We start from the raw sequence: 72,089 nt of genomic DNA, 5'->3' as shown, positions 1-72,089 counted from the left end.
CTTTTAGACAGATGGCAGGGGTGATCCCGCAAGCACCAATAGTAGTAGAGAGAGAAAGGAAGCCCCCACTAGAGAAGCTTCGGAAATATGGGGCGAAAGAATTCAGTGCTAACAAAGATGATAGTCCAGAAAGAGCTGAGTATTGGTTAGATGGGACATCGAGAGTTCTGGACCAATTACAATGTACACCAGAGGACAAGCTGATTTGTGCTACATCATTGTTGATGGATGAAGCATATACATGGTGGACTACTGTGCAACAGAGAGTCCCAACAGAGCAGCGGACTTGGCAATTCTTCTTGGATGAATTCAAGAAGAAGTTCATCACCGAAGCTTACTTAGATGCGAAAAGGAAGGAGTTCTTATACCTGCGACAGAATAGGATGTCTGTAGCTGAATATGAAAGAGAATTTACTAGACTAAGCAGGTATGGTAAGCAGATAGTGGCTACAGAAGCCGAAAGGTGTAAGAAGTTTGAAGAAGGTTTGAATGATGAGATTCAGATGGGAGTGGTAGCTTCCAGATTCAGAGAATTCTCAGCCTTGGTAGATGCAGCTCAAGAGATAGAGCGAATACAGGCCAATCAGCGTTCTAGACGCCAGCGGTCTCAGCAAAGAAGAGATCAGACTCAGAGTGCACCTAGTACACATCAGCCGGAGAGCAAGAAATTCAGAGGTGCAAGTAGTTCATCTGGTTCTAGGCCTCCTTTTAGCCAAGGCATAGCTAGGGGTGTTCATGTACCAGCAGCATCAGTTGTGGCTAGTTCTGCCGGTGGTATTCGAGGTTCAGGCAGAGGAACTGGTAGAGGCACCGGTAGAGGTGCAGAGTCAGCCGGTTATCCGTATCCACCTTGTGAACATTGTGGTAGACGACATGGTGGAGATTGTTGGTTGGTGACCGGTAAATGTTGGACATGCGGAGCATCAGACCATCAGAAGAAAGACTGTCCGAGGAGGGCAAGAATTCCTACGCCGTTCATAACAGGCAGAGGTAGAGGCGAGACCTCCGGAGTGCAGAGACAACAATCAGAGACAGTGGACAGGCCTGAGACTAGGGGTCCAGCCAGGGTTTATGCTATGCGAGCCAGAGAAGAGGAGGAAGCTCCAGATGTTATAGTTGGTGAGTTTTCTTTATTTGAGCATGTAGTTTATGCTTTGATTGATCCTGGCTCATCTCATTCATACATTAGTGTACCTACACCCTGGGTTAGAGGGTTAGCGGTTGCACATGTGGGTCAGGGTATGTTGGTTACCAATCCATTAGGAGATGTAGTAACCACTCATACGGTGATCAAAGACTGCCCAATTGTTATTCATGGAAAGGAATTTCCAGGAGATCTTATGGAGTTGCCATTTAGGGAATTTGATGTTATTTTGGGCATGGATTGGCTATCTAGACATAATGCTCTAGTTGATTGTGCAAAGAAAAGGGTGACATTATCTACACCAGTAGGGGAAGAGATTATAGTAGTCGGGAAGCGGCGAGATTTTCTGGGTAATGTGATATCAGCCATGACAGCAAAGAGATTAATTCAGAAGGGTTGTGAAGCCTACTTGGTATGTGCATTAACCGCAGAGAAAGAAAAGTTAAAAGTGCAAGACATACCAACAGTATGTGATTATCCAGATGTATTTCCAGATGAATTACCAGGGTTACCACCAAGGAGAGAAGTGGAGTTTACCATAGATGTCTATCCTGGAGCAGCACCAGTATCAATTGCACCTTACAGAATGGCACCAGCAGAATTAAAAGAGTTAAAGATTCAGCTGCAGGAATTATTGGATAAAGGCTTTATCAGACCCAGTGTATCACCTTGGGGAGCACCGGTATTATTTGTTAAGAAGAAAGATGGATCATTCAGATTGTGCATTGATTACAGACAGCTGAATAAACTGACAATCAAGAATAAGTATCCATTGCCTCGCATAGATGATTTGTTTGATCAGTTAAAAGGTGCAGGTATGTTTTCTAAGATCGACCTTAGGTCGGGATATCATCAGTTGCGGATAAAGGAAGAAGATATCGCCAAGACTGCATTTAGGACCCGATATGGTCACTATGAATTTTTAGTCATGTCATTCGGTCTTACAAATGCACCAGCGGTTTTCATGGATCTCATGAACCGCGTATTTCATTCATATCTGGATCAGTTTGTGGTGGTGTTTATAGATGATATTTTGGTCTACTCCAGAGACAGGGTAGAACATGATAAGCATTTACGGATTGTACTTCAGACATTGAGAGATAAACAGCTATATGCTAAGCTCAGTAAATGTGAGTTTTGGCTAGAAGAAGTCTCTTTCTTAGGACATGTGGTATCATCAGAGGGTATCAGAGTGGATCCTAAGAAGATTGAAGCTATTGTTGATTGGAGACCACCCAGGAATGTCACAGAAGTTCGAAGTTTTCTGGGTTTAGCCGGTTATTACAGAAGGTTTGTAAAAGGATTCTCAATCATTGCATCACCTTTAACCAGACTGTTGAAGAAAGAGGTTGTATTTCACTGGGATGCTAGATGTCAGCAGAGTTTTGACACTTTGAAGAGAAAGTTGACAGAAGCACCAGTGTTAACTCAGCCAGTGTCAGGTAAAGACTTTGAAATTTACAGTGATGCCTCTCATACTGGGTTGGGATGTGTACTCATGCAAGATAAGAAAGTGGTCGCCTATGTCTCCAGACAATTGAAACCACATGAGTTGAATTATCCAACCCATGATCTAGAACTAGCAGCCATTGTTCTAGCATTCAAAGTATGGCGGCATTATCTATATGGTGAAAAGTGTTACATTTACACAGATCATCAGAGTTTAAAGTATTTACCGACACAGAAAGACTTGAATTCAAGACAACGGAAGTGGATGCAGATTCTGGCTAATTATGATTATGTCATTAATTATCATCCGGGCAAAGCTAATGTGGTAGCAGATGCCCTTAGCCGGAAATCCCTGTATGCTTTGAGCTTAATGAGAATCAGCATGGAGTTACAACAGCAAGGAGCTATTTTAGCACAGATGCAAGTCCAGCCATCTTGGATTCAGGAAGTTGCAGAAGCACAGAAGAAAGATGCACAAATAGCCCTATGGGTTAAACAAGTCCAGGAAGATCATGGTGGGAAATTTAGATTGGATACCAATGGCATGTTGTTCTATGAAGATAGAATTGTTGTACCACAGACAGGGGAGATCAGACAAAAGATTCTGCATGAAGCTCATAATAGTCCATATACCATGCATCCAGGTAGCACCAAGATGTATCAAGATTTGAAGAAAGGCTACTGGTGGCCAGGCATGAAGAGAGACATCGGAGATGTTGTAACAAGATGTTTAACATGCCAACAAGTAAAAGCAGAACATCAATTGCCATCCGGGTTACTTCATCCCATAACAGTGCCAACATGGAAATGGGATCAGATCACGATGGACTTTGTTACTGGCTTACCTCAGACACAGCGGAAGCATGATGCAGTATGGGTAATTGTGGACAGATTAACCAAGTCTGCTCATTTCCTACCAGTTAGGACGGACTATTCTCTAGACAAGTTGGCAGAAATTTATGTTAATGAGATAGTTCGACTACATGGAGTTCCATCATCCATTATCTCAGATCGTGATCCAAGGTTTACATCGAAGTTCTGGGGTAAACTTCAAGAGGCATTAGGAACGAAACTGCATTTCAGCACTGCATTTCATCCGCAGACAGATGGCCAGTCAGAAAGAGTAATTCAAATCCTGGAAGACATGATGAGATCATGTGTTATAGAATTTGAAGGCAGTTGGGACAAATATGTATCTCTCATGGAGTTTGCCTACAACAACAGCTACCAATCCAGCATCAAGATGGCACCCTATGAAGCATTGTATGGTAGAAGATGCAGAACACCTGTATGTTGGACAGAACTTAGTGAAAAGAAGATTTTGGGTCCAGATTTGGTGAGAGACACAGAAGAGAAAGTGAACGTCATAAGAAAACGGCTGAAAGAAGCAAGTGATCGACAAAAGTCCTATGCTGATTTAAAGAGAAGGGATATTGAGTATTCGGTTGGGGATAAAGTGTTTTTGAAGGTTTCACCATGGAAGAAGATCTTAAGGTTTGGACAAAAGGGTAAGCTAAGTCCTAGGTTCATTGGTCCATACGAGATTGTTGAACGAGTAGGACCATTAGCCTATCGCCTAGCATTACCTCCAACCTTAGATCGAATCCATAATGTATTTCATGTATCCATGTTGAGGAGATACAGATCAGATCCCTCACATGTGTTATCAGCGGAAGAGATTGATATTCAGCCGGATCTTACTTATGAAGAAGAACCAGTTCAGATCCTAGCCAGAGAAACTAAAGAATTGCGGAACAAGAAAATCGCATTGGTGAAAGTTCTTTGGAGGAATCATAAGACAGAAGAAGCAACTTGGGAATCAGAAGAAACCATGCAACAACAGTATCCGCATTTGTTTACAACAGGTAAACTTCGGGACGAAGTTTTTATTTAGAAGGGGAGAACTGTAACATCCTCTTGATTTGAGTCGGGTTGAACCAAACCTGGTTGGGGTAGAATGGATGATAAGTGGACTTAATTGCATGGAAAGTTTAGGACTTGTTTGCATCAAAACCTATAGGTTGGGTATTCAGTTGTAGCTTTTGTATACTTGAGGTACCAAGTAGAAAGTTACACAGCCAAAAGTACTCCTTCTAGAGCCTACCCGTTCTTATCACCTCACTTTACCATTTTCACGTTTCTCCTTCTTTTCTTCCTTGTCCCGCCTATTTTCTTTCCATTTTCAACATAGTTAAGCATTAAGTCCACTTCAAGTAAGTAGAATTTCTTGAAGTTATATGTTATTCAGTCTTTAATTGAGTTATATTGGAGATGAGTTATGAGAATTCTTGTGTATAGGAGAAGAAAGTTCAAAAGCTGCAGAAAAGAGAAGCTGAAACAGAGTTCAAGCTTTTGACATCAAGGTTTGGTATCTCATGTCGTTTACTAGTTTCTTTGTGTGTAAATTGTGTGGTGTGTTGCTAGTGAGATGAGATGTTGCTTGTTGTTGAGTGAGAAGATTGGATGTGTTATGAAAACAGGGGATGGAATGAATTCATGAAACAGAGTTTGCTGGAAATTTTACCAGCAACTTCATCTTGATTTTGACCCCAGAAAATGATGGAATTAGGAAGTGTTATAGAAGAGTTATTTGTTCCTCTATGTGTTATCTTTACGTGGGCTTTTGAATCATTCCATTTGGAGTTGTATATTGAGAGTTATGGCCAAAAGAACACAGACTGCACAATCTGGAAAAACGTCGCGCGCTCGCGCATACTGGAAAACACGTCGCGCTCGCGACTTCCCAGTGCGCGCTCGCGACTTGAGTCAGGTAGCTCTCTGACTCTCAAATGGCGCATTTCGCGCTCGCGAACTCCACAAGCGCGGTCGCGACTTCGTCTCGCGCTCGCGACTTGTGCTGCGCGGTCGCTACTTTGGCCAGAAGCTCTCTGACTCTCAGTGTGCGCATCTCGCGCTCGCGAATCACACAAGCGCGCTCGCGACTTCATCTCGCGCTCGCGTTTTGTGCTGCGCGGTCGCGACTTGAGCCAGAAAACCCTCTGACTCTCAAATGCATTTCTCGCGCTCGCGAGGTTTGAAGACGCGCTCGCGACTTCTCTCTGGGAAGCATCTCGCGCTCGCGACTTGGAATGTCGCGCTCGCGACTGATGCTTTGACACACTTTTGCCTTTCATTTGCTATGTAATTACATTCCTTTGCTCAACATGCATGCATCCAATCATTTGACAACAAAAATACAACATAAGAACATGGATTAAAACAACATACAAGCATTCATATGATGTGAAATCAAATCAACATGAGGAACTATGAAGTTATGCAACCATTTATGTGTTATGGTGTTAGAATTGACATGTACATAAGAAGCTCCATTGAGGTTAGGTAGAAACCAGGCAGATAAGGCTATGTCGCGACATAGGATAGCAGATCTGCGCCCCATACAGTTTGGAACTCCGGCTACAGGCCGTTGAGTGGATATGATTAAACCGTGCGGTGCGAATCCGGTTAGGGGCACCAAAACGGACAATATTGGCATAGGCGAATCCGGTTCGGGGCCTATAGCATACAGTTTTACCTAGTTTCATACAGCTTATCTTATCACTTCGGTTTCGCTATAACCTTATGGAGCCATTCAGATATCTTGACATAACATTTCATGAATTATACAGGATTATAAACAGTACAAAAGGAAAACAAGACATCATGAAAGTATCATAATGTGTGAGCTTATATGTGCCATATATGTTTCCATAGTTCTTTCTATATATGTATGTGTTTAATTGTTTCTTTATCTGTTGAGATATCCACTGAGCATTATTTGCTCAGCGAGTTACCTGTTTAACTCGCAGGTTTTGAGACTGGTCCATAGAGAGTCCGCGTACAACTGCTGCAGTTCATCTGTAGAAGACTCGGTCTTCAGGGTAGAAACTCATTTTGTTTTTCTTTTTATGGCATGTACAGGGCACACAGTTGGGCCCATTTCATTTTGTAAACTTGTATCATGTTTTGTAAATATAAATTATATTATTTTTGGAAACAGTATCAGTATGTTATTATATTCAATATACAGTATGTTTTCAGCATGTCAGACCATAAATTCATCCAGTTTTGTAACATCTCGACTCGGTTCATTCGGGTTTAACGGGTGGACCGGGAAGGGGTGTTACATTTACCGACAAAAAACTCATCCAACCTTGGAACTCAAAGAGTTCCTTAAAATCAAACTTATTACTACCAAAAAAATTTCCAATCAATGACATACGAACGCATGAGAGGGCATGGTGAGAGAACAGATTTACCTTTGTCGCGTGTCCTAGCTACTTGTTTCTTTGAAGTAGCAGTTTCAGTTTTTCCTTCCTTTGGTTCCTCTTCTGGCTTTTTCTGTTTCGACCCCTTTTGCTCATATTTCTTTGAAAGCCTTTTTAGGAGTTGAAGTTCTTTCTCAGTTAAGGAATCGGATGAGGAGGTGAAACTTGATTCAGCCATTGTTGAGATTTTCGAAACACAGAACAGCTTAGGGTTTTGTTAGCAAGAGACCGATAGAAAGAATATGAAGCAGTTAATAGAGAGACAAGAACACTTAAGTGGCGAAAGAAATAAAAAATAAAGAACAGTTTTTAAATGATTTCAAAACGATAAATAGAATAAAAGAAAAAAAAAAAAATAAAACCGCCAAAGCACTAAGGATACAAAACATTATAAAACAAACACACACAATAAATTAACAGTTTTTGGATTTGGTCTAAAGCAAGATTCTGATAGTGACATTAGAAAGTCATATCAGAGCAATATGCATTTCTCTTTAGACAAAAATGTTTTTCGAAAAAAAAAAAAAATAGAACATAGCAAGTCTTTCATTTTCGAATAGAGAAAGCAGTTTTAGAACATACTTACAGAGTTCTAAAGTTACGAGTTTAGAACTAACATACCAAGTTCTTTTCTAATTGAGCAGAATTGACTTTCATTCAAAGGTTTAGTAAAGATATCTGCCAATTGCTTTTCTGTAGGAATGAACTCAATTACTATGTCACCTTTTTGCACATGATCACATATGAAGTGATGTCTGAGTTCTATGTGCTTGGTTCTAGAATGCTGAACTGGATTTTTAGATAAATTGATGGCGCTTATGTTATCACACTTGATTGGAACTGTTTCTAATTTCAGTCTATAGTCTGCCAACTGTTGTTTGATCTATAGAACTTGTGCAACGCAACTTCCAGCAGCAACATATTCTGCTTCTGCAGTAGAAAGAGCAACAGACGTCTGTTTCTTGCTAAACCATGATACAAGGGCGCTGCCTAGAAATTGACATGTCCTAAATGTGCTTTTTCTATCTATTCTGCTTCATGCAAAATCAGAATCACTATACCCAACAAGATCAAATGTATCATCTTTAGAATACCACAGACCTAGATTAGAAGTTCCACAAAGATATCTTAATATTCTTTTTACAGCAATTAAATGTGATTCTTTGGGACACGATTGAAATCTAGCACATAGACAAACACTAAAGTGTATGTCTGGTCTGCTTGCCGTTAGATATAGTAAAGAACCAATCATACTTCTAAAAAACTTGATATCCACATCCTTACCTTTTTCATCTTTTTCTAATTTTGATGATGGACTCATTGGTGTACTACATACCTTGGCGTTTTCCATTTTGAATCGTTTCAACAATTCTCTAGTATATTTTTCTTGATTTATGAAATTCCATTCTCACATTATTTGATTTGAAGTCCAAGGAAGAAGTTTAATTCTCCCATCATACTCATTTCGAACTCACCCTGCATAATCTTAAAAAATTCCTTACAAAGAAGATCATTAGTAGATCCAAAGATTATGTCATCAACATAGATTTGGACAACTAGAATGTCATGTGCTTTATTTTTGATAAATAGTATTGTATCAACCTTTCCTCTTGAAAAACCATTTTCCAATAGAAACTTACTCAATCTTTCATACCAAGCTCTAGGAGCTTGCTTCAAACCATAAAGAGCTTTAGTAAGTTTGTAAACATGATTAGGTTTATCAAAAATTTCAAAACCAGGAGGTTGTTCTACATACACTTCTTCATTTAGAAAACCATTTAGAAAAGCACTTTTCACATCCATTTGATACAACATGAAGTTTTTAAAACATGCAAATGCACAAAGCATTCTAATGGCCTCAACTCTAGCAACTGGGGCAAAGGTCTCATCAAAATAGATGCCTTCCTCTTGGTTGTACCCTTGAGCCACTAATCTTGCTTTATTTCTCACAACGTTACCTTGTTCATCAAGCTTATTTCTAAACACCCATTTTGTTCCAATAACAGAGTGGTTTTTAGGTCTGGAAACAAGTTTCCAAACTTGGTTTATCTCAAATTGATTTAGCTCTTCTTGCATAGCAAGAATCCAACTTTCATCATTTTGAGCATCTTCTAAATTTTTAGGTTCTAATTGAGAAACGAAAGCAACATTACCAAAATATCTTTTAAGTTGAGCTCTAGTCATTATCCTTTCTGAGGGATTATCCATAATGTCTTCTTGAGGATAATACTTATGAAATCGCCATTCCTTTGGTAATTGAGAATCTCCATTTTCTGGTTCTGGCATTTGACTTTCAACTATATTCTGATCTTTATGTTCAACTTTTGGTTCAGCCTGATTATCAGTGTTCTGCTCACTTTCTGGTTGTTCTAGTTATTCTGATTGTTCATTCTGCTTTTCATGATTAGAATCTACAACATCATCACTTTCTAATGTTCTAGATGTAGAGTCAGTTTCATCAAATACAACATGAATAGATTCTTCTACAATTAGAGTCTTTTTATTAAATACTCTATATACTTTACTATTTCTAGAATATCCCAGAAAAATACCTTCATAAGATTTAGCATCAAATTTTGCAAGATGATTTTTCTTGTTATCTAGAATAAAGCATTTGCACCCAAAAATGTGAAAATAACCAATATTTGGTTTTCTACCTTTGTATAGCTCATATGGAGTCTTTTTAAGTTTAGATCTTACCAAAGCCCTGTTTAGAATATAACAGGCAGTGTTAACTGCTTCTGCCCAGAAATACTTTGGTAGTTTAGAATCACTTAGCATGGTTCTGGCCATTTCTTGAAGTGTTCTATTCTTGCGTTCCACCACTCCATTTTGTTGAGGTGTTCTAGGTGCTGAAAAGTTATGGAAGATTCCTGACTCATTGCAAAAAGCATCGAATTTCTGATTTTCAAATTCTCCTCCATGATCACTTCTAATTGCTGTGATGTTGTATCCTTTCTCATTTTGTATTCTCTTGCAAAGATGAACAAACATGTCATATGAATCATCTTTATTTCTAAGGAAGAGTGTCCAGGTGAATCTAGAGTAATCATCTACAATAACAAATGCATAGAATTTTCCTCCAAGACTAGAAGGAGTAATTGGACCGAATAGATCAAGGTGTAGCAATTCTAAAGGTCTAGAAGCAGAAACCATGCCCTTTGATTTAAAAGATGTTCTGGTTTGTTTGCCTATTTGACAAGCATCACAGATGTGATCTTTTTCAAATTTCAACTTTGGCAAACCTCAAACCAAATCTTTCTTAGACAGTTTAGAAATAAGGTGCATGCTTGCATGTCCAAGTCTTCTATGCCATAACCAACTAGAATTATCAACAGAAATTAAACATATATCCTGGTTATGCATATCAGAGAGATCTACTAGGTATATATTTCCAAACCGTTTTCCAACGAATAAGGTTTTATTACCATGCATGTTCTGAACTTCACAATGAGAAGGTTCAAAGATCACTCTTCTATTTTTATTACAAATCTGACTAACACTTAACAAGTTATAATGTAATCCTTCCACTAAGCATACATCTTCTATTGAAGGATTAGAACCTACCACACCAATACCAACGATTTTACCTTTTGCTTTGTCTCCAAAGCTTACTGTACCTCCCTTTTTCTTTTCTAATCTGGTGAACTTCTTTTTATCACTAGTCATATGCCTAGAGCAAGCGCTGTCCATGTACCACATTTCCGTTTTCAGCTCACTCCTTAGGCACACCTGAAAAGATCAAGCAGATTTAGGTACCCAACTCATATTGGGTCCTGGAGGGTTAGCGGTAACAGGTGCATTTAGCTTACTATGATTTTTCTTTCTGTTGAAACTTTGATATTCTAAAGTCACAACATTAGAAACTGCATTTTTCTTATTAGAAACACGATTCAGTTTAGAAATACTATCATAGCTAGAACTTGTCTTTTCTTTAGAAAACGATTCTGAAATTGATTTTAGAATTCTAATCTCAGTTTTTAAAGATTCATTTTCAGAATTTAGATTTTTACATTTTTCTTCAAGATGTGTCAAATTTTCAGAAAATCTATTATTACAATTTTTAAGATCATTGATTTCTATGATAAGATCTTTGCATGTAACTTCTTGATAAAAAGCATATTTTAAATGATTACTTTTAGACTTTAATTTTCTGAAATCTTTCTTTAGAACTTTATGCTTTCTAACAAGCTTTTCAAACTCATTGCAAAGATTATTGTAAGTATCTAGAAGATCATTTTCTGATTCAGGTTCAAAAATACTTACAGTGCTTTCTTCATGTTTCTGGACTGTTGCATTTGTTTCATTGATTTTTGCTTTCTGTGTTGAAGTCAAATTACTGATTTCTTTGGAGTCAGAATTGATAGTAGCCATTAAACAGATATTAGCTATTTCTTCTTGATCACTGTGGCTTTCAGAATTAGAATTATTTGAATCACTCCAAGCGGCTACAAAAGCTTGCTTCAGCTTCTCTTTCGTTGACTTCTTTTTCAATTTAGGACAATTAGGCTTGATATGTCCAGGTTTGTTACATTCATAACAAACCACTTCAGAAGGTTCTTTCTTAGGCAAGTTCCCATTTTTGGGTGGAAAGTTCTTTTTGTTAAACTTTTTCTGTGGCCTTCCACTTTTTCTATAGAACTTTTTAAATCTTTTAGCAATGAGTGCTGAATCATCACTATCAAGATCAGAAGAACTTTCTTCACTAGAATCTACTCTCAAAGCCAGTCCTTTCTTTTTCTTATCTTCTATAGTCAAAGAAGATTTCATCTATTCTGAAACAAGAGCTCCTATAAGATAATCATAAGTGACGGGAGTCTCTTTGTAATTCATGACAGTTCCTATAGAATCTCATTTTCTAGGTAGAATTCTAAGGATTTTCTTAACAAGTTCATCTTCTGAAATTTCCTTACCGAGAGTTCTCAAAGGATTAACTATATTAGTAAATCTAGAATTTAACTCTGCAATAGTTTCTCCTTCCTTCATACTAAACATTTCATATTCTCTCCAAAGGATATTTATTCTGGATTCTTTTACTCTATCTGTACCCTCATAGGTAACTCTAAGTTTTTCCCAAACTTCTGTTGCAGATTTACATCCAGACACTTTATTGTATTCTGTTGCGTCTAAAGCACAATGAAGAATATTGATAGCTTTTGCATTTATAGCAATGTCATTCCAATCAGCATCTGTATATTCTTCTTCTATTTTTCTAATACTCTCATCTCCTACAATTCTCATGGGAATACGAGGACCGGTAATAACGTTCCTCCATCAGTTTATATCAATTGATTTCATGAAATTTTCCATTCTAGTTTTCTAATAAGAGTAATTAGAACCATTGAACAAAGGAGGTCTAGAAACAGATTGACCTTCTAAGGAAGTAGGAGGAAGTGAGGGTGCCATGGGATCTTATCTCTTAAGCGGTTAAGCTTTGGTAAGTCAAGAGCCAACGCTCTGATACCAGATTGTGGGTCTCGTATATGTATGGCACAACCCAAGAGGGGGCGTGAATTGGGTTTTCAAAAAATAATTTTAGATTTTAAAATCAGAATATAGAATTCTAAGTGCAGCGGAAAAATAGAAAACTTTGTGAGAATAAATTATGGATTAGAACTTCCTCACAATGTTCTATAAACAGACCATGCAAAGTGCAGCTATTAATTAGAACTGCTTCATAATGTCTTATTCAATATTAGAACTTCTTTATGACGGAAAGCTATTGTATTTAAAACTTCCTCATAAAGTTTAGAAAATCATATAAGACTGTGTGAGAGACAGTTATTGAAATTAGAACTGCTTCACAGAGCTTAAATCAGATTTAGAAAACATATTAGAAACCCAAGTAGTGAAATACACTGAAAATAGAAGAACAGTTTAGAACTTTGGTATATTCACTTATTAGAATTCCAGAGTTCTAATATTCAGAGAAGATAAGACTTATTTCAGTTTTAGAACATTAAATCCATTAACACTTTAGCATTTCTAAATTATAAATAGAAGTGTAAGCAAAGTATTATCATGCAAAACTTCAGAAAATAAAAAGATCAACATAGTGATTTATAATGTTCGGCACTAACTCGCCTACATCCACTCCCCAAGACTCATCTTGGGATCCTCAACTATATTATCTCTTTTCAAGGGTAAGAGACAAACCAACAATACAAGGCAATAGATCAACGCCTAGATCTACCCTTTATCCCACTAGATTTTCCAAAGGTTCTAGTTAACCTCAACCCTTTCTGTTTGGCAGAGTACAGAAACTCAATTCAAGACATTAGAATCTCTCTCACGGAAAAGGTTGCTTGATAACCTCTTTCACAATAGCTTCTAACCTAAGCTATTACACAATTGTTTATCAAATAAAAACCTATCTTCTAAAGATTACATAATCTAAATAGACAGACAGAAATGCAAATATAAGCACAGGAAAAACATTTTTTCAGATTAGAAAATCGTTTAGAACACAGAACTGTTTTTCAAAAGTAGTTGTAAAAATTCTTTTTTTTTTTAAAGATAAAATGTGAAGTGTAAAGATGAAAAGAAAAACGGGGGTAGAGAGTAAGTTTTGAGAGATAAAGGATATGATTTTTGAGAGATAAAGGATATGATCAATAGGTGAATACTCTTAAAATGAAAACTCTTTCTTCCACTTAGTTCAAAGCGTGAAAGCTCCTTTTTATAGAGAGATTTGTGACTCTCGTTTTTAGAAAGTGGATATTTTATTTTGAAATCAGAATATTTGCTTTCCTTATTTAGAAGATACGAAAATCTTAGTTACCAAAATTTTGTTTTATCCTTTTGGTAAGAAAATAAAAGACGATCTTCCTTTCCTTTAAACATAAAGATTCTCGAAAGCATTTTATTTGGAAAATATTTTTCGAAAAGGTACTACTTACTAAAAACAAAAAGATACAATCTTCCTTCATTTTAGGTAAGAGAATAAATTAAAATTCTTTAGATCTTCAAAGAGAATTTTCAAAAAAGAAAGTGTATGATTTATTACCAAAATCGTTAGAGACATAATCTCTTTAATTTTAGGTAATTGAATCATTTTGAATTTTAAAGAATATTTTCGAAAACAAATTTTTGACGAAAGAATTTATTTTGAAGAATCTAATTTCCGAAAAATATTTTTGATGAGAGAAAGATTAGTTTATGTGCTTATAGATGAATTTTCTCTTTATCCTACAATGTATCCTAAATACCTAACCACTAGGGTCTTCGGATATATTCACTCACTATGGATTTTGTAGGACTTGCCTTGTTCATTTTCTTTCCATAAGAATTCTGCATAAAATAATATTAGCACAAATAATATAATTTAAATTTATTTGTTTTGTTTTAATCATCAAAATTCCGATATTAGAATTTGACCCTTGAGCCAATAGTGCATAGATTAGAACTTGATTTGTATGTCAAGAAGGTATCCAAGGTGAGCTCATGGAAACGATAAGGAATGGTTGGAAATTTTGACTCAAATCAGCACTTGGTATTTAACACAGGCGTGCTGCGAAGCACGGTCTGGGCGTGCCAAGTTCTGAGTCTATGGGGAGTTCAACACGGACCGTGCTCAGAGGCACGCTTGGATAAGGAATTGTGGCACGGGCGTGCTAGGCTCTGAGTCTCCACTTGATTTTCCTTGATTCCAGCACGGGCGTGCTGATGTGCACAGCTTGGGTGTGCAAGAGCCTGAGTGTTTTGCTTTATTTTACTCTTTTCTGTGCCAAACCCTACAAATTTCCTTAAGATCAAGTGAATTATGATTCAATGAATCTTTACTATGAAAACATAATTCAAATTAAGATAAAAACTAAATAAAGTAATTAAAAATACTAAAAACTCCTAATAAAACTATATTGAAAATACTATAAAAATAACACTATCAATTACCGCTATTACTTTCACTTTAACCGAGAGGAGGAAAGGGAAATTAATAAAATACTGTCCTGAAAATAATATAGAATTAGTATGTTAGAATAACAGTTAATTTTTCTTAAAAAAATATTAAAAATAGCACTGGATGGCTGTAACAGCGGCCTATGCAATATCAGATTCAATGTATTGTTAAAAGGATCTGGATCGCTGATAACTAAATTTAAATCAACCACCGCCAACTTTTACCTAAATGGTCAGTATAAAATTTTGTGAAATAGAAATAGTAGCTACCCCCTGCAAACGCCACAACACACATTACGCAGAAAAAAAATTTTTTCTAGTACCCCAGCTTTAGGCCCAGGGTTAGTCATTTTACAAACTCAAACTTAAAAACAAGAAATTAAATAGATGAGAAAGAATAGAGGAGAACTGGTAAGCGATAAAACTGAGTTTTAGAACTTACATGTATATATACAAGTTCATGAAAAAAAATTAAATCTCAAAATTATTAAAAAAATAACAAGTTTCCATTAATGTGTATGCAGACTTCCTTAACAAAAAGCAAAATGAAAAGGACTTGAAAAATGAAGTCTATCTATTAGAGAGACAATTGTGATCCATTTTTTTTTATGTAAAAATAAGGTAGAGAACGTTAAAAGTAGAAAATGTTATGTTCAACGGTAAAGAAGCAGAAAACTACTAACAAATATAGCTTTCATTCTGCACATTACATAAATACATACGATTTTAACACTCCTAAAGAAAGTTTCTTCTGAAACTTTGATTTTCTAGACAAAGAATCAAAAGAATTCGAGATCAAAAAATCAAAAGGTATAACTTTTATCATAAAAACTGAACAAAAACAAAAGTCTAAATTAAATATAATAAACTCAAACCTTAATTTCATATCATTCTCGAATTTTCTTTTGGATTTATCCATCCAACTCTCGAATATTTCATAGTTTGATTTCAGAATAATATTTTTGAAAGTGCAAGAAAGAAATTATTTTGGATTAGATTAACACAGAGAAAATGAGAGAAATAAATAAAGATAAGGAAATTCAGGAACAGAGGAAGGTGAAATGAGACATAGATAAGGAAATCGATTGTGGGAATAGGGAAAGATGGATTTAATCCTTCCATTTCGTAGTTTGAATCCATAATAAGATTTTCTGAGAGTGCACTTTAAGAAAAAAATTATTTTGGGTTAGATTTATAGAGAGAGAAGGAAAGAAATGAACCAAACTAAGGAAACTGAGATACAAAAAGGTGAAATGAAACAAACAGAGACAGAAATTGATTGAGGAACAGGCAAAAGATTTATAAATAAAAAAATTCTTTTATAAATAAATTTTACATTTATAAATAAACATTAATATTCTAAATTAAAAATTTTACATTTATTACTAACATTAAATAAAATAGACATATTATTTATTATTAAGTACTGTTGTTTTAAGCCTTACAAATGCAATGAAACAGCTATTTTGTATAAATGACAGATAATTAGCATTTTTTTTTTAAGATTAATTTTCCTAAAAAAAAATATTTTGTAGATAACTCTGTTGGCTGTGGACAACAGTAATTTTACTTTTTTTTTTTTTTTTTTTTTATAGTAACAGCTGGAATTTTACTTGGGAATTCAGGGACACAAATTCGATTTCACTTGGTGCAGCGACATTCGTATATTGCAAGATTACCAATTATGCCCTCTCAATACAAGACATTTTTCTCCTACTATCCACCTACATACTTTACATACTTTTAGACCTCTACTGACAACTTGAACCCACTAATATAGTCCAGCTTCAATCCTACACAATTTTTATATCAATATCTAAGATTAAAATTCAGATATCCAACGATCCAGAGTAAATGGACAGTCTTTTCACCTATGCCCAGACCACCTACCCTTTGCCCACAAGGCTAGAAAAATTAATTGCTATTCTGACATATTACTTTTATATTATTTTTAGAACTGTATCTTGTTACTTTCTCCCCTGTCTCTCGGTCAAAGTGAAAGTAACAGAAGTAAAAAATCAAATCAAATCTTTTTAATTTCGGTCAAAGTGAAAGTAACAGCATTAATAAAATAAAATAAAATAAAATCTTTTTTCTTACATATGTTAAGATACTTGTCCCCTTGTACAAGTACTCTAGCAGAATGCTGCCAAAAATATGGTGTAATAAAGGATATATATAAATATAAGTATATATATATATATATATATATATATATATATATATATATATATATATATTCTTAAACCATCCAGTTTCCGACTCATCCTGATTTAGATTTGCCAACGCCTATAAGATGGGTTAGGTGGGCCTAAAAACATTCATTTTTGTTACCAAATGTAATTTAATCACTTGTTATTTAATTTAATTTCTATTTAAGTGTAATAAATTAATCTAATTTTAGTTGTTTCAATTAGAGTGTTTGATTTGATTTGATTTAATTTAATTTAATTTCATTTCATTTAACATACTAATATAGAATTAGTATGTTAGAATAACAATTAGTTTTTCTTAAAAAAAAAAATTAAAAATAGCACTGGATGGTTGCAACAGTGGCCTATGTAATATCAGATTCAATGTATTGTTAAAAGGATCTGGATCGCTGATGACTAAATTTAAATCTAAGCTGTTCATAAAAAATTGTGTAGAATAAAAGATTTTTATAAATGTAAAACTTTGTTATTTAGAATATTAATGTTTACTTATAAATTTAAAATTTATTTATAAAAAATTTTTTTTATAAATTTTCTCCTGTTCCTCAATCAATTTCTTTTTCTTTGTGTGTTTCATTTCACCTTTTCTGTTTCCTTAGCTTTGTTTATTTCTTTCCTTCTCTCTTTATAAATCTAACCCAAAATAATTTTTTTTTCAAAATGCACTCTCAGAAAATTTTATATGGAATCAAACTATGAAAAATTCAAGAATTTGAAGGATCAAATTCAAATATAGTGTAACTACGGACCTACAAGAAAAAAAAAAAAAAAAAAAAAAATATATATATATATATATATATATATATATATATATATATATATATATATATATATATATATATATATACTTAAATCATCCGGTTTCTAACTGATCCGGATTCGGATTTGCCGATTCCTATGAGATGGGTTAGGTGGACCCAAAAATATTCATTTTGGTTATCAAATGTAATTTAATCACTTATTATTTAATTTAATTTCCATTTAAGTGTAATAAATTAATCTAATTTTAGTTGTTTCAATTAGAGTGGCTTAATTTAACTTTAATTAGAGCGTCACGATTCAATAAAATTCCAAGTATGATTTAATCAAGTGATTTACTTTAATTCCAACTTTAGGATGTTCTAAATTTAATTTTTCAAATGGGACTTAATTTAATTGCAATTAGAGCGTCTCACTTTCATTTAATTTAATTTAATTCCAATCTTCTGTCTTAATTTAATTTTAATATTATCTCAACTAAAAATTATAAGTGTGACTTAAATTTATTTTTAATTATGATATCTTAGATTAATTGTGAAGAAATTCAATTTATAATTTAAATTATGTCTAATTTTAAATATAAATCTTAATATAAGTATTTTATTTTTTTAAGCTTGGATGCATTGATTTAAAAAATAGCATATTTATATTTAGATTATTGTATTATCATGTTTTTAGTTAAAAAAAACGAATAAAAAAAATACAATTTATTTTTATAAAAAAAAAGGACATACCATTGTCCAGGCGGGCCTGAGCTTGAATATTGTACATTTTGTAATGATTTTTTCTTTTTTTTTTTTTTTTGCTCGGCCCATTTTTAGACCGAGCCGGATTGGACTTTGTTACCAATTTAATGGTGAATATTGTACATACTTTTTTTAACAATTTGAACCTTCTCGATCAGGTATTTGCACCAATTTAATTAGAGGAAAATTATTTATTGCTATTTGATTAGAGAAAAATTATTTATTATTATATAGCTCTTAGTGTTATTTCGGCCCATCAAATTTCTTGATAAATAAAAAAATATTTTTTTAAATAAATACCATAAATAATTAGGCATTTCAAAATTTTAAATTTTATTTTTATTAAATTTATTTTTTAATAAATATATATGATAATGAGACATTTGAAATTATTTTTTAATATTTTATTTATTAAATATTCTATTTTTATTATAATTTAAATATTTTATTTAGGAGATAGATAAAAAAGAAAGAAAATATATTCTTTTTTATGTTTGTATGATTTGATTGGATATATTTTTTTAAAAATAAATTTTCAATGGAATATACATAATATCTTATTTAGGAGAGAGATAAAAAAAAGAGAAAATATATTGTTTTTATTAATATTATTTTATTTATGTTTGTAAGATTTGATCGGATATATTTTAAAAAAAAAATAAAATTTCAAATAGAATTTATATAATTAAACATGAGATGACAGATAGTTGAAAATTTTAATTTAATATATATATATATATATATATATATATATATATTATAAATAATATTTTATTGATATATTTATATATTTATATACATTGAAACGTTTTTTTTGTTAGGTGAATTTTGGAAGAGTTGTATATGTATATAATCAAGGTGACATTATTGTCTAAATAAAACTAAAAATCAAATGTGACTTAATCAATTATTGCTTAATTTAATTCAATCAGAATGTCTTAATTTAATTAATTCTCAAGCCTGACCGGATATGACTTAATTGAGTTTCTGATAATATATAATAATAAAATATATAAAATAATAATACAGAAAGATACTGGACTTCTAAATAAACTCTAACTAATAGATAAACTATAATTCATATTATCCTTATCTAACTATAAATTATCTCTCCATCAATATAAATACTTTCAATTAAGCCTAGAGGGGTGCTAATTCACAATTTCTTATTCCTCAATTTCTGAGAACCTAGCAGTTCCAATTAGGGTACTTTAATTTAAATTCATTTTATTTCAAATATGACTTAATTTAATTTCAATTAAGTTATCTCAATTTAATAAAATTTCAAGCGTCTTAGTTTGCTTTTAAGTAAGGTGTTTGTTTTAATTTAATTTTTAATGTGACTAAATATATGTCAATTCTATTCCAATTAAGGTGTCTGAATTTAGTGTAATTTAATTTCAAGTGGTACCTATCGCAATCAAATGTAACTTAATTAAATCAAATTGGATTTGTAAATAGAACTTGAAACCAAGTGTAATTTATCAATTGTTACTTAATCTAATTCCACTTTAGATATTTTAATTTAATTTCATTCAGGAGGTAATTTAATGTAATCTAACTCTAATTAAAATTGACTTAAATTAATTCAATTAGAATGTCTTGATTTAATTCAATCCCAAGTCTGACTAAGTATGATTTACTTTAATTTCAATTAGAATGTCATAGTTCATATTCATGCGTAACTTTATCAAGTGACTTAATTTAGTTTCAATTAGAATGCTTTAATTTCAATTAACTCAAGTATCATTTAATTAATTTTGCATTCCCACACCAACTCTTCTCATCTCAGCATGGAAATTACTAATAGATATTTTGATGTTTAATTACTCATTTACCCCTCACCCTCAATACCTTTTAGACACTGACTTTTTAATATGATTTGCTAAAATTTTGATTTGATTTTATTACCGCTATTACTTAGATTTGATTTTATTGCCGTTATTACTTTCACTTTGACCGAGAGGTAAGGGAAAGTAATAAAATACTATTCTAAAAATAATATAGAATTAGTATGTTAGAATAACAGTTAATTTTTTCTTAAAAAAGATTAAAAATAGCACTGGATGGTTACAATAGCATCCTATGCAATATCAGATTCCAATACACTGTTAAAAGAATCTGGATCGCTGATGGTTAAATTTAAATCTAAGCCGTTCATAAAAAATTGTGTAGAATAAAAGATTTTTATAAATGTAAAACTTTTTTATTTAGAATATTAATGTTTACTTATAAATATAAATTTTTTTATAAAAAAATTTTTTATTTATAAATCTTCCCATGTTCCTCAATCAAATTTTTTGTCTTTGTGTGTTTCCTTTCACCTTTTCTGTTTCCTTAGCTTTGTTTATTTCTTTCCTTCTCTCTTTATAAATCTAACCCAAAATAATTTTTTTTTCTCAAAATGCACTCTCAGAAAATTTTATATGGAATCAAACTATGAAAAATTCAAGAATTGGAAGGATCAAATTCATTTTTCCTTGTTCTTCAATCATTTTCCTTATCTTTGTGTATTTCATTTCACCTTTTTCTATTCCTCAATTTCCTTCTCTTTGTTTATTTCTTTCCTTCTCTCTCTGTAAATCTAACCCAGAATAATTTCTTTCTCAAAATGCACTCTCAAAAAATCTTATCCTGAAATCAACTATGAAATATTCAAGAATTGGATAGATCAGATCCAAAAGAAAATTTGAGAATGATACGAAATTAAAGTTTGAGTTTATTATATTTGATTTAGACTTTTGTTTTTGCGATAAAAGTCATACCTTTTGATTTTCTAATCTCAAATTCTTTCGTTTAAAAAAACCAAAGTTGCAGAAGAAACTTTCTTTGAGAGTATTAAAAACATATATATTTATGTAATGTGCAGAATGAAAGCTATTTTTGTTAGTAGTTTTTTGCTTCTTTACCTTTGAACAAAATATTTTCCACTTTTAACGTTCTCTTCCTTATTTTTACAGAAAAATAAATTACAATTGTTTCTCTAATAGATAGGCTTCATTTTTCAAATCTTTTCTATTTTGCTTTTCGTTAATGGAAATTTGTTATTTTTTAAATAATGTATATCCATATTGAATCATGAGCTTGAGGTTAAACTAAGTTAATAACCTAGCTAATATATAGAGTAATAAGACAAATTTAATATGTAGAAATACTCTATTAAAAATCTCAGAATATCTAAAGTTGTGCTGCTAATGGGTTTTCAAAAAAAAAAAAAAAAAAAAAAAAAAAAAAAAAAAAAAAAAAAAAAAGAAAGCTGCCACATCAAATGAAGGAAACAAGAACACCATTGTTACTCAAGAATTCTGTAAAACTTATGTTTACCATCAAAGAATTCTCAAACATAGTATTGAAAGCAAACGACGCATGGGCCTCAATCGTGTTGGGATTATAAACTGGTTGAATAGAATCGGAAGGCAATAATAAAATCAAATCAAATCTTTTTTCTCACACCTGTTAAGAGACTTGTCCCCTTACCCAAGTTCTCTAGCAGAATGATGCCAAAAATATGGTATAATAAAGGACTTACAAGAATATATATATATATATATATATATATATATATATATATATATATATATATATAAACCATCCGGTTTCCGATTTATCCGGATTCAGATTTGTCGATACCTATAAGATAGGTTAGGAGGGCCCAAAAACCATTCATTTTGGTTATCAATGTAATTTAATTTCTATTTAAGTGTAATAAATTAATTTAATTTTAGTTGTTTCAATTAGAGTGTTTGATTTAATTTAATCTCAAGTCTAAACAAATGTCACTTAAATTAACTTTAATTAGAGTGTCACGATTCAATAAAATTTCAAGTATGATTTAATCTAATGGCTAAATTTAATTCCAACTTTAGAATGTCCTAAATTTAATTTCTCAAACATGACTTAATTTAATTGCAATTAGAGTGTCTTAGTTTCATTTGATTTAGTGTGGCATGTGTAACTTAATTTAATTTCAATCTTCTATCTTAATTTAATTTTAATATTATCTCAAATAATAAAATTTCAAGTGCGACTTAATTTATTTTTAATTATGATATCTTAGATTAATTTAATTTAACTACAAATGTGATCAAGTGTAACTTAATTTAAATGCAATTGGATGTCATAATGTAATTTATTTTGAATTGTGACTTAATCTAATCACATTTGATTGTCTAAATAGAATTTAAATCGAAGTGTGACTTAATCAATTATTGCTTAATTTGATTTCAATATGAGTAACGTAAATTAATTTAATTCTAAACGTGACTGAGTGTGACTTAATTTAATTTAAATTCAAGTGTTACGATTTAATAAAATTCCAAATTTGAATTAATAAGTGACCTAATTTAGTTCCAATTATGATATTTTAATTTTAATTAATTTTATTTCAAGTGTGACTGAACTTGTTTTCAATTAGGATATCTCGATTTAATGAAATTTCAAGTGTGATTTAGTTTAATTTCATTTAAAATGTCTTACTTGAATTTAATTTAATTTCAAAAAATGTGACCAAATTAATTTAATTCTTAATTAAGATTTCTAGTTTATTTTCAACTGTGAATCAATTCATTGTAACTTAATCAATTTGTTATTTAATTTAATTCAAATTTAAGTTTCTTAATTCAATTTCATTTTCATGTAACTTAAAATGATTTAATCATGGTTGATTTATTTTAATTTAATCTCAAGTAGGACGAGGTGTGACTTAATTTAATTTTAATGAGGGCATTACAGTTCAATAAGATTTCAATTGTGATTTAATTTAGTTACAATTAGAGCATCTTAATAATTTCAATTAAATTAATTTTAAATGCTACTTAATTTAATCTCATTTAGGATATCTCAATTTTCAATTTAATAAAATTTTAAATCTGATTTAATTTAATGCGACTTAATTTAGTTCAAACTAGAGCATTTTTAATTTAATTTACTTTCAAGTGAGATTAAGCATGACTTAACTAAATTAAAATTAAAGTATCTTAAAATTTAATTTAATTTAATTTAAATGTGACTAGCTGTGTTTTAATCTAAGCATGATTTAATTTATTTTCATTAAGGTGTCTAAATCTATCTTAGATTAATTTTGAAGAAATTCAATTTATCATTTAAATTATGTCTAATTTTAAATATAAATCTTAATATAAGTATTTTTATTTTTTAAAACTTGGATGCATTGATTTAAAAATAGGATTTTTATGTTTAGATTATTGTATTATCATATTTTTACTTAGGGTAGAAATTACTAATAGACAATACCCTAACAAACCCTGTATTTACATTTTTTTTACCCCTTCCATTGTGCTCCATTTTGTCACACACTATGATATTTAATTACTCATTATCATTCCCCTTATATTTCTAGATTTACTTAGGCATGTCTTTTTTACCAATTTAATGGTGACCACAGATATTACTTTTCAGGTTATCATTATATCATCTATACGATATATATAAATATGAAAATAAAGGAATAATGAGATTTTCGATAGTGTCATTAATAAAAATTTAGGATATCCTAAAATAACCTTAGTCACAGCTAATTAAAAAATTATATTTTATTAGTTGATTGGATATATTTATAAAAATTATTTTTAAGTCAATCATTTGTGGTATAATTGCCTTCTCACTTATGTAATGAGTGAGAGGTCTCGAGCTTGAGTCCTTTCGACCACAAATGTTATTATGCTGTCCACAGTATTATTTCGGCCCATCAGGCCTCTTGATAAATAAAAAAATTATTTTTAAATAAATACCATAAATAATTAAGCATTTCAAAATTTTAAGTTTTATGTTTACTAAATTTATTTTTTAATAAATATATATGATAATGAGACATTTGAAATTTTTTAATATTTTAGTTATTAAATATTTAATTCTATTTTAATTATAATTTAAATATTTTATTTAGGAGATAGATAAAAAGAAGGAAGAAAATGTATTCTTTTTTATTAATATTCTTTTTTATTTTTGTAAGATTTGATTGGATATATTTTTTAAAAATAAATTTTTGAATAGAATATACATAATATTTTATTTAGGAGCGAAATAAAAAGAGAGGAGAAAATGTATTCTTTTTTATTAATATTCTTTAGATTATTGTATTATCATGTTTTTACATAGGGTGGAAATTACTAATAGACAATACCCTAATAAACCCTATATTTACATTTTTTTTTTACCCCTTCCATTGTGCTCCATTTTGTCACACACTTTGATATTTAATTACTCATTTATCATTCCCCTTATATTTCTAGTTTTACTTAGGCATGTCTTTCTTACCAATTTAATGGTGACCACACATACCACTTTTCAGGTAATCATTATATTATCTATATTATATATAAATATGAAAATAAAGGAATAAGTCAAACTATATCTGTGTATAAATTAAAATTAATATATATATGTATAAATTTAATTACTAACATTAAATAAAATATACATATTATTATTACATACTGTTGTTTTAAGCCTTACAAATGCAATGAAACAGCTATTGTGTATAAATGACAGATAATTAGCATTTTTTTTTTGTAGATTAATTTTCCTAAAAAAAATGTTTTGTAGATAACTCTGTTGGGTGTGGACAGCTGGAATTTTACTTGGGAATTCGAGGACACAAACTCAATTTCACTTGGTGCAGCGACATTCGTATATTGCAAGATTACCAATTATGCCCTCTCAATACAAGACATTTTTCTCCTACTGTCCACCTACATACTTTACATACTTTTAGACCTCTATTGACAACTTGGACGCACTAATATAGTCTAGCTTCAATCCTACACAATTTTTGTATCAAGATTAAAATTCAGACATCCAATGATCTAGATAAAAATGGACAATCCTTTTGCCCATGCCCAGACCACCTAAATACTTTACATGCTTTTAGACCTCTAATGACAACTTAGACCCACTAATATAGTTCAACTTCAAATTCAATCATGCACAATTTTATATCAGACATCCAACGATCCAGATTAAAATGGACAGTCCTTTTGCCCATGCCCAGACCACCTACCCTTTACCCACAAGGCTAGAAAAAGTAATTGCTATTCTGACATATTACCTTTACATTATTTTTAGAACTGTATCTTGTTACTTTCTCCCCTGTCTCTCGGTCAAAGTGAAAGTAACAGAAGTAAAAAATTAAATCAAATCTTTTTAATTTCGGTCAAAGTGAAAGTAACAACATTAATAAAATAAAATAAAATCAAATCTTTTTTCTTACATATGTTAAGATACTTGTCCCCTTTTACAAGTACTCTAGCAGAATGCTGCCAAAAATATGGTGTAATAAAGGATATATATATATATATATATATATATATATATATATATATATATATATATATATATATATATATATATATATTCTTAAACCATCCGGTTTCCGACTGATTCAGATTCAGATTTGCCGATGCCTATAAGATGGGTTAGGTGGGCCCAAAAACATTCATTTTGGTTACCAAATGTAATTTAATCACTTGTTATTTAATTTAATTTCTATTTAAGTGTAATAAATTAATCTAATTTTAGTTGTTTCAATTAGAGTGTTTGATTTGATTTGATTTGATTTAATTTAATTTCATTTCATTTAATTTCATTCCAAAGGTAACTTAATGGGATCTAATTATAATTAAAATTGACTTAAATTAATTCAATTAGAGTGTCTTGATTTTATTCAATCCGAAGTTTGATTAAATATGATTTACTTTAATTTCAATTAGGATGTCATAGTTCATATTCCATGCGTAACTTAAATATGATTTACTTTAATTTCAATTAGGATGTCATAGTTCATATTCCATGCGTAACTTAATCAAGTGACTTAATTTAGTTTCAATTAGAATGCTTTAATTTCAATCAACTCAAGTATCATTTAATTTAATTAACTCAACTCTTCTCACCTCAGCATGGAAATCGCTAATAGACATTTTGATGTTTAATTGCTCATTTACCCCTCACCCTCAATACCTTTTAGACACGATTTTTTTATATGATGGGGTGAAATTTTGATTTGATTTTATTACCACTGTTACTTTGATTTGATTTTATTACTGACAGTGCTTTTCGCAAGTGTACGAAATCGCTACAGGTAATATAGAATGAGTAGAGTATCGTGTCCACAGGGATTGTATACCAAGTACCAAAATTATGCTAACCTACTATTATTTAAACGGCAATAAGGGAAATTATTTTTAGAAACTAAATTCAACAAATAAAAGAGAATAAGAAGAAATCAAGCAACAAAATATTTGATTAAAAGAAATCAAGAATTTAAAGTTACTAAGGATTTTGACTTCACTTAATTCTATCCGATTTATTTTAGTAGTTTGATAATCGATTTTAATTGTTCAAGTAGGGGAAACAACCCTAAAATCACTAACAAGCTCTCCTGATGTATTGTTTGCTATTTTAACTCGGTCTAATTACCTATCTTCCAATAGCGCAATCAAACATGAATTAAATCATTAAGTTTTATGGTTTGTTTTGTGAATTCATAACCTAAGGTCTTTAACTTATGAAAACCCTTCATGAGTCAAACCATATAGCTTCCGCATTAAGTTATTATTCTCATGTAATTTATTATCTTTTTCATATCAAAAACCCTTCTCCCGATAGTGATTAATGAAATAAATCAATCCAGGGGAGAAACTCTGCCTGGAAGCATTAAGTTCAATAATAAATTATACTTTAAACAAAGAAAAGCAAATCTAATATTATAAATTGTAAAAGAAATTACGCTATATCAAATCCCTAGTATGAGAATTTAGTTAAACATAGAAATTAAATAAAACTCAATAATACTTCATAAAAATTTCATAATCAATCAGAATAGTGAAAGAAATAAACAAGATTAAGAGTTTAGAAATAAGAACTAGGTAACAATTGACTCCGGATGGCTTCCTTGAATCTTGGCACAACTCTAGAATACTTGAAATCTTTGAAGAAATAAAAGTATGTACAAGACTAAGAGAATGAGAGATATATGAGATATGGGATATGAGATGGGATGGAATGGGATGGTATGAGATTTTTTTACAATGCATCCTTCCTCTCTTTATATTGACTTCTTGGGAGAGAACTTCTACATTGTTTAGGGAATAAATCCACCTTGTTTAGGAAATAAAGTTCTCATTAGGCATTAAATTTCTCTCAATCGTGACTGTTCCATGTGCATAAATTAGAACTTGATTTGTATGTCAAGAAGGTATCCAAGGTGAGCTCATGGAAATGATAAGGAATGGTTGGAAATTTTGACTCAAATCAGCACTTGGTATTTAACACGGGCGTTCTGCGAAGCACGGTCTGGGTGTGCCAAGTTATGAGTCTATGGGGAGTTCAACACGGACCGTGCTTAGAGGCACGCTTGGATAAGGACTTGTGGCACGGGCGTGCTAGGCTCTGAGTTTCCACTTGATTTTCCTTGATTTCAGCACGGGCGTGCTGATGTGCACGGCTTGGGTGTGCTAGAGCCTGAGTGTTTTGCTTTATTTTACTCTTTTTCCTACAAATTTCCTTAAGATCAAGTGAATTATGATTCAATGAAGCTTTTATATGAAAACATAAATAAAATTAAGATAAAAACTAAATAAAGTAATTAAAAATACTAAAAACTCCTAATAAAACTATATTGAAAATACTATAAAAATAACACTATCAATTACCGCTATTACTTTCACTTTAACCGAGAGGAGGAAAGGGAAATTAATAAAATACTGTCCTAAAAATAATATAGAATTAGTATGTTAGAATAACAGTTAATTTTTCTTAAAAAAATATTAAAAATAGCACTAGATGGTTGCAACAGCGGCCTATGCAATATCAGATTCAATGTATTGTTAAAAGAATCTGGATCGCTGATAACTAAATTTAAATCGACCACCGCCAACTTTTACCTAAATGGTCAGTATAAAATTTTGTAAAATAGAAATAGTAGCTACCCCCTGCAAACACTACAACACACATTACGCAGAAAAAAATTTTTTTTAGTACCCCAGCTTTAGGCCCAGGGTTAGTCATTTTACAAACTCAAACTTAAAAACAAGAAATTAAACAGATGAGAAAGAATAGAGGAGAACTGGTAAGCGATAAAACTGAGTTTTAGAACTTACATGTATATATATACAAGTTCATGAAAAAAAATTAAATCTCAAAATTATTAAAAAAATAACAAGTTTCCATTAATGTGTATGCAGACTTCCTTAACAAAAAGCAAAATGAAAAGGACTTGAAAAATGAAGTCTATCTATTAGAGAGGCAATTGTAATCCATTTTTTAATGTAAAAATAAGGTAGAGAACGTTAAAAGTAGAAAATGTTATGTTCAACGGTAAAGAAGCAGAAAACTACTAACAAAAATAGCTTTCATTCTGCACATTACATAAATACATATGATTTTAACACTCCTAAAGAAACTTTGATTTTCTAGACAAAGAATCAAAAGAATTCGAGATCAGAAAATCAAAAGGTATAACTTTTATCATAAAAACTGAATAAAAACAAAAGTCTAAATTAAATATAATAAACTCAAACCTTAATTTCATATCATTCTCGAATTTTCTTTTGGATTTGATCCATCCAACTCTCGAATATTTCATAGTTTGATTTCAGAATAATATTTTTGAAAGTGCAAGAAAGAAATTATTTTGGATTACATCAACAGAGGGAAAATGAGAGAAATAAACAAAGATAAGGAAATTCAGGAACAGAGGAAGGTGAAATGAAACATAGATAAGGAAATTGATTTTGGGAATAGGGAAAGATGGATTTAATCCTTCCAATTCGTAGTTTGAATCCATAATAAGATTTTCTAAGAGTGTACTTTGAGAAAAAAATTATTTTGGGTTAGATTTACAGAGAGAGATGGAAAGAAATGAACAAAACTAAGGAAACTGAGATACAAAAAGGTGAAATGAAACAAACAGAGACAGAAATTGATTGAGGAACAGGCAAAAGATTTATAAATAAAAAAATTCTTTTATAAATAAATTTTACATTTATAAATAAACATTAATATTCTAAATTAAAAATTTTACATTTATTACTAACATTAAATAAAATAGACATATTATTTATTATTACGTACTGTTGTTTTAAGCCTTACAAATGCAATGAAACAGCTATTTTGTATAAATGACCGATAATTAGCATTTTTTTTTGTAGATTAATTTTCCTAAAAAAAAAATGTTTTCTAGATAACTCTATTGGCTGTGGACAGCTGTAATTTTACTTTTTTTTTTTTTTTTTGATAGTAACAGCTGGAATTTTACTTGGGAATTCAAGGACACAAACTCGATTTCACTTGGTGCAGCGACATTCGTATATTGCAAGATTATCAATTATGCCCTCTCAATACAAGACATTTTTCTCCTACTGTCCACCTACATACTTTACATACTTTTAGACCTCTACTGACAACTTGAACCCACTAATATAGTCCAGCTTCAATCCTACACAATTTTTATATCAATGTCTAAGATTAAAATTCAGACATCCAACGATCCAGAGTAAATGGATAGTCCTTTCACCTATGCCCAGACTACCTACCCTCTGCCCACAAGGCTAAAAAAATTAATTGCTATTCTGACATATTACCGTTATATTATTTTTAGAACTGTATCTTGTTACTTTCTCCCCTGTCTCTCGGTCACTCGGTCAAAGTGAAAGTAACAGAAGTAAAAAATCAAATCAAATCTTTTTAATTTTGGTCAAAGTGAAAGTAACAACATTAATAAAATAAAATAAAATCAAATCTTTTTTTCTTACACATGTTAAGATACTTGTCCCCTTGTACAAGTACCCTAGCAGAATGCTGCCAAAAATATGGTGTAATAAAAGATATATATATATATATATTCTTAAACCATCCGGTTTCCGACTCATCCTGATTTAGATTTGCCAATGTCTATAAGATGGGTTAGGTGGGCCTAAAAACATTCATTTTTGTTACCAAATGTAATTTAATCACTTGTTATTTAATTTAATTTCTATTTAAGTGTAATAAATTAATCTAACTTTAGTTGTTTCAATTAGAGTGTTTGATTTAATTTGATTTAATTTAATTTAATTTCATTTCATTTAACATACTAATATAGAATTAGTATGTTAGAATAACAGTTAATTTTTCTTTTAAAAAAATTAAAAATAGCACTGGATGGTTGCAACAGCGGCCTATGCAATATCAGATTCAATGTATTGTTAAAAGGATCTGGATCGCTGATGACTAAATTTAAATCTAAGCCATTCATAAAAAATTGTGTAGAATAAAAGATTTTTATAAATGTAAAACTTTTTTATTTAGAATATTAATGTTTACTTATAAATTTAAAATTTATTTATAAAAAATTTTTTTTATAAATCTTCTCCTCTTCCTCAATCAATTTCTTTTTCTTTGTGTGTTTCATTTCACCTTTTCTGTTTCCTTAGCTTTGTTTATTTCTTTCCTTCTCTCTTTATAAATCTAACCCAAAATAATTTTTTTTTTCAAAATGCACTCTTAGAAAATTTTATATGGAATCAAACTATGAAAAATTCAAGAATTTGAAGGATCAAATTCATTTTTCCTTGTTCCTCAATCAATTTCCTTATCTTTGTGTATTTCATTTTACATTTCACATTTCTCTATTCCTCAGTTTCCTTCTCTTTGTTTATTTCTCTCCATCTCCCTCTGTAAATCTAACCCAAAATAATCTTATCCTGAAATCAAACTATAAAATATTCAAGAATTGGATAGATCAAATCCAAAAGAAAATTTGAGAATGATAAAAATTAAGGTTTGAGTTTATTATATTTGATTTAGACTTTTGTTTTTACGATAAAAGTTCTACCTTTGGATTTTCTAATCTCAAATTCTTTTGTTTAAAAAACCAAAGTTGCAGAAGAAACTTTCTTTGAGAGTGTTAAAAACGTATATATTTATGTAATGTGCAGAATGAAAGCTATTTTTGTTAGTAGTTTTTTGCTTCTTTACCTTTGAACAAAATATTTCCACTTTTAACGTTCTCTTCCTTAATTTTACATAAAAAATAGATTATAATTGTCTCTCTAATAGTAGGCATCATTTTTCAAGTCTTTTCCATTTTGCTTTTTGTTAATGGAAATTTGTTATTTTTTTAATAATGCATAGAGTAATAAGACAAATTTAATGTGTAGAGTAATAAGACAAACTAAACTAGCTAATATATAGAGTAATATATAGAGTAATAAGACAAAATAGCTCATATTGAATCATGAGCTTCAGGTTAAACTAACCTAGCTAATATATAGAGTAATAAGACAAATTTAATGTGTAGAAATACTCTATTAAAAATCTCAGAATGTCTAAAGTTGTGCTACTGATGGGTTTTAAAAAAAAAAAAAAAATGAAAAGAAAGCTGCCACATCAAATGAAGGAAACAAGACCACCATTGTTACTCAAGAATTCTGTAAAACTTATGTTTACCATCAAAGAATTCTCAAACATAGTATTAAAAGCAAACGCCGCATAGACCTCGATCATGTTGGGATTATAAACTGGTTGAATAGAACCGAAAGGCAGTAATAAAATCAAATCAAATTAAATCTTTTTATTCTCTGTTATTAATTTGATTGCAATTAGAGTGTCTTAATTTCATTTGATTTAGTTTGCATGTGACCGAATATAACTTAATTTAATTTCAATCTTCTATCTTAATTTAATTTTAATATTATCTCAATTAATAAAATTTCAAGTGTGACTTACTTTATTTTTAATTATGATATCTTAGATTAATTTAATTTAACTACAAATGTGATCAAGTGTAACTTAATTTAAATGCAATTGGATGACATGATGTAATTTATTTTGAAGTATGACTTAATCTAATCACATTTGATTGTCTAAATAGAATTTAAATCGAAGTGTGACTTAATCAATTATTGCTTAATTTGATTTCAATATGAGTAATGTAAATTAATTTAATTCTAAATGTGACTGAGTACAAATCTACTCTGGAGGCTTATAAATCATAAGTACAAATCTAATCCTTCCTGCTTCAAATCAAAGCAATTCTAGTTTTGATAGATGTAAGTTTTCAATGTTGATGCTTTTTCTTTAGATTTTGCATAAATTGCTATTTTTATGATTTTGTTTTTGTTTCGTCTTCCTTCTCTATTTGATTAAATAAATTTATAATCTATTTATCTGTTCAGAATTTAATATTATGTTTATAAATTATTATTATCTTATATTTAAAAAACACCAACAAATCCTTCTAGAATATACCTTGTTTTCCTAGATCACTTCTCAAACTTCTGTGCATCTGTTCATTAATTATTCCATATTTTCATATGAAATTTAAAATGAATTTTTGTTTATTATTTGACAATTTAGAGAGAATTCATCTAAAAAACATGAAATTTACAAATCTTGTGCATGATTGTTTAAAGTATCACTGTCTTGTGCTTCTACTCAATTCTTTCTTTATTTTTTTTTTTCTCTTTCCAATTTTCTTAAACATGTTAGTGATGAATAGCAGAAAAAAAGAAATTTAAAATGAAAAAAAAATACTAAAACAACACATTTGTATTTAAAATGGAAAACTAAAATTACTACAAAGACAAGAAAAACAGAAACACAAGAAATTTAAGCAAAGATTAAAAAACACTACAACAAAGACAAAAAATAAAATTACCACAAGGACAAGAAAACAGATATGCAAAAAGTTAAAGTAAATATTAAAAGACATTTATTCTGAAAACCCCCTCCCTCTTCCTCGCCTGTTTCTCCGGCGCTGTCCACTTCCTTGGCTGCCTCCACTCCTTTGTCCACTGGTACTTGGACTTTCGCTCACATTGACAGCAGGATGGCCGCTGGTTGGAGTTCTAGGAGTAGATGGTGCATTTTCATCTCTGCCATCATCACCACCATCACCCCTATTTTTTGCTCTGTTTTCCTCTCCTCCCACACACTTCGATGTTTATCTATATATTCCATTAAATTTCTTAAACCATGTATGACAGCCCCAAAAAACACAGATATTACCTTGAGTTCGACTTTATTTTTGTGCTTAGAAGCAAAACTTAAACAAAGGCAAAATTCAATGAAAATATTGGTAGGGGCAAAATTAAGGCCTGGGGCCACAATTCGGGAAAGAAAAAACGAAAAGAGAGATAATAAAAATAAAAATGCAACCAATTTAAAGTCTGTATCCTCATTTTTTAACTTTTGTGTAAATAAAAGCTATAAAAATAGACATACCAAGTTCCAATCCAGCCTTGACAAAAGCCCAAAATTTTTTTTCACAAAATTCAAAACTAACAAACTTGTGCCACTTCTTAACGAATGATGCAGTAAATGCAGCAGCTAACAGTGCAAGATTAGCTGCATTAATAGACATATACCACCGCCAACTTTTACCTACATAGTCGGTATAAAATTTAGTGAAATAGAAATAGTAGCTACCCCTGCAAACGCTGCAACACACATTACGCAGAAAAAAATTTTTTCTGGTACCCCAGCTTTAGGCCCAGGGTTAGTCATTTTACAAACTCAAACTTAAAAACAAGAAATTAAATAGATGAGAAAGAATAGAGGAGAACTGGTAAGCGATAAAACCGAGTTTTAGAACTTACATGTATATATACAAGTTCATGAAAAAAAATTAAATCTCAAAATTATTAAAAAAATAACAAGTTTCCATTAATGTGTATGCAGACTTCCTTAACAAAAAGCAAAATGAAAAGGACTTCAAAAATGAAGTCTATCTATTAGAGAGACAATTGTAATCTATTTTTTTATGTAAAAATAAGGTAGAGAACGTTAAAAGTAGAAAATGTTATGTTCAAAGGTAAAGAAGCAGAAAACTACTAACAAAAATAGCTTTCATTCTGCACATTACATAAATACATACGATTTTAACACTCCTAAAGAAAGTTTCTTCTGAAACTTTGATTTTCTAGACAAAGAATCAAAAGAATTCGATATCAGAAAATCAAAAGGTATAACTTTTATCATAAAACTGAATAAAAACAAAAGTCTAAATTAAATATAATAAACTCAAACCTTAATTTCATATCATTCTCGAATTTTCTTTTGGATTTGATCCATCCAACTCTCGAATATTTCATAGTTTGATTTCAGAATAATATTTTTGAAAGTGCAAGAAAGAAATTATTTTGGATTACATTAACAGAGAGAAAATGAGAGAAATAAACAAAGATAAGGAAATTCAGGAACAGAGGAAGGTGAAATGAAACACAGATAAGGAAATTGATTGTGGGAATAGGGAAAGATGGATTTAATCCTTCCAATTCGTAGTTTGAATCCATAATAAGATTTTCTGAGAGTGCACTTTGAGAAAAAAATTATTTTGGGTTGGATTTACAGAGAGAGAAGGAAAGAAATGAACAAAACTAAGGAAACTGAGATACAAAAAGGTGAAATGAAACAAACAGAGACAGAAATTGATTGAGGAACAGGCAAAAGATTTATAAATAAAAAAATTCTTTTATAAATAAATTTTACATTTATAAATAAACATTAATATTCTAAATTAAAAATTTTACATTTATTACTAACATAAAATAAAATAGACATATTATTTATTATTACGTACCGTTGTTTTAAGCCTTACAAATGCAATGAAACCGCTATTTTGTATAAATGACAGATAATTAGCATTTTTTTTTGTAGATTAATTTTCCTAAAAAAAAATGTTTTGTAGATAACTCTGTTGGCTGTGGACAGCTGGAATTTTACTTGGGAATTCGGGGACACAAACCTCGATTTCACTTGGTGCAGCGACATTCGTATATTGCTAGATTACCAATTATGCCCTCTCAATACAAGACATTTTTCTCCTACTGTCCACCTACATACTTTTAGACGTCTACTGACAACTTGGACCCATTAATATAATCCAGCTTCAATCCTACACAATTTTTGTATCAACGTCTAAAATTAAAATTCAGACATCCAACGATCCAGATTAAAATGGACAGTCCTTTTACCCATGCCCAGACCACCTACCCTCTACCCACAAGGCTAGAAAAATTAATTGCTATTCTGACATATTACCTTTATATTATTTTTAGAACTGTATCTTGTTACTTTCTACCCCTATCTGTCGGTCAAAGTGAAAGTAACAGAAGTAAAAAATCAAATCAAATCTTTTTTCTTACATATGTTAAGATACTTGTCCCCTTGTACAAGTACTCTAGCAGAATGCTGCCAAAAATATAGTGTAATAAAGGATATATATATATATATATATATATATATATATATATATATGATAGTGTTATTTTTAGTCTTTTTTTTATGTAATTTTTATTAAGATTTCTAATATTTTTAATTTATTTAAAATAGTTTTTATTTCATTTTATTATGTTTTATTTAAAAGCTTCCAGAGCCCGGCACGCCTAGGCCATGCTTCCTAGCACGCCCGTGCCAAAGGTTAAAAGCTAAATTGAGTCAAACATTGCCAACTAATTTCTACCAATTTCAGGAGCTAATATTGGACAACTTTCTTCACAAGATTTAATCTATGCACATGGGTGAGTCATGATTAAAGAAAATTAAGACCCGATGAGATCTTTATCACCTAACAAAGGTAGACTTTGATCATTAAACCATGTGGATTCCTCTCCCTAGATGTCTATATAAAGAGAAGAAGAGTTCATCCCAGATATCATAAAATCCCATTCCACTCTATCTCATACCACATCTCATATTCTTCTTGTATATAGTTTTATTTCTTTAAGAGTTCAAATATTCAAGAGTTGTGCAAAGATTCAAGGAAGCAATTCAGAGTTAATTGTCAGCTAGTTCTTATTTCTAAACTCTTAATCTTGTTATTTCTTTCATTATTCTTATTGATTATGGAATGTTTATCAAGCATTACTGAGTTTTATTTAAGCACTATGTCTAACTAAATTCTCATACTAGGGATTTGATGTAGCTTAACTTCTTTTCCAATTTATGACATTAGATTTGTTTTTCTTTGTTTAAGTTATGATTCATTAATAAACTTAATGCTTCCAGGCAGAGGTTATCCCTTGGATTGATTTATTTTATTAATCACTATCGGAAGAAGGATTTTTATTATGAAAAAGTTAATGAATCACATGAGAATAACAACTTGATGCGGAAGCTATATGGTTTGACCCATGGGGGTTTTCATAAATTAACAACTTAAATTTATGAATTCATAAACATCTACAAAACTTAATGATTTAATTCATATTTGATTGTGCTATTGGAAGATAGATAGTTAAACAGAATTAAAATAGCTAACAATACATCGGGAGAGCTTGTTAGTGATTTTAGATTTGTTTTCCCTACTCGAACAATTAAAATTGATTAATGAACTAATAAAATAAATTGGATAGAATTAAGTGAAATCAAAATCCCTAGTAGTTTTTAATCCTTGATTTCTTTAATCGATAATTAAGTGAATTTAAATTCTTGCAACAATTCCCTCATTTATCGTTTAAATAATAATAGGATAACATAATTTTGGTATTTGGTATACAATCCTCGTGGGATCGATACTCTACTCATCATATATTACTAGTAGCGATTTCGTACACTTGCAAAAAGCACTGTCAAGTTTTTGGCGCCGTTGCCGGGGATTGGCATTACCAATATCAATATAAATTACCCTATTATTGATTTAGACAATTATTTTTGTTCATTTAATTCTCTTTGAGATTATTTCAGATTTTTATGCAAAGAAGATCAGGAAGAACTGAACCTCTTATCTTCGATCCAGAAGTTGAGAAGACTTGTCGTAGAAATAACGCTGCTAGAAGAGCACGAGAAAACAGATCAGAACAGCAAGTAAACATGGAAGGCGAAATAAATCCTCAACCTCAAAACCAACCCCTTGCTGTTAATCCTCAAATCAAACATCAACCTAATGTTCGCACCTTGCGAGATTACACCACACCTTCTCTTAATGGAGCCACTTCAAGTATCACTAGACCGAGAGTGGAAGCTAATAATTTTGAAATTAAACCTGCAATTATTCAAATGCTTTTCACTTCAATACAATATGGAGGTCTGCCTAGTGAAGATCCTAACGCTAACATTACAAATTTTCTGGAAATTTGTGATACCTTCAAACAAAATGGCGTTTCTAAAGTTGCCATAAAATTGAGACTCTTTCCTTTCACACTTAGGGACAAGGCACGATCTTGGTTACAATCATGTCCTGCTGGAAGTTTTACAACATGGGAAGAATTAGCCCAAAAATTTTTAGCAAAATTTTTTCCATCTTCTAAAACTACAAAATTAAGAAATGAGATCATGACCTTCATTCACCATGATCAAGAAAGCTTATATGAAGCTTGGGAAAGATTTAAAGATTTACTAAGAAAATGCCCTCACCATAGTTTGCCTAAGTGGTTACAAGTTCAAACTTTTTACAATGCATTGTCACCTAATATTAAGATCACTCTGGATGCAGCTGCAGAAGGATCCTTTGAAAGAAAGGAGATCGATGAAGCATATGATCTAATAGACAAAATGGCAAGCAACAGCCATTATCAAAGCAATTTCGAGAGAAGGAAAACTGCAGGAATATATGAGATCGATGCCATCACTGCACTCAATGCTGAGGTAAACAATATGGTAAGAAAATTAGACTTATTAACCACTAAATCTGTGAATTCCATTATACAAACTTGTGACAGATGCAATGAGCAACATCGAATTGGAGAATGCATGCTAGATTCTGCAAACCCACAAACTTTGGAGCAAGTGAATTACGTGATGAATCAAGGAAGAAGGAATTACCCGTACTCAAATTCTTACGATAATAGGTTAAGAAATCATCCTAATATTTCCTACAGAAATCCAAATAACACCTTGAACACACCTCCAGGCTTCATACCTCCAGAGAAAATGTCTCATGATGATCTCCTCACTGCTCTTTACAAATCACACATGGATTTTATGAATGAAACCAGAGAGAGCAATAAAATCCAACAAGCTACGATAAGGAACCTAGAGATTCAGATGGGACAGTTTGCAAGCATGATGGCTGCTCGACCTCAAGGTACATTACCTAGTAACACTGAAAGAAATCCTAAAGAACAGGTACGAGCCATCACCTTGAGAAGCGGCAAGCAGTTAGAGAGCACGCCCATAATTGAAAAAGAGAAAGAGAAAGAAGAAAAGAGAAAGGCCCCTATCATTGATCTAGAAGTGAAGGAAGAAATGAAACCTTATGTTCCACTTGTCCATTTTCCACAAAGATTAAAGAAGACGCAAGATGATAAAAGCTTCCTGAAATTTCTTGACGTTTTCAAAAAGCTTCAAATTAACATCCTTTTTGCTGAAGCTCTTGCTCAGATGCCCAATTATGCAAAATTCTTGAAGGAAATCCTGAGTAAGAAGAGAAAGATCGATGATCACGGAATGGTGATGTTGACAGAGGAATGCAACGCAATCATTCAGAATAAGCTACCTCCTAAATTAAAGGATCTAGGGAGTTTTTCTATCCCCTGTAATATTGGAAATCTTAATTTTGAAAAAGCCTTAGCAGATTTAGGAGCTAGCATAAATCTTATGTCTTGCGAAGTTTTTAAAATGCTAGGGATGGGAGAGCTGAAGCTAACTAGAATGTCTTTAAAATTAGCGGATCGATCAATTAAATATTCGAAGGGAATTGTAGAAGATGTGCTTGTCAAGGTAGGTAAGTTTTTCTTTCCTGTTGATTTTGTAATCCTTGATATTGATGAAGATAGAGAAGGATCTTCGATCCTTGGTAGACCCTTTCTTGCAACTGCAAGAGCACTAATCGACGTACATGAAGGAAAATTAACTCTAAGAGTAGGTCAAGAAGAGGTAGTCTTTGATGTTTTGAAGTCATGTAAACTCCCTATGGATTATGATGACTGTTTTAGGGTTGATGTTATTAATGAATGCGTAGAAGATAATCTGAATAACGAAGATAATAATAACATTAATCAAAACATCATAAATGAAAAAGAAAGTGAGCTACCAAGGCAAGAATTGAAACAGCTACCTTCTCATTTAAAGCATGCATTCTTAGGTGAGAATAATTCTTTCCCTGTTATCATTTCTTCTCACTTAACACTTGATTAAGAAGAAAGGCTATTGCAGGTTCTGAAGGAGCATAGGAAGGCTTTAGGATGGTCAATTGCAGATCTGCAGGGGATAAGTCAAAGTATACGCATGCATAAAATTATGATGGAAGAAGACTACAAACCTTCAATCGAGCATCAAAGGAGGTTGAACCCCAACATGAAGGAAGTAGTCAAGGCAGAGATCATTAAACTCTTAGACGCTGGCATCATCTATTCAATTTCTGACAGTAGTTGGGTAAGCCCCGTCCAAGTAGTTCCAAAAAAAGGGGGGTATGACAGTCGTTTCTAACGAAAATAATGAATTAATTCCAACAATAACTGTCACAGGTTGGCGTGTGTGTATTGATTACAGGAATTGAATAAAGCAACACGCAAGGATCATTTTCCCTTACCCTTTATTGATCAAATGCTTGAGAGGCTTGCAGGTTATCCATACTACTGCTTTCTAGATGGCTATTCACTTGTCCTTACGATACCTTCGCATACCGGAGAATGCCATTTGGGTTGTGCAATGCTCCTGCCACTTTCCAGAGGTGTATGATGTCCATATTTTCTGATATGGTTGAAAAATTCATTGAAATATTTATGGATGATTTTTCTGTATTTGGTTCATCTTTTGAATCATGCCTCTATAATCTCTCTTTAGTGATTCAGAGATGTGAGGACACTAACCTTGTCCTGAATTGGGAAAAATGCCACTTTATGGTTAGTGAAGGAATTGTTCTAGGCCACAAAATCTCACAGAAGGGGATTGAAATGGACAAGGCCAAGGTGGAAGTGATTGAGAAGCTACCCCCTCCGAACTCAGTTAGGGGAGTGAGAAGTTTCCTTGGCCATGCCGGATTTTATAGGAGATTCATCAAAGATTTCTCCAAAATTACTAAACCTCTTTGCAATTTGTTAGTTAAAGATGTTCCTTTCAATTTTGACAAAGAGTGTTTGATTGCCTTTGACAGATTGAAAAAGGAATTGACTTTAGCACCCATTATTTCTAAACCAGATTGGAGTCACCCCTTTGAGCTTATGTGTGACGCAAGTGATCATGCTGTAGGAGCCTGTTCTTGGGTAGCGGAAAGAAAAGAAATTGCACGTCATTTATTATGCCAGCCGCACGTTAAATGATGTGCAATTAAATTATGCCACCACTTAGAAAGAACTCCTTGCTATTGTTTTTGCATTTGATAAATTTAGAGCTTATTTAATTGGAGCTAAAACAATAGTGTATACGGATCACTCTGCAATTAAATATCTATTAGAAAAGAAAGATGCAAAGCCAAGACTAATTCGCTGGGTTCTTCTTTTGCAGGAATTCGATCTAGAGATTCGTGATAAGAAAGGAACCGAAATCCTTGTAGCGGATCATCTGTCTAGGCTCGAGTTGGGGGAAGAAGAAGAAGCCAACTTCCAAATCAATGAAGGTTTCCCCCACGAACATCTTTTTCTTCTAGTTAAGGTAAAAGCTCCCTGGTGTGCTGATATAGTCAACTAACTTGCTTGCAAAATCCTTCCTCCCAATTTATCTTATCAACAAAAGAAAAAATTCTTTCATGATCTTAAATACTATTATTGGGAGGAACCATTTTTGTTCAAGTATTGTAGTGACCAACTCTTCCGACGATGCATACTGGAAGAAGAAATTGAAAGTGTTCTTCAATTTTGTCACTCAATGGAGTGTGGAGGACATTTTGGAGCAAACAAGACAGCTGTGCATGTCCTGGAAAGCGATCTATACTGGCCCAATTTATTTAAAGATGCCTGTAATTTTGTTCATCTCTACGACCGTTGTCAGAGGTTAGGCAACATTTCATAGCGTCATGAAATGCCACTAAACAACATTCTTGAAGTGGAAATATTTGATGTTTGGGGTTTGGATTTTATGGGTCCTTTTCCATCATCGTATTCCAACCAATATATTTTAGTGGCAGTCGACTACGTTTCGAAATGGGCAGAAGCTGTAACCCTTCCAAATAACGATGCCAAAAGTGTGATGAGCTTCATAAAGAAATATATTTTCACACGTCATGGTACTCAAAGAGCTATAATCACGGATGGAGGTAAGCACTTCTGTAATAAGTACCTTGATTCCCTTCTTTCCAAATATGGTGTTACTTACCCTATAGGGGCCCCGTATCACCCTCAAACGAGCGGGCAAGTGGAAGTCACAAATCGGGAAATCAAGAAGATTTTGGAGACAACAGTTGGCCAATCCAGGAAAGACTGGTCCAAAAAGCTCGATGACGCTCTTTGGGCCCACCGAACCGCCTTCAAAACACCAATTGGTATGTCCCCATATCGCATGGTGTATGGCAAGGCTTGTCACCTTCCTGTCGAATTGGAACACAAGGCATATTGGGCAATCCAATTTCTCAACTTTGATACAAAGGAAGTTGGTCAGAAGAGGCTACTGCAATTAAACATGATGGATGAAATGAGGCTTCATTCTTATGAGAATGCCAAAATATATAAAGATCGCACAAAACAATGGCATGACAAGCATATCATCCTGCGGAATCTAAGAGTCGGCCAACAGGTATTACTCTACAACTCTAGACTCCGCCTTTTTCCAGGAAAATTACGCTCGAGATGGTCCGGCCCTTTTATAATTAAGGAGATTTTCCCGCTTGGAGCAGTTGAGATAATGGATGGTGATCAAAGTTTTAAGGTCAATGCTCAACGGTTAAAGGTTTTTCATGATGGAAAATTCAATCCTGTTAAAATAACTATAAGTCTTGAATAGCTGGAATTAGGTTTAGTGTGTCGAGCATAACGACGTTAAATAAAAGCGCTTCTGGGAGACAACCCATTGTATTCAAACTTTTATTGTTTTATTATTTTGTTTTCAGTCTAATCTTTCAGGTATAAGAAGAAGTTCAGGAGGTAGCACGCCCTAGCCATGCTGGTTAGCACGGCCGTGCTTCAAAGAGAAAGAAATGCTCTTGAGAGACAGAGGCTAGCATGCCCCCACCGTGCCCATCCGCACGCCCGTGCTACATAACACGTCCACGTCGTGCCTAGCTGCACGCCCGCGCGAGGTAAGTCGCACTTCCTCTTGAGAGACAGAGGCGCGCACACCCTAGCCGTGCCATTTCGCATGACCGTGTTAAGGATAGGCAAAAACTTTGCAGATAGAACGCCTAGGCCGTGTTAATTAGCACGCCCGTGCCATCATTGCCCAAAGAGTCAGAGGTGCGCACGCCCAAGCCGTGTCGATCCTCACACCTGTGCGAGGTAAGTAACATTTTTCTTTTGCAGGATAGAGGCGCGCACGCCCCCCTCCGTGCTCAGCAGCACGCCCGTGCCACTAATGCACTGGACTTCCAGAAGCGTGCACGCCCAGACCGTGCCATACTGCACACCCGTGCCCGCTATCACTTAGAGAGACAAAGGAGCGCACGCCCTGGCCGTGCTATGTGGCATGGCCATGCCACGATCAGACAAGCGCATTAAAACGCGCCTCTATTTAAAGCGCATGCCCTAAAATCCTCTCATTCTAATCCCACACGCCCAAGCCGCCTCCTTCCTCTCTCCCATTTTCTCTCTTTTTCTCTCACACCAAAGCCTCTAAACACTCATTCTCTTCAATCTTCTCCATCACCATGCCTCTAAGATACAAATGTAGCAGGCCTACTTCTTCTGTAGCGGATAGACAACGGTCCACCACGCAATCCTCTACTGTTTCTCCACCTTCCCCATCGTCGGATGCTCCTCCATTTGAGATTGGTCATCGGATCAACAGGAAAGGTATAATAAACTATCTTTACGCCCTATTTTACCAAATAAATTTATAGATGAATCAGTACTTGCACAAGTGGGGCTTCGGGATGCTGTGTTAGAACCTCTTAGGCGTGTGGGGTGGGGGCAATTTATTGGTATGAAAGATCTTGTCATACACCCTTGACTCTAGAATTTTTAAGCTCATATTCTTCATTATTCGATTTCTACCTAAAAATTTTCCTAGTAAAATTAGATTCAGATTATTTGGCAAAAATTTTGAGCTTTCAGTGAATGAAGTTAGTCACATTTTTTTTTCCCACTGAAAATGCGATTAACCAAGTACGTACGGATTATATGGATGGCAATAGATGGAATAAATTAACTGGCGAAGATAATTATAATCCTAGGTTTTCTAAAGCCTCTAAATTGCAAAACCCTGCTTTGCGGTATATTCACAAATTTCTAGTCAATACTATTTTTAGAAGAAGCGAGAGTGATGGGGTGTTGGGACGAAATGAATTGTATTTTATATGGGCCATTAATCAAGGAATTTTGTTAAATGTCGGTTATTGGCTGTGTCAAAAATGGGCTCGAGTAGCAAAAGCAGATAAGGGGGCCATCATGATAGGATGTTTTGTGACATGTATTGCTACATACTTGAGGGTTTGGAATCCGGCTCGACCCGTTTATGAAAGTGTAGGAGGAAGGGGGACCAGATTGGATCTAGATGTTATGATTCATATGAAGCTGGTTGAAAAAGTAGGAGACTCTTACCGTTTGATGGTTGCACAAGCAGATAACTCTGATGATGCAGCGAATGAGGATGCTGGTGCAACTAATATAGAGGAGGACAATCCACCCCCTTTCCCTGCTTTTGGTTTTTCTTCTGGTGCAGGTACTTCTAGAGCTGGACCTTCATTTCAGGGAACATCGAACATGTCCAATGATGAGGTGCTTGCACGGATGATGTCCCGAATGGACATGTTTGATACCCGGCTTCATGGCATGGAGTCGATGATAGCTGACCCCTTCCAGTCGATCAAGATCATGCATGGCAGCCTCAACTCTCGTATGGACACTATGTAGAACCAATATCAAGGCATTGCTGACCAACTTCAGACGATGCTTCAGTTGTTGCTACCTCCTCAACCTCCACCACCGGAAGCTTGACAGATTTCACTTTATTTTGGTTACTCTCTATTGTTTTTGTTTCTGCTGAACATTTCAATTTAGTTTTTGTTGCTTTCAGTTTATACTTTGGATTTTTCTATTAGTTTTTCTAACCTTATAGCTTGGATAAACTCCACCGCCCGGCTTTCTTGTATTGTCCAATACAATGATGGTACTTATCTCTCCATTTCTTACTCTTTTGTTGAATTATCCATGATTTAATAAGTTTGGAGTATTGCATATAGCTCATTGAGGACAATGTGCTCAACTAAGTTGGGGGAGGAAATTTTATCTAAACTATAAGACTCTTATATTAATTATAGTTAATGTTTGATAAGGTTCTAAGTTCTTCATAAAAGTTATAGCTCTACTTCTTAGCTTTCTAAATTATCCTCTTGTGTCCAATTGGAATACCTATAGCTCAATTTATGATTTTATTACTAAAACTGATTCTGTCATGGCAGCTCACCAGTATTTTCAAAATTTTGCTTATCTTTGACCCCTAAAATGACAAGATTAGGTTCTAAGTTCTTCATAAAAGTTGTTGCTCTGTGTCTTGAGACTTCTCTCTTTCTAGATTGGTTTAATTTGAGTGTTTGGTTAAGTAGAAATTCAATAAACATTGGACTTGGTTCTGCTGAATTAGGACTGGGCTGTTGGTCTGTGTTTTGAGCTTATTTCAGTATCTTAGAGGTTGATCTAGACTGTGGTCTCTTCATGACATTTGTATAATTTCGTTTTAACTTTCTAAAGAATTAAATTTACTCACTTTGGAGACCTACAACTTCAGTCATACCCTGAAAACCCAGCAAAGGTCAAGTTTATCACCGATTGTGGCATCCGCCGTCTGGTTCTCCGGGATTGGCCGGTGGGTGTTACAGTTCTTTTCTCTTATTTCAGTAAGTAAAATAAGGTTGGAATAATTGTGATCAAATTTTAAATTTATCTTCGAATTCATTAGCCTTTGATTAAATTAATTGTTATTCTAGAGTTAATTATTTTTAGCTAAACTTTAAATTTTTAACTTAACATACTTCTTTGATTTGACCATTTGTTTCTAAGATTTTAAACATTAACTTCATGAAAATTTTATGCCAATTAAATGTCTTTCATATAAACTACTTATTTAACCTTGACACTCCTAGAACAAAATTAGAATTTCCTTCAAGACAAAAATGTTAATGCCTACATTTAGGAAGAGATGATTCAGGCATTCTTTGTTAAAACTTCATATCTGGCTTAGACCCCCTAAGAAAGTATGACCTTTGCAACCAATTTGAAGCCTATATCAAAAATTTATTGTTCACCCTTATTTGAACCTAGCCATTAAACCAAATTTATTCTCCACCCTAAATGCAACAATGTGTAATTGAAGGATTTGATTTTTATTAAAACATAGCAACAAGGGAGAAAATTCTATTAATACTGGCAAAGGAGGAAAAGAGAAATGCCCAGCAAGAAAAGAAATTAGTCAAAAATTCAAGTTTGGGGAACTTTAGCAAGGAAGAAGTCTCGAAGATATTTTCAAGAAACCTTGCCAAATATTACCTCCAAATTTTGAGCTAGTTAAGGAACTTCAATTTAATCTCCCTTTACAAATAAAAATTGTTTTTAATATAAATGAAAAATCCTGATATGAAACATTCGTCGCATCTTTTGTTTATCATATTATCTTTTCTTCTTTAGCTAAAATTTTATCCCTAAAACCCCATTACAACCTAAATAAAGACCTTTTGATCTTTTAAAATTGTATGCATTTCAATTGTGGAGAAGGGATGACTAATTTTGCATATGGGAGTGTTACACTTATATCATATTTAAAGGTTAAATGATTTTTGCAAATTCATGTTCTAATTGTCATAAGATTTAATAAATGTCGATGATAAAAATCTTGTTAACTTATGTTTAATTAAGAGAATATGTTCTATTGAAAATTAAATTTTGGCTAGAAAATGATTGATATAGGAAAAACATGATTTATTCTTATGTTAATAATTTGGATATTTATTAAACTTGTGAATGATTATTCCAAACCATATTAAGCTAATAATTTAGTTCTGTTGCTTGAGGACAAGCAATGGTCTAAGTTTGGAGAATTTTGATAGTGTTATTTTTTATAGTCTTTTTTATGTAATTTTTATTAAGATTTCTAATATTTTTAATTTATTTAAATTAGTTTTTATTTCATTTTATTATGTTTTTATTTAAAAGCTTCCTTAAAACACAACTCACTTGATTTTGAAAAAATTTGTAGGGTTTGGCACAAGAAAAGGACAAAAGGAAGCAAATTATTTTAGCATGCCCAGCCCGTGCTAAGAACCAAGGAAAATTGAGGAGAGAGTCAGACTCTGGCACGCCCCAGACCGTGCCTAGCCGCACGCCCGTGCTACATTTGCCCTGGACTTCCAGAGCCAAGCACGCCCCCGACCGTGCCAAAGATTAAAAAGCTAAATTGAGTCAAACATTGCCAACTAATATATATATATATATATATATATATATATATAAACCATCCGGTTTCCGACTAACTTTATATTATTTTCAGAACAGTTTTTTGCTACTCTCTCCCCTGTCTCTCGGTCAAAGTGAAAGAAACAGGAGTAATAAAATTAAACCAAATCTTAATAGTTGTAATATAAAAAAATTCAAAATTTTTAATAATCTCCCATGAAAAACTGATTCCAATTAACCTTTTTACGCTTTATAATTTCAACCAATTATCCTAATTAATGACCAAATAAAAGCGTACAGTACCAATAATATTAACCCATTCGGTCAAAAGAAGTATCTACGTTGTCGTCCAATTAGTGCACACCACGTTCTTTGATTCTCCATGACATCATATTATGTTCTTTGCTTTTTTGGACATTTACCCTGGCCTGTGCACTATTGACTTATATTTGGTGGAGCAGCGCCGGGCGCCAGCCTTATTTTCGTCGGGGCATATTATCAATGTATTATTTTAACCATCTAACATACGCCTAATAAGCACATGTTAGCAAATCAATTAGAGTCATAACGGGAGAGAGAGAGGGAACTAAAATACACAGTCGGTGCTTGAGTGACAACAAAAGCTGACTCTCCAAAATAACAGGTACCAGCTTTCTGCCCGTTCTTTTGATAATAACTGTTACAGTCTGTCTGGAAACGAGGGAAAATTAATAAATTACACTTGGTTTTTTCTATTTAGAAATCAAATATGATTTAATTAAGTTACATTTGATTGCGTCACAATTGGTAACACTTGAAATTAAATTACACTAAATTAGGACACCTTAATTGGAATTGAATTGACATATATTTAGTCACATTTAAAATTAAATTAAAATAGACACCTTACTTAAAAGTAAACTAAAACACTTGAAATTTTATTAAATTGAGATAACTTAATCGAAATTAAATTAAGTCATATTTGAAATAAAATTAATTTAAATTAAAGTACCCTAATTGGAACTGCTAGGTTCTAAAAAATTGAGGAATAAAAAATTGTGAATTAGCCCTCTCTAGGCTTAATTGAGAGTATTTATATTGATGGAGAGACAATTTATAGTTAGATAATATTAATCCTAATTTATCTGTTAGTTAGAGTTTATTTAGGAGTCTAGTATCTTTCAATATTATTATTTTATATTTCATTATTATATATTATTAGAAACTACATAAAGTTACTTAATTAAGTCAAACTATATCTGTGTATAAATTAAAATTAATATATATATATATATATATATGTATAAATTTAATTACTAACATTAAATAAAATATACACATTATTATTACATACTGTTGTTTTAAGCCTTACAAATGCAATGAAATAGCTATTTTGTATAAATGACAGATAATTAGCATTTTTTTTTGTAGATTAATTTTCCTAGAAAAAATGTTTTGTAGATAACTCTGTTGGGTGTGGACAGCTGGAATTTTACTTGGGAATTCGGGGACACAAACTCGATTTCACTTGGTGCAGCGACATTCGTATATTGCAAGGTTACCAATTATGCCCTCTTAATACAAGACATTTTTTTCTTACTGTCCACCTACATACTTTATATACTTTTAGACCTCTACTGACAACTTGGATCCACAAATATAGTCCAGCTTCAATCCTACACAAATGGACAGTCCTTTTGCCCATGCCCAGGCTACCTATCCTCTACCCACAAGGCTATTAATTGCTACTCTGACATATTACCTTTATATTATTTTTAGAACTGTATCTTATTACTCTCCCTAATATCTGTCAGTCAAAAGTGAAAGTAATAAGACATTTATTTCCTACTGTCCACCTACATACTTTATGTGCTTTTAGACTTCTACTGACAACTTAGACCCACTAATATAGTTCAATTTCAAATTCAATCCTACACAAGTTTGGTATCAACGGCTAAGATTAAAATTCAGACATCTAACGGTCCAGATTAAAATAGGCAGCACTTTTGCCTATGCCCAGACCACCTACCCTCTACCCACAAGGGTAGAAAAATTAATTGCTGACATATTAACTTTATATTATTTTTAAAACACTATCTTGCTACTTTCTACCCTGTCTATCAATCAAAGTGAAAGCAGCAACAACAATAAAATCAAATCAAATCTTTTTTCTCCCATATGTTAAGATACTTCTCCCCATTAGCAGAATGCTGCTAAAAATATGGTGTAATAAAGGACCTACACTATTAATAGTAATTTAATAATTTTAATAATAAATATTATTTTTTATTTTTATTTTTATTTACTATTATTGTAATTTATTTTCAACATTATTATTTTAAATGAATATATATAAATACGAGACATTTGAAATTTTTTATTTTTTTAATTTATTTTAAATAAATATATGTAAATAATTAAGATTTTATTTAAAAAGGCTATGGTTAAATTTATATAATTACAAATTGCACTCTAATTTAGTTGCCAAAAAATAAAATAAATAATTATTATTTTTAAACATCTCGAATTTGATTAATTATATTGATATATTGTTTAATTCAAATTCTATTCAGAATATAATTTTATTAATAATTTTTTAAATGATTTCAAGATTTTGATTGGATATAAAAATAAAAATAAAAATAAAAATAATTATTATTTATAAATATTTGATCTGATTTATTAGATTAGTTTCCTATTCTATGTTAAAGTATATTTATTTACTAAAAAAGATTATAGTAAAAAGTTATTAACAAAACATGTCAGTTAATTATAAAACGTAAAATATAAGCTATACGATGATTTTTATAAATTAATTTGTTACTTAAACAAAAAAATAAAAGCAACTAGCATATAATAAAAATTATATAAATCAGTATATTGAAGAGAATATAAATGATATATTTCTTATTTAAATTGTTATTTTAAAGGGAGAAACAAATATATCAATTTTTTAATGAGATATTACAGATCAAAAGGTATAATTAAAAAAATATTTTACTGTATATATAAAAACCACTATATTTATTACAATTTAAATAAGAATTTATACTTTAAATATATAAATAAAAAAGCTAAACGAATATAAAAAATTAGCATATAATTAGCCAATTGAAGAGGTATTATTATTTTTGATACTCTAATTGTCTTTGTAAAAGAAAAAGAATAATAAGATTTCCTATATTATTTTTGTAAAATTTTAGATACTCTAAAATAACTCTAGTTATAACCAATTAAAAATTTTAAACATAAAAATATATATAATATCTCTATAATTTGATTAGATGTTTATAAATTTATAAACAATCCACACAACACGCGCGGACTATAGTAATAAAATAACTTTGACACATCTAACAAATCTTGTTATGATTAATTAGAAATATATTGCAATTAAAAACTATATTACAATTTATCAAAAAAATTAGTTATTATTTAAACAACTATTCAGTTTTAATGGAGGCAAAATAATTAAAAAGATTTTAATTGGAAATTTTAGAGAAAGTAACAAATTACAGTGCAATCTTCATTGCTGTTCTACAACAATCCTTGTAAATAAGAGAAAAAAACTTACTATGAGTTCTAATTCTATTTACCATTTAATAGCCAAAAATGCATAAATTCACTTATTCAAGTATGTTTAACTTTATTAGTATTTTTTTTTTTTTTCCTTTACTTTTACATAATGAATTAGTTCGCCAAGAGGCAAGGTTAATAGATTAAGAGTTGGGACTAATAATTATTCAAAATATAGTAATAAGATTGGGACTACTAATGTCACACATTCATAATAATTAGTATTTATTAGGAATTTCCATATTAAAAGTCAAATTACTTACTGGAAAAACTCATTTATAATAATTATTTATTTAATTTTGTTTCTTTACTTCCATCCATTTAGATAAATAAAAATTTCAAAAGAGTAATTGAAATATTTATATATAAATAAAAATTAATTAATTATTCCATATTTTCATATGAATTTTATGTTTATTATTTCACAATTTAGAAGAGAATTCATCTAAAAAACATGTAATTTACAAATCTTGTGCATGATTGTTTAAAGTACCACTGCCCACTGGTTGGAGTTCTAGGAGTAGATGGTGCATTTTCATCTCTGCCATCATCACCACCATCAACCCTATTTTGTGCTCTATTTTCCTCTCCTCGCACACTTTGATTTTAATCTATATATTCCATTAAATTTCTTAAACCATATATGACAGCCCCAAAAAACACAGATATTATCCTGAGTTCGACTTCTTCGCGTTCAGAAGCAAAACTTAAACAAAGGCAAAATTCAATGAAAATAATGGTAGGGGCAAAATCAAGGCCATGGGTCCACAATTCGGGAAAGAAAAAACGAATAGAGAGATGAAAAAAATAAAAATGCAACCAATGAAAAGTCTGTATCCCCATTATTAACTTCTGTGTAAACAAAAGCTATAAAAGCAGACATACCAAGTTCTGATCCTGCCTTGATAAAAGTCCAAATTTTGTATTCACAAAATTCAAAACTGACATACTTGTGCCACTTCTTTACAAATGATGCAACAAATGCAGCAATTAACAGAAAAGCATTAGCTGCAATAATAGAAACATACCAGTCCCGAAGATCTTTTTTACGGTCATTAAAAATTTTAGTACATAGAAAAAATAGCTACCCTGCTAACGCCACAGTACACATTATGCAGAAAAAAATTTTCTCTGGTATCCCAACTTTAGGCCCAGGGTTAGTCATTTTACAAACTCTAAACTTAAAAACAAGAAATTAAATGGATGAGAAAGAATAGAGGAGAACTGGTAAGCGATAAAACTGAGTTTTAGAACTTACATATATATATATATATATATATATATACAAGTTCATGAAAAAAATTAAATCTCAAAATTATTAAAAAAATAACAAGTTTCCATTAATGTTTATGCAGACTTCCTTAACAAAAAGCAAAATGAAAAAGACTTGAAAAATGAAGTCTATCTATTAGACAGACAATTGTAATCTATTTTTTTATGTAAAAAAAGGAAGAGATTGTTAAAAGTAGAAAATGTTATGTTCAAAGGTAAAGAAGCAGAAAATTACTAACAAAAATAGCTTTCATTCTGCACATTATATAAATACATACGATTTTAACACTCCTAAAGAAAGTTTCTTCTGAAACTTTGATTTTTTAGACAAAAGAATCAAAAGAATTCGAGATCGGAGAATCAAAAGGTATAACTTTTATCATAAAAACTGAATAAAAACAAAAGTCTAAGTTAAATATAATAAACTCAAACCTTAATTTCATATCATTCTCGAATTTTCTTTTGGATTTGATCCATCCAACTCTCGAATATTTCATAGTTTGATTTCAGAATAATATTTTTGAGAATGCATTTTGAGAAAGAAATTATTTTGGGTTACATTTACAGAGAGAAATAAACAAAGATAAGGAAATTCAGGAACAGAGGAAGGTGAAATGAAACACAAATAAGGAAATTGATTGTGGGAATAGGGAAAGATGGATTTGATCCTTCCAATTCGTAGTTTGAATCCATAATAAGAATTTCTGAGATTGCACTTTGAGAAAGAAATTATTTTGGTTTAGATTTACAGGGAGAGAAGGAAAGAAATGAACAAAACTAAGGAAACTGAGATACAAAAAGGTGAAATGAAACAAACAAAGACAGAATTTGATTGACGAACAGGCAAAGATTTATAAATAAATAAAAAATTTATAAATAAATTTTACATTTATAAATAAACATTAATTTTTTGAATTAAAAATTTTACATTTATTACTAACATTAAATAAAATAGACATGTTATTATTACTACGTACTGTTGTTTTAAGCCTTACAAATGCAATGAAACTCAATTAACTCTGTTGACAGATAATTAACTCTATTGTGTATAAATGACAGATAATTAGCATTTTTTTTGTAGATTAATTTTCCTTAAAAAAATATTTTGTAGATAACTCTGTTGGGTGTGGACAGCTGGAATTTTACTTGGGAAGGACACAATCTCAATTACACTTGGTGCAGTGACGTTCTTATATTGCGAGATTACCAATTATGCCCTCTCAATACAAGACATTTTCTCCTACTGTCCACACACGTACTTATATGCTTTTCGATCTCTACTGACAACTTGGACCCACTAGTCTAGTACAGTACTACTTAAAATTCAATCATACGCGATTTTTGTATCAACGGCTAAGATTAAAATTCAGACATCCAACGATCTAAATTAAAATAGGCAATCCTTTTACCTATACCTAGACCACCTACCCTCTGTCAACAAGTCTAAAACATATTAACTTTATATTATTTTAAAAAAATATCTTGCTACTTTCTCCTCTATCTCACGGTCAATGTGAAAGTAATAACATCAATAAAATCAAATCAAATCTTTTTTCTCACGTTTGTTTAGATACTTGTCCCCTTATGCAAGTTCATTAGGTGGTCTGATAAAAATATATGGTGTAATAAAAGACCTACAAAAATAAATATATATATATATATATATATATATATATATATATTGTTAAACCATTCCTGTAAGATGGGTTAGGTGGGCCCAAAAACATTCATTTTGGTTATCAAGTGTAATTTAATCACTTATTATTTAATTTAATTTCTATTCAAGTGTAATAAATTAATCTAATTTTAGTTGTTCCAATTAGAGTGTTTGATTTAATTTAATTTAAATTATATTAGAGTGTGACTTAATTTAGCTTTAATTAGAGTATCATGATTCAATAAAATTTCAAGTATGATATAATCAAGTGATTTAATTTGATTTCAACTTTAGGATGTTCTAAATTTAATTTTTCAAACGTAACTTAATTTAATTATTATTTTTGAAAATTATTATTTTTAAAATAAAAAATTTTTATTTTTAAACACCTCGAATTTAACTAATTATATTGATATTTTGTTTAATTCAAATTCTATTCTTTCTATTGAGGAATATAATTATACTAATAAATTTTTTAAATGATTTCATGATTTTGATTGGATAAAAAAATAAAAATAAAAAATATTATTATTTATAAATATTTAATTTGATTTATTAGATTAGTTTCTTATTCTATTGTTAAAGTATATTTATTTACTAAAAAAGATTATAGTAAAAAGTTATTAACAAAACATGTAAGTTAATTATAAAACATTAAATAAAAGCTATATGATGATTTTTATAAATCAATTTGTTACTTAAACAAAAAATAAAAGCAACTAGCATATAATAAAAACTATATGAACCAGAATATTGAAGAGAATATAAATGACATATTTCTTATTTAAATTGTTATTTTAAATGGAGAAACAAATATATCAATTTTTTTCAATGAGATATTACAGTTCAAGGCATATAATTAAAAAAATATCTTACTGTATATATAAAAAACACTATATTTATTGCAATCTCAATAAAAATTTATACTTTAAATATATAAATAAAAAAAATATAAACGAGTAGAAAAAATTAGCATATAATTACGAGTATAATCAAAGTGAATCGCACATTATAAAAAAAACTAGTTAATCTAAAAGTGTCAACTAATATACATGTTTTGAAAAATAACTCCTAATGTTAGTTCAGTTCTGTTAGTTGCAAATTCCCTTCACGATTTTATTGATATTATATATTATAGATATTAATGAATGTGATATTAATAAAGTCATATACTCTATATTTTTATTTGGTTTTTTCAAACAAATTGTAATTAGCTTTATTGTACTTTTCACACTTCTGTATTTATAAAAAATTTTTGTTCTACATCAACTTTTTATCATTGGCATAGATTTAAATTTTGCCATCAACTATCTAAATCCTTGTAATGGTACATTGGAATCTGATATTGCATAGTGCACTACAAAAAAATCGCCAATTTGCGACCGACTAAAATCGGTCGCCATTTTGCGACCGATTTGCGACATATTTACACACAGTCGCTAATTGTAGCGCTAAAAATTCTCGCGAGTTTGTTTTTCAGTTTGCGACTAATATGCGACAGATTTGCGACCGATTTTGCGACCGATCTGCGAGTAAGTGTTATTCCGTAGCAAAATTGTGCGCTTCAAAATAAGGAATAAAGTCTGTGATGTATTTGCTACCGACAGTTTGAGTTGCAAATTGGCGCAATTTTATTGCGAACTAAAACGACGTCGCCGAGTTAAAAACTGCGATCGATATTAATGAAATTTGCGACCGATAAGTCGGTCTCAAATTTTAGGGCTTTAAACGCCAGACGCCCTCCTTCTTCTTTCTTCTTCTTTCTTTCTTCTCCTTCTCCTCTCCTCTCCTCCGTTCGGAGGGCCGCTCCAGCCCCTCCTGACGCCGCTCCAGCCTGCCTGACGCTGCCACCTCCGCTCCATTGCAGGTCCGGTCACTCCTCAACGCCGTTCGCACTATTTGGACACTAGTTGAGGTAAGTTTTGCGATTTATTTTTTTTCGATTTATTTATTTATTTTTGCGATTTATGTGTTTTTTGCGATTTTGGTATATTTGATAGGGTTATTTGAAATTAGGTGCGTTCCATATTTATTATTATTATTATTATTATTATTATTATTATTATTATTATTATTATTATTATTATTATTATTGTTACTGTTATTATTATTATTATTATTGTTATTATTATTATTATTATTATTATTATTATTATTATTATTATTATTGTTACTGTTATTATTATTATTATTATTATTATTATTATTATTGTTACTGTTATTATTATTATTATTATTATTATTATTATTATTATTATTATTGTTACTGTTATTATTATTATTATTATTATTATTATTATTATTGTTACTGTTATTATTATTATTATTATTATTATTATTATTATTGTTATTGTTATTACTATTATTATTATTACTGATATTTGCATAAATTGTCACTTTTATTCTTAATATTTTTGGTATTTTTGAGTTGTTTTCAAGCTTAAATCGGTTGGTTGAACAATTTTTATCAATTAGACATGATCTGAGTTATTTTTTTGAATAATACCATTTAATTGAGGAATTTTCAGCATTGTTAATATTTTAACCATTGTTTGCTTCTTCAGGCATAACTAAATGTATAGATGTTCAAATTGATTGATTTGTGAGTCGTTGGAAAGATAGAAAGGAGCTCTACAAATTTCTAAGAGGAGTCAAGATTCAATTCAGCCTTGAAATTCATCAAAAAGAGCTCTGAATCTAGAATAAATGTCATGAATGAACATGCATGAAGGGGTTTTATTTTTTAAGACATATCTGGAGCTCCAAGAGTCAAAATTGGCTCAGCCCAGGCCCATTTGAATCTTAGAAGATGGACCTACAGTTGCTGTGAAGACAACTAAATGAAGTGAGGTCGTTTTGATTGTCAAAAACGCCATAAAAGATCACGTTTTGAGCAGAAATATCTGCTTCAACCTGATCTGGTTTTTAGGTCGTATCTTCTGCTGTGAGTGTCCGTTTTGGGCGAGCCTTAGTTCGTTAGAAAGGTGAGAAGGAGATCTACAAGTTTGTTGAAGAAGTCAGAATCAGATTCGAAAAGGAAGTTGCTGCAAAATGGGAGAGAAATCAGAACAATAAAGATTTCTGTTGACTGTTTTTTATTTTCCCAAGTGATTAGAGATTCTTTGGGTCTTTTGAGAGGCTATATATAGTTGCAATTCTGGAGCAGCAGAGGGCACGTTTTACTTCCCACATAGTTCACCATCTAATTTGAGAGTTTGTTTTGTTTTCTTTTGTTTTAGTGATTGAAAGGCATGAATATGAGTGAATAATTTCTTAGTTCAGTTCAAGGCATTCAATTTCCATATGTATAATTGTGAGACTTGTTCTTTATTTAAATAATTGTTCTTTGAATATCTATTGTTTCTTATAATTAAGGTGTTAATTCTATTGGGTGATTTGCTAAAAAGGCCTATTAGTTAATTATTTGGTAGGATTAAGTGCTATTTCATCTTCATAATCCGTAATTGTTGTGAAAGATTGAGTGTTAGTAGCAATTAGGTTTTACTGATTATGTTCCAAGTTTTCGGTAATAATCTAAAGAAACAATAGGGTTGAATTAAATAATTTATGCTTTTTAAATTATTGTTCAAATTTAACTGCTTTCTGTCCTTACTGCTTTTATTAGATTGAAAAGGATTGCTTAATACCTGCTCATTTAATAATTAGAGTTAATAAGGGTGCTGGGCTCAAATTAACTGTAATAGGGAAGTCAGGGAATTTATCATGCTTGTTGGTAAGTTTCAGTTAAGTATTCAAAGAGTAATTCATTCAAAATTTGTCTGTGATCATTTATACATTGGATTATAAATTGCCTTGAATTGAATGTTTATTAGATTGAGTTTCAATTTAAGTTAACAGTCAGTTTTATTTTGATTTCTCTGAGTGAATTTTTAAAAGCCAACCCCCCTTTTTCTCTTTACAAAATATCACAAAATTTAAGATTTCAGTCTCTAGGGTTCGACCTAAATTTACCACTTATGCAATTAAAATTCAGTAATTAATTTTCGGTGGAATCGACAACCATCAAAATTTTTGGCGCCGTTGCCGGGGACTGAAAGATTATTATATTTTGTGTTTTTATTTTGTTAAAATAGTTTTCTTACCTTTGTGTAGTGTTGTGGTTTCAGGTTTGTGGTAAAATTCGTAGAATTGAAGGAGAATTGAAGTCATTTGGTTTATGACAAGAAGTTCTCAATCTGGTGAAATTCTTTTTGATCCTGAAGTAGAAAAAACAGCTAAACGTTTGAGAAAATTAGCTAAAAAAGCTAAACAAGCTAATTTGAGTCAAGCCTCATCTGAACGGACGATTACTGATAGTTCAAACAATTCTTCGAGAGAATCAATTTCAGATTCAGATTCTGAAATTGATACCATGGCTGCCAGAACCTTGAAAGAATTGGCTACACTTGACCTAAATCAGCGATCTCAATAAGGTTTTAATATTTGCGATCGGTCAGAAACCGGTTTTAATTCTTAAATTTAGTCCAGATTTCTTAAAATTTGCGACCGATTTCCTGACTACACCTGCCAGGACTAAACCTTGAAAGAAATCTGGACTAAGTAAAATTTGCGACCGATTTCTTGCGTTTTGCGATCGATTGGTCGGTCGCAAATTGCCATTTTTTTTTAGTGGTGCTTTTGCCCATTGCCCTGACCACCTACCCACAGGCCTATTTGCTATTTTTTTTTTTTCAGAAAAATTAACTGCTATCCTGACATACTAATTCTATATTGTTTTTAAGATAGTATTTTATTACTTTCCTTTCCACCGCTCTGCGAAAGTGAAAGTAATAGCAGTAATAAAATCAAGTCAAAACTTAACCACATCAGATAAAAAAAATCGTGTCTAGAAGTATACGTATTGAGGGTGAGGGATAAATGAGAAATTAAACATCAAACTGTCTATTAGTAATTTCCATGCTGAGGTGAGAAGAGTTGGTGTGGGAATGCAAAATTAAATTAAATGACACTTGAGTTAATTGAAATTAAAGCAGTCTAATTGAAACTAAATTAATTCACTTGATTAAGTTATGCATGGAATATGAACTGTAACATTCTAATTGAAATTAAAGTAAATCATACTTAATCAGACTCAGGATTGAATTAATTTAAGTCAATTTTAATTAGAATTAGATCACATTAAGTTGCCTTTGCAAAATGAAATTAAATTAAAATATTTAAAGTGGAATTAAATTAAGTAACAATTGATAAATTACACTTGGTTTCAAGTTCTATTTAGAAATCAAATGTGATTTAATTAAGTTACATTTGATTGCATCACAATTGGTAACACTTTAAATTAAATTACGCCAAATTAGGACACCTTAATTGGAATTAAATTGACATTTATTTAGTCACATTTAAAATTAAATTAAAATAAACACCTTACTTAAAAGGAAACTATGACACTTGAAATTTTATTAAATTGAGATAACTTAATTGAAATTAAATTAAGTCATATTTGAAATAAAATTAATTTAAATTAAAGCCCCCCTCTTGGCTTAATTGAGAGTATTTACATTGATGGAGATATAATTTATAGTTAAATAAGAATAACATGAATCTTAGTTTATCTGTTAGTTAGAGTTTATTAAGGAGTCTAGTATCTTTCTATATTATTATTTTATATATTTTATTATTATATATTATCAGAAACTAAATTAAGTCAAACTTGTCATTTTATTCAATCGAGATATCTTAATTGAAATTAAATTAAGTCATACTTGATCAAGCTTGAGGATTAATTAAATCAAGACACTGATTGAATTGAATTAAGTAATAATTGATTAAGTCACACTTGATTTTAAGTTTTATTTAGACAATAATGTCACTTTGATTAAACTACACTTGGTCATAATTGAAATTAAATAAAATTAGGACATCGGGTTGAAATTAAATTAAATTGCATTTAGTCACATTTTGACATTAAATTAAATTAAATTAAGACACTATAATTGGAGTTAAATTAAATCAACCTTGAAATTTTATTAAATTGAGATAGAATTAAATTAAAATTAATTTGCAACTAAATTAAGTAAGTAAATCAAGTCACTCTAATTTGAATTAAGTTAAGTCTCTTTTGATTAGAATATATTAAATGAAATTAAATTAAGACACCTAAAGATTGGGGTCAAATTGAATAAAAATTGTTACATTTATTTTAAACTCTTATTTAAATAATCAAATGTGATTGAATTAAGTATAATTGATTGAGTCACACTTGGCCACATTTGAAATCATATTAAATTAAATTAGCTCATTTTCATTGGAACTAAATTAAATTACATTTGGTCGCATTTGAAACTAAATTAAATTCAGCTAAGACACCTTAATCATAATGAAGTTAAGCTGCACGTGAAATAAAATTAATTTAAGTTAAAATACCCTCATGGGACTAAATTAAGTTATTTGATTAAGTCATACTTGGAATTTTATCAAATTGTGATATCCTAATTGAAATTAAATTAAGCCATACTTGACTTGAGATTAAACTAAATCAAGACACGCTAATTGAATTAAATTAGCTCCCCTTAATAAAGTCTTAGTCACATTTAGAATTAAATTAAGTAATAAATTGATTAAGTCACATTTCGTTTCAAGTTCTATTCAGACAATTAAGTGTGACTAAATTAAATCACAATGGATTAAGTAACACTTAAAGTTAAATTAAATTAAGACACTTGTTTGAAATTAAATTAAGTGTTATATTACATTTAATTCCAATTTTCTATCTTAATTTAATTTTAATATTATCTCAACTAATAAAATTTCAAGTGTGACTTAATTTATTTTTAATTATGATATCTTAGATTAATTTAGAAGAAATTCAATTTATCATTTAAATTATGTCTAATTTTAAATATACATCTTAATATAAGTATTTTATTTTTTTAAGCTTGGATGCATTGATTTAAAAAATAGCATATTTATATTTAGATTATTGTATTATCATGTTTTTAGTTTAAAAAATGAATAAAAAAATAACAATTTTTTATTAATATTATTTTCTTGATGTTTGTAAGATTTGATCGGATATATTTTTAAAAAAAAATAAAATTTTAAATAGAATTTACATAATTAAACCCGCAATGACAGACAATTGAAATTTTTAATATATATATATATATATATATATATATATATATATATATATATATATATATATATATATATATATATTATTTTATTGATATATTTATATATTTATATACATTGAAACTTTTTTTTAGGTGAGTTTTGGAAGAGTTGTATATGTATATAATCAAGGTGACATTATTGTCTAAATAAAACTAAAAATCAAGTGTGACTTAATTAATTATTACTTAATTTAATTCAATCAGAGTGTCTTAATTTAATTAATTCTCAAGCCTGCCCGAGTATGACTTAATTTGATTTCAATTAAGATATCTCAGTTGAATAAAATTACAAGTTTGACTTAATTTAGTTTCTGATAATATATAATAATAATATATATATAATAATAATATAGAAAGATACTAGACTCCTAAATAAATTCTAACTAACAGATAAACTAGAATTCATATTATCCTTATCTAACTATAAATTATCTCTCCATCAATATAAATACTTTCAATTAAGCATAGAGGGGTGCTAATTCACAATTTCTTATTCCTCAATTTCTGAGAACCTAGCAGTTCCAATTAGGGTACTTTAATTTAAATTAATTTTATTTCAAATGTGACTTAATTTAATTTCAATTATGTTATCTCAATTTAATAAAATTTCAGGCATCTTAAGTAAGGTGTTTATTTTAATTTAATTTTAAATGTGACTAAATATATGTCAATTCTATTCCAATTAAGGTGTTCAAATTTAATGTAATTTAATTTCAAGTGTTACCTATAGCAATCAAATGTAACTTAATTAAATCACATTTGATTTCTAAATAGAACTTGAAACCAAGTGTAATTTATTAATTGTTACTTAATCTAATTCTACTTTAGATATTTTAATTTAATTTCATTCCAAAGGTAACTCAGTGTGATCTAGTTCTAATTAAAATTGATTTAAATTAATTCAATTAGAGTGTCTTGATTTAATTCAATCCCAAGTCTGACTAAGTATGATTTACTTTAATTTCAATTAGGATGTCATAGTTCATATCCCATGCGCAACTTAATCAAGTGACTTAATTTAGTTTCAATTAGAATGCTTTAATTTCAATTAACTCAAGTATCATTTAATTTAATTTTGCATTCCCACACCAACTCTTCTCACCTTAACATGGAAATTGCTAATAGACATTTTGATGTTTAATTACTCTTTTACCCCTCACTCTCAATAGCTTTTAGACACGATTTTTTTCATATGATGTGGTTAAATTTTGATTTGATTTTATTACCGCTGTTACTTTGATTTGATTTTATTACCGCTATTACTTTCACTTTGACCGAGAGGTGGGAAGGGAAATTAATAAAATACTGTCCTAAAAATAATGTAGAATTAGTATGTTAGAATAACAGTTAATTTTTCCTAAAAAAAAAAAAATTAAAAATAGCACTGTATCGTTGCAATAGCAACCTATGCTATATCAGATTCCAATGTATTGTTAAAAGGATCTAGATCGCTGATGTCTAAATTTAAATCTAAGCTATTCATAAAAAATTGTGTAGAATAAAAGATTTTTATAAATGTAAAATTTTTTTATTTAGAATATTAATGTTTATTTATAAATTTAAAATTTAAAATTTATTTATAAATTTTTTTTATTTATAAATCTTCCCCCGTTCCTCAATCAATTTCTTTGTCTGTGTGTGTTTCATTTCACCTTTTCTGTTTCCTAAGCTTTGTTTATTTCTTTCCTTCTCTCTTTATAAATCTAACCCAAAATAATTTTTTTCTCAAAATGCACTCTCAGAAAATTTGATATGGAATCAAACTATGAAAAATTCAAGAATTTGAAGGATCAAATTCATTTTTTCTTGTTTCTCAATCAATTTCCTTATCTTTGTGTATTTCATTTCACCTTTCTCTATTCCTCAGTTTCCTTCTCTTTGTTTATTTCTCTCATTCTCCCTCTATAAATCTAACCCAAAATAATTTCTTTCTCAAAGTGCACTCTTAAAAAATCTTATCCTGAAATGAAACTATGAAATATTCAAGAATTGGATAGATCAAATCCAAAAGAAAATTTGAGAATGATACGAAATTAAGGTTTGAGTTTATTATATTTGATTTAGACTTTTGTTTTTACAATAAAAGGTATACCTTTTGATTTTCTAATCTCAAATTCTTCTATTTAAAAAACTAAAGTTGCAGAAAAAACTTTCTTTGAGAGTGTTACAAACGTAGTGTTTACAATTGTCTCTCTAATAGATGGGCTTCATTTTTCAAGTCTTTTCTATTTTGCTTTTTGTTAAGGAAATATGTATACACATTAATGAAAATTTGTTATTTTTTTAATAATGTATATCCATATTGAATCATGTGCTTGAGGTTAAACTAAGTTAATAACCTAGCTAATATATAGAGTAATAAGACAAATTTAATATGTAGAAATACTCTATTAAAAATCTCAAAAAATCTATAGTTGTGCTACTAATGGGTTTTCAAAAAAAAAAAAAAAAAAAAAAAAGCTGCCACATCAAATGAAGGAAACAAGAACACCATTGTTACTCAAGAATTCTGTAAAACTTATGTTTACCATCAAAGAATTCTCAAACATAGTATTGAAAGCAAACCACGCATGGGCCTCAATCGTGTTGGGATTATAAACTGGTTGAATAGAATCGGAAGGCAATAATAAAATCAAATCAAATCTTTTTACTCTCGGTTACAATGACAGTAATAACAGTAATCAAATCAAATTAAATCTTTTTTCTCACACCTGTTAAGAGACTTGTCCCCTTACCCAAGTTCTCTAGTAGAATGATGCCAAAAATATGGTATAATAAAGGACTTACAAGAATATATATATATATATATATATATATATATATATATATATATATATATATATATATATATATATATATATATAAACCATCCGGTTTCCGATTTATCCGGATTCAGATTTGTCGATACCTATAAGATAGGTTAGGAGGGCCCAAAAACCATTCATTTTGGTTATCAATGTAATTAATTTCTATTTAAGTGTAATAAATTAAATTAATTTTAGTTGTTTCAATTAGAGCGTTTGATTTAATTTAATCTCAAGTCTAAGCAAATGTCACTTAATTTAACTTTAATTAGAGTGTCACGATTCAATAAAATTTCAAGTATGATTTAATCCAATGACTAAACTTAATTCCAACTTTAGAATGTCCTAAATTTAATTTCTCAAACATGACTTAATTTAATTGCAATTAGAGTGTCTTAGTTTCATTTGATTTAGTGTGGCATGTGACCGAATAATAAAATTTCAAGTGCGACTTAATTTATTTTTAATTATGATATCTTAGATTAATTTAATTTAACTACAAATGTGATCAAGTGTAACTTAATTTAAATGCAATTGGATGTCATAATGTAATTTATTTTGAAGTGTGACTTAATCTAATCACATTTGATTGTCTAAATAGAATTTAATTCGAAGTGTGACTTAATCAATTATTGCTTAATTTGATTTCAATATGAGTAACGTAAATTAATTTAATTCTAAATGTGACTGAGCGTGACTTAATTTAATTTAAATTCAAGTTTTACGATTCAATAAAATTCCAAGTTTTACTTAATCAAGTGACCTAATTGAGTTCCAATTATGATATTTTAATTTTAATTAATTTTATTTCAAGTGTGACTGAACTTGTTTTCAATTAGGATATCTTGATTTAATGAAATTTCAAGTGTGATTTAGTTTAATTTCATTTAAAATGTCTTACTTGAATTTAATTTAATTTCAAAAAATGAGACCAAATTAATTTAATTCTTAATTAAGATTTCTAGTTTATTTTCAACTGTGAATCAATTCAATGTAACTTAATCAATTTGTTATTTAATTTAATTCAAATTTAAGTTTCTTAATTCAATTTCATTTTCATGTAACTTAAAATGATTTAATCATGTTGGACTTATTTTAATTTAATCTCAAGTAGGTCGAGGTGTGACTTAATTTAATTTTAATTAGGGCATCACAGTTCAATAAGATTTCAATTGTGATTTAATTTAGTTCCAATTAGAGCGTCTTAATAATTTTAATGAAATTAATTTTAAATGCAACTTAATTTAATCTCATTTAGGATATCTCAATTCTCATATTAATTTAGTTCAAACTAGAGCATTTTTAATTTAATTTACTTTCAAGTGAGATTAAGCATGACTTAATTAAATTATAATTAAAGTATCTTAAAATTTAATTTAATTTAATTTATTTTAAATGTGACTAACTGTGGTTTAATCTAGACATGACTTAATTTATTTTCATTAAAGTGTCTTAATTTAATTTAATTTAGTTTCAAGTATGATTTAGCTCGATAAATTTAATGGTCAAATTCACTATTATGAAATAATACAGTCAAGTAGTACAGAGAAGTTGATGGTGAATAACACAGTTCAACGCATTACAAGATTACATGTAAAATTTATTTGAAAATACAGTATTTTTTCTTAATTCAACCGTCTCTTGACTCATTCTGCTTAATAATTAAAATATCGATTTTGATCATATGATTTATTATTCGATTCTAAATTTTGAGTAATTTAATTTTATAGAATTCATTTAAAAATTTAACTTTTTTTTATAGAATTTAATTTAATTATATTCACATCCATAAAATTGAATGATTTTAAGAAGCTGCCGTCAAAAGCGATCAGTCGGTACCGCGTCATCTACTGCTTCTCTATAAAATGTGCATAAATTTTAATTTTTTATTTTTTCCTACCAAACACAAAAATTTAAATGTATGAATGAATTTTATAAAATTTTATAAAATTCATTTATGCAAATTGAGGGATGATGTCAAAAAGACGGTGATGATCAATAACATGAAAAGTAAGTTTTATTCCTATTGCAAAAGAAATAAACAAAACAAAGTAAAATGTTTGGAAAAAAAGGAGAAGGTGAGAGAGGGTAATATGGTAAAATAAGAACGCAAAATCTGCGCCCATATAAAATGGGCCAGGCCTTATTTATTTGGGCCAGATCATATCTCGATCACGCGTCAAACAAAGAAGCCGCCCCTGTTTGTTTCTTTCTCTCAGTTGCTCTGTCCAATTAGTTTAATTAATTAAGTAATAATTGTTTTTGGGTGTAGTTTTAATGTTGTTATTAACACTAAAAAAATTATTAATTAATTAAGTAATAATTGCTGTATTTTTTTCAGAGCTAAATAAGAAAATTGAGGACCATTATTAAAACCGACTCATTTGTTCAAAGCCCGCACAGGACTATCGGTTCCACAGTAAGATTAGAAATGGACTTTCATAAAACTTGGCGTAATCTTTTAGGATTGACTTCGAAATAGTCTCATGTCAAAATATAAAAAGCTGGAAATTTTATATTGAAATTTTTTAATAGAAATTTCAAGAAGGATTTGGTGTACTAACCCATTTTCCCCGGAAGAAGTTTGAATGGCAAGATTGAAAAATTCCCCCCCATTATCAAATCCGAGTATTCTAATTTGTTTTTGAAATTGGGTACGGATGAGATTGTAAAAATGCATAAATTTCTGTGGAACCTCAGATTTGTGTTTTAAAAAATATACTCATGTCATCTGAGTACAATCATTAATAAATAACACAAAATACTTAAAAACATTATTTCCAGAGTTTGAAGCTGGACCCAGACATCAAAGTGTACTAAATCAAATGCATGTTCAACCTTAGTGTTACTAAAGAAAAGGCTTCCTATGGCTTTTTGCTAAAACACAAGTATCATAAGGAGTATTATTATGAAACTGAGGAAAAAGGATTTTGAGATAACCATGTGAAGGGTGTCCCAATCGTCGGTGCCACAACCAACTCTGTCGACCAGTCGTCCCGTGAGCTAGTAGCGCGGACCTTTTTAGAGCCAGATCGTCGACATAGTACAAACCATCGTGTTCAGTGCCACGCCTAATGATCTCCTGCGTCTGGATGTCCTGTAAAAGGCAAAATTTTGGATGCATTAGAAGTGTACAATTCAATTCTTTTGCCACTTGATGAATGAATAGCAATTTACAAGACAATGATGGGACATAGAGACATTTGGACAATTTCAGGGTTGGGGATAACTCTATGGATCTCGTCCCTTTAACAGGTACAAAATTTCCACTGGCGGTCTGAATTTTAAATTTTTGTTGAGTTGATGGGATAATAATATCAAGATAATATATATATATATATATATATATATATATATATGCATTTTGCTGCACTTGAATTTGTCTATGAATTAGTAATTTATATGCTACTCACTTCTTTATTTTTTAGTTTTCTATGACTACACTTTATTATTTAATTTAAATTTTCCCACACCACATTGCTAATTAAAGAGAAAAAAAACATTGGTTTTCAATTTCCGTTTTTGGCCTATTTCATATGGTTTAACTTGATTTGATTTTTGTTTTATTTATTGTTAAGTAAACATATTAAAGCTAAAAAGATTAATGAATATATGCCAAACTAAAGTTTTTTTTTCTAATTCTTTTAAAATTTTTAATTTTTTAATTTTTTTGTGTTTTGTCTTAGGTTTAATAAGTAAAGATGAATGATTTAATAACCAAATCAATATTCACAAGCTATATTGACCTAAAGAGGGAAGTAATGAAAGATCTTGAAGTTGGACTGACCCGTGGATAATGCATAAATATGCAAACACCATAATACATCAACATACAAACACTATGTATCTGAATTTCGGTTTATTCCTCGAAAAAGCTGAGCTTATCGAGAAAAAAATAGGACTAATTTGTTAACATCTAGAAAAACTCGAAAAGGCAACAACTATCAAATATAATTACAAAAAATGAATAAGGGTTGATGAAGCTAATAAGCGTTTATCCGGATTTACAAAAATAATCTCAAATTATAGAATTAAAATAATAAATAATTTATTTTTTAATAATAATAACTATTACTCCAACCCGCGCAATGTGCTGCCATTGACTTAGTTTATCTAATAATCCTCTATATCTTTGTATATAATAGTGGAAGAATCTTCTATAAAACATTTGAATGTCTTAGGGATTAGCCAATGTCTAAAAAATGATCAAATTCATTGAATTTACTATATAAAATGGCAGACATGCAGTGAACAATATTTTAGAAGATAGACCTAGCTGCAGGGGAACAAGAATTAAGGGCACCTACCCTAGCTTAATATATATCTAGGGATGCATGCTGTACCCCAAGGATAACATATTTAAGCTAGGAATATGTACACGTGTACACAAACCCACATACTAAACATTTTTATTTCGAATAGGTTACAATGTGTAAATAGGAAAATTCTTACTCCCACCCCATCTTTAGGGCACTTGATGGAGCATCAAGATTTGAGTTGAATTTGATGTCACTTTGTCATGATTCATTATCCTTCTTCCAAAAGACAAATTTGCTACACCTATCTTCACAAGTTTAAGACGGTTTTCAGCAACAATTTTTTACAATCAAAATATTAAATATTATTTTTTATAGTGTTCAGTAACATAGTATTTGAAGTAGTTTTTAAAGATTATAGTAATATTGTCACGACCCAATTCCGTGGGTCGGACCGGCACTAGGGCCCAGGTAAGCTTAAGGCCCCCGAAGCCCGTAGTAAGCCTGAAACACTAGAATCTATTATCTCGGTATAAATTTCAACATTTAGTCCGTATGATTTATGAAAAATAAATCTCAAGATTTTTATTAATTCTCGGCCCAAGTTTATCTTCTACAGCATTCCATAGTTCGGGCCCAATTTACAATACATCACATTCTAACTTGGGCTTACAGAATTATTTGTTTATGTTAATACACGACTAAATATATGTAAATCCTACAACTGCGGAGTCACTAACTCTTTAGTATACATAGCTTTTTATACACATAATTACATAGTGAAATAATTATAGAACTAGGAAAATTTCTCTATTGCTCTGCGCCGAAGAAACATAGTCTAAACCGGATTAAAGAAAAACTTACTTCCTGAAAAATCAAACAAGACGTGTGAGTTTTCTAAGGAGTAATAATTATTGCACAACACACACAGTCACACAAATGTGTACACATATTAATCTAGTCACCCGACTAGTTATATGCTCACGCAGCCAGTCACACAAATGGCATATCACCAGCACTCACAATCATAAACATCTTCATATAATCACATCACGTGGAAATTAGTCAGTGGCGCCACCTGAAACCCCAACGAGCCGTCCTCACACATGGCTCGCCCTCTCATACATGTGCACCAGGGAGCTGATCCCCCATACGGCCAACTGGTCTAATCCTCACTGATCAGTCCTCTCATTGCATTTCCATTCTCTCTTTTCTTTTCCATACCAACAGGAGGCAACCCGGTGGTCTCCATCCAATCTAGATCATCAAGTGCTCACAACAGGAGGCCACCCTGCGGGCTACAATCAAATCTAGATTATCAGGTGCGCAACAACAAGAAGCCATCCTGTGGTTTTCCACATAATCCATATCATCAGGTGTACACGGGGGCGCCGATCTCCCATTTTTCCTGCCGACGGTCAAATTCCATATCATATCATATCCGGATCCATATCACAGACCGTCCTCACAAACCCATGGTGGTCCACTTCATCCCAATTCCACACAAACAAAGCATAGCATTTTCACAACACAATTAATCAAACATTGCAATCAAATGCAGACATATCGATCAGTTGAACGTCGTAATGCAATGCACAATTAAACATCCATTCTCAATCGCAAATAAATAAATAAGTAATATTAACAATAAACAAACAATAAAATAAATGATAATAATGAAAATGAATAAATAATTGAATAATTCAATGAATGATAATGAAAATAATTAAATAATTAGAGCACTCTATTTAATATTTATTAAGTTATAGAATTAATCTAAATAACTTATTAATTATGTTATTACTTAAAACTAGTCTAAGTTCTATTGAAATTTCGGCAGCACCTCTCCTAAAAATTGGACTATCTACCTGCTCACATATCACAATATTATTATATATTTATCAATCAATGCACACAGTCCATCCGTCGGGCAATCAATCAATTTAAAATCTCATCCTCCTTCCAAAACAACAATCATGTTCCAATGATAATAGCAATCATTCTTTACTTCATATAATTATAATTAGCTTCAATAGCTAATTACCAAAGAAATGAAAGCTTTTAATACGTATATAATCGAATAAAACTTATATCATTAAGTTAATTTCAATTACTTTCATTTGATAGTTTTGTAGTGTCTAACTATTATAGTACTCTTTATCAAGCTTTCATTTCTTCATTCTTGCTTAAAGATAACAACCACAGATTTATACTTTTATTAAATTTAAATTAGCTACTAAGAACAAATGCTTCAATTAAACTAAAATTTAATGAATACCTCTACTAAGAAATCCAATTTACAACTAAAAAGAATACTGACTGATTAATTCTTAACGAGAATTAGATTACTACTTCAAATATTCCATATCAAGCAATAATCTATATAAATGATTGAGAATAGCTGCTGCCACTACCAAAAGTTTCTCAATTCTTTCGCCATTCCAGTTTATAGTTCAATTTAAATGGTACAATCAAGGTTCCTTTATAACATACCAAGAATTCAACCAACGATCAAAAATACCTACTATCGTACTAACGAGTCATCATTTCCTTACCAAAAATTCATAATGGATTCAATAATCTAGCTATTCTATATGTGAATTCTTATTTCCATGTCAAGTCTTCTAATTATAATTATAATTCATGTAAATTTTATTTGTCGATGGTTTAACTAATTTGCAATTACATTATTCTAAAATCCTAAACCAATTAACTAATCATGTTCACTATCACAATCTCACACACTAATCAATCTAATTTATTTACAAAAGATTATAAATGTCTATATATATATATTTAAGCTATTCCAATAATTTAATTTCTTATTATTCAATTCAATCTATTTAATAACTCAATTAAATTCTTTAATCAATTAGTTCTTTATATGCAAAAAAATTGAGAATTTAGTCTTAGAACGTACCAATTGAGAATCGGGCGACGATTCCATGATCAGCGCGGAGAGAAGAGAATTCTGTCTCTCGGAGCCTCGCCGGAGTGTCGCCGGACCGCCGCTGTCGCCGCCGTCCATGGTGGCCGGAAAATGAAAGCTGCCCAGAAACTTGCACCGATCATACTACTCGGCTTAAAATTCACCATGGACTCCATTTTCGACGTTAGTTTGGTGAGATCGATCCTCAAATTGGCCGGATCGAGATTGGCAGTGGTCTAATACCACTATCGTCGCCGGCGCTGAAGAATTCCGGCATCTTCGAGGCTCGGTTTGATCGGCTCGAAAGATGTTGATTCAGTGACAAAGTCTTCAAAGCTCGGTTTGATCGGCTTGAAGGGCTTTGATCTGGCCACCTGCTCAGCTCGGTTTGATTGGCTTTGTCAGCTCCAGTCGGTTTACAAAAGGCATCTTCGAGGCTCGGTTTGATCGGCTCGAAAGATGTTGATTCAGTGACAAAGTCTTCAAAGCTTGGTTTGATCGGCTTGAAGGGCTTTGATCTGGCCACCTACTCAGCTCGGTTTGATCGGCTTTGTCGGCTCCAGTCGGTTTAGAAAAGGCATCTTCGAGGCTCGGTTTGATCGGCTCGAAAGATGTTGATTCACCCTGGTCAACTTCGCAACTCAACATCATTGACTAGGGAAAAAGTTTCAAACAGCTTCGCAATACATCATCACTGTTTTGACATTGTTCTGACTAGTTTCGCAATACACCATCACTAATCAGAAGGACCTATCGGCTTCGAAAAACCATCACCGGTCGGCCTGAAAAATTGTTCACAAGAAAAAGAGCAATGTCCGTGTACGAACAGACCTTGCCTTTTGTTAGAAAGATATTGGAACGTCATATGTTCCCCTACAAAGATTCACATTAAGGCAAAAGGTTATATTTTTGCCCCCAGTCCGGAATTTCGGCCTAGGACAAAAAATATCCACTTTTATAGGCAAAAAATTTCGGTATAAAAGATTTAACAAAAATTTATTATCTGCATTCCCAAGTATAACTTTTATGATATAGTGGTTGAAAGAAAACTTACCTGAGGGTAATCTGGCAATTTGATGTTCCTGCCCCCTGTGCGATGAGTAGGCAAAATTTCTGGAGTGTACGAACCGCCTACCGACGTCAATTTGCTTGAACGGGTCATCGCAGGCTTTAAACGGGACAACTGGGCCTTGTGGGCTTGAGAACATGGGCCCCTTCCTTGAGCTCGGATAAATGGGCTTGGAGAAACGGGCTCGGGCCCACTTGCTTACTATAAGTAAGTTTCTTCTTAATCGATTCATTTTCACTTATCACAAACCCTAAGCAATTCGAAATTCTCTGAACTTTCAACTGAAAATGATGTCTCAAATCTCAGAAATCCCTGCTTCCGCTTACACTCCTGAGATGGAGACTTTCGGGGCGTTACCGGATATCCCGACGTTCGATGGCGAACCGGTGCCGGTGAGCCGAAATCCGTTAACCCCCGGGACACGATCGCTGCAGCTTCTGCCGTTGCCGGGTATGGAGTTCCCGGTCAGATATGAGACGAGCCAGATGCGCGGCTTTCAGTCCGAGGTAAGTAAAAAAAATTTC

The 72,089-nt window shown here is 30.9% G+C and overlaps 1 protein-coding gene and 1 non-coding gene across 2 annotated transcripts; one reads left to right on the top strand and one right to left on the bottom strand.

The window, feature by feature from the left end:
* Nucleotides 1-37,165: 37,165 nt before the first annotated feature.
* Nucleotides 37,166-38,984, top strand: LOC149494377 (uncharacterized). Its single transcript, XM_089725483.1, has 3 exons — nt 37,166-37,638; nt 37,834-38,863; nt 38,979-38,984. Exons 1-3 carry the CDS (start codon nt 37,166-37,168, stop codon nt 38,982-38,984), a joined length of 1,509 nt encoding a protein of 502 aa, XP_089581609.1.
* Nucleotides 37,730-37,836, bottom strand: LOC149494378 (small nucleolar RNA R71). Its single transcript, XR_016322347.1, has one exon. It is a non-coding gene; the product is annotated as a small nucleolar RNA R71 (small nucleolar RNA).
* Nucleotides 38,985-72,089: the final 33,105 nt, after the last annotated feature.

This window comes from Jatropha curcas, chromosome 8, assembly GCF_041381405.1.
Source record: "Jatropha curcas cultivar XTBG-Jc1 chromosome 8, XTBG_Jcur_1.0, whole genome shotgun sequence".
NCBI classification, from domain to species: domain Eukaryota; kingdom Viridiplantae; phylum Streptophyta; class Magnoliopsida; order Malpighiales; family Euphorbiaceae; genus Jatropha; species Jatropha curcas.
Note: the sequence above shows the minus strand (reverse complement) of the source record. Positions and strands in the feature narration are given on the sequence as shown.

Coding starts and splice junctions, on each gene's coding strand:
- LOC149494377 (XM_089725483.1), top strand. CDS start 37,166: ATGCAAAGAAGATCAGGAAGAACTGAACCTCTTATCTTCGATCCAGAA. Junction 37,639..37,833: donor AGGGACAAGGCACGATCTTG/GTTACAATCATG, acceptor CCCTCACCATAG/TTTGCCTAAGTGGTTACAAG.